A 61,419-nucleotide genomic window follows, 5' to 3' on the forward strand; every position below is an offset into this window, starting at 1 on the left:
AATGAATATATCACTTGCCCTTTTCCTCAATATGCCCTCAAGAAACCCACAGACATACTGGAGGACCCATTAAAATACACAGGACAGTGGCAACAGGAATGAGAAAGAGGAAACAGATTTCAAAAAATGTATTTGGAGGACCAAATGAAGATGTGATGATCCAGTTAGATGTGACATGTGAGGGAGAAGAAACACGTGGCTTTTGAGTCTGGGTGTCTGGGCAGATGATGCTGACATCAAGTGAACTAGGAATAATAGTGAGGGTTCCAGTGTTGAGTGGTGGGAAGGATCACTCAGCAGGAATGTAGAGGACTTCTGGGGATCCACGGGAGATGCCCTGCAGGCAGCTGGTATATTTTTCCGATGCTTGGGGAGAGGTCAGAGTTAGAAAATCCAATTTGGGACATGGTGCTGATGCCCTGAAAATGTACGTGATCGTCCAGAGTGTGTGTGAGAGAGAAAGACACATAGCAGAGTGAGCCCCATGGGGCACCAACACTTACCTGACAGGTAGAGGGGACAGAGAAAGAATAATCAAAAGTATACAAGCAACATGCAGAGTGACGTAGTGCAGGATTCAAAGAACCAGAGTCTCTAAACGGAGGGAATGACCAACCCAGTATTCCTATTAAACCCACATGTGAAATCTACATTGAATGACATCCATTCAAGGAATGAGTCTTCTCAGCATTGGAATATACACAAGCACTCATGGTCCAAGCAGTTCGAAAGACCTCAATTCACATGGCTCAATCTGCCAATTAATTAGTTTTATGACTTAGAGCTAGTCTCTTCACTTTTCTTCACCTCAGCTTTCTTATCTGAAAAATGGGGATAATGTTCATTAAGCCCCTTCCTTCGGCTTCATAGGTTTTTGGATTTTGATGAGAAAATGCATGTGAAAGACAGCCCATTGGGAACTAAAAAGCATGTATGGATATAAAGTTATTTCTTAACTTTGGTAGGCAGATTAATGATTGTTCATAAATGCTTGAAACTAACAGTATATGAGAATAACATAAATAACTCCGCATTGATGAAGCTCTTTAAACCATGAAGACTGAACAACAACAAAGTGTTCTATGTTCTGGGAACTCATAAGTCCCCTTCTAGCAGCAGCAGTACTGAGCTGGGATTCAGAGTCCTCCACTCAGCCCTTTGTCACCACCTTGTGCCTGTCTCCTTTGTCCACATGCCACAATTGATTGTTACTATTTGATGCTAGGTCCACTTCCCTTCCAAACTGTGAGCTCCTTAAAGGCAGACAATGCCCTATCTATTGCTCTTCTATTTTTATCTGTAGCCCCCAGAACAATGTTTGGAACACAAAAGGGGCTTCATATGTATTCACTGAAAGAGTAAATTAATAGTAACCTCAGATTGTCATTTCACCTTACCCCCATTATAAGAAAACAAAGTGAGATTACATTTGCTCTAAGTCCTTAACATTAATATTTTCTTCAGTCATATTAAACAATACCAAGAAATATTTGACATGTTATTTGGAATAGATAATTAGGAATATACATAGAGATGAAAGTTTCAAGTATTTGCAATCATTTGAATGGGTTCAAAACTCTTAAAGGGTGGCATTAGAATGATGTGATTTCAAGAATTTCTCACCAGAGGAACAGTTGCCTCCATGCACAACAGAAAATGGTAACAGCTTGGGCAGCAGGTGAAGCTCCAGTCTAGAAAGCTTTTTGCCCTTATGTCTCTCTATTTTGCTGGTTGTCCCTGAGCTCACCCGCATGCGTCAACCCCACCTCACCCTACTATCAAGTAAAAGATACTAGTTGGTTCTTACTCCCAGATAAAATATGCTAAGAACCTTAAGAACAGGGTGACTACTGTAGAGGTGACTCTGGCCCCTCAGGATGGTGCATTTTTAATCTGGAGCAGCTGCAGCCTATGACTGACCACTGAGCTGCTGGAGGTGTTGCTGAAGGTCACAGGAGGACAAGCACTATTCATCATTTCACTATGGTTATTATCTGTAGGGACTTGTTATAATTGTTGCAAAATATAATTGTGCTGATTGATTTCTTCCACCTTATACTCACTGCTCATCTATATTTAAAAATACATTTGAGGTGTTTTTCCCCCAATACTATTTACCACCATCAGAAATTTGAAAATAAGTGGCCCAAATCCAAAAATCAAATGTCACTTAAGAAATGAATAAGATCAGGGAGTAGCAGGCATGACTTTCAAATAGCCAACCCTGTGAGTCATTATTCTGGGTTAGTGGCCAAATTCTGATGCTCCTCACTTTTTTTTTAATCACTTGCTCATAGGTTAGACCCAAGATGTGCCTCCAGATGGCCAAATAGGAAGTGTCCCTGTTCTAGGAATCTCAGGAACAGCTGGAGTACTAGAAAGTTCACATTTCAGCCCACCTGTTTTGATATAGGTTGTGATGGGCTCCAATGCCAGCATTCACAATGGTGGGGCCACTCTCCATCAGTCCTCCTTTGGCTCCATGCTGGGTCTTGCTGGTGTCTCAGAGGTGATTTCAGCCTTCAGTGCAGAGTTATGCTCTACACTTCCATCACTGATCTGGTAAGCTATCAGCACACGATGTTTGTCATCTCTCTTCAGCTATTCTATTTAAGTGCTAACCCTACCATTCAACTCTCCATTCTTGAGGGTTCCTTAAGAATCAACAAAAACAACCCAAAAAACAACTTTAGTTATTCATTTAAAGCACCCTGTTTTCCAGAAATGATTCAATCTCACAGAAAAAAAACAAAAACAACTTTAAAAAAAGTATAACTTCATCAGTGCCATGGAAATAATCATACAGAAAAACATAATTCCACAGAGCTACATTAAACCAAATAGAAAATTGCAGAAAGGGTAGAGGACTGGCCTGGTTTCTGCATTGTTGCTGTAAGAAACTTGGCATCCTTGCCTGGAAAGGCCTCCAATTTAACACCTAAAAATACTTTTTATTTGAAAGACTCCCAATGTAAGATTTGTAGTTCACCCCAAAACACCAAAAGGGAACAGGACACTAACTCTTCAATAATGTTGCTACTAAATCTTAAATGGACCTTCAAAAAGCTATCTTCTTAAGAAGGTAATCAGTGAAACTTCCTAATTCAGAGCACATCACAGAAGTAAAAGCTTAATCTCAGTATGACAATTAGATCCTTGGATTTGCGGAGCTCCTTTAATTCATTCTATTATCCAATAGGTTTCAGGTTACGTTTTGTCAGAATACAGCTTTTCCTTATGCTGATGACTTTTTTAAGGCATATTTTTATGTCACTTTTAGATGTCACTTATAGAGCATGTTATTTAACTCATTGCCTTGATTTCTTTTCCAGGAGCTACTGGATATTGACAGTGAACCAGCTGCTATGCTGAGTTCCTCATATGCTATCTTGCCAATCCTGATGACCACAACCCCACATGGGCATCATGAGATTTCAACAATGTTCAAGTTCAAGGTCACACAACAAGTATCAGACCTGTATTCAAACCTACCTCTGTCTGCCTGTAAAATCATTCCTTCTCTGGATATTCCTCCCTAAAATTAAATGTCATCTTCTCAATGTGAATTGTCTCCCCTTCCCCCCAACCTTCTAGTCAAGATGGAAGTGAGGACCTATTCCAACACAATTCTTTGGGCTATACTTCAAGTTATCTGCTTCAAGAGCTCCCTGCAAACTCATTTCCTCCTGTGCACTGATCACACTCACAGAACAATATATGACTGGTGGAGCCCAAGTTTCAGGTGGGCAGTAATCAGTGAGGAAGATGAGCTTACTTGCAACCTTTTCCCAGAAGTAGAAGGTGAAGCGTAGTGTTGCAGAGGAGAAACAGGAGAAAAGCGTTCATTGCCAGTGCCCCCAGGGAGCAGGTAGCCCCTGCTGGGTGCTGGGAAAGCCCAGGGGGGCAGCTCCCTCTGTGTTATGGAGCCAGGAAGTTTCCCCTGCATCTACCTTTTGCTCTCTTCCTCCCCTCCACACACAGTGTGAGGGCTTACTGCAGGGTAGAGTTAATGAAAATGTGTCCTCTGACAGATCATATTTCCTAAACCAAAAAATCAATACGCATTGTTCTCACGACAGTAAATAATATTTGAAATTGAAATAGACTTGGAAAATCTGAGAATAAGGTCTCCCTACAATTATTGTTGCTTTCTGTGAACTGCTTGTTACTTGCAACCAATACACCTATAAATAAATATGTATCTAATTAATCTTCCCTAAATTTTATTTTATTAAAAAAGTAAACCCTATTTGTATATATACACAGACTACATTATTTGTTCTTCCTTACCAAGGCTGTCAATGTTGAAGTATATTAAAGAGGATTTACTTGTAAACATTATATCAATTAATGACATGCATTGCCTAATAAATATAAGGTACACTCTTACAAAGCATAGCCTAAGTCTTTCAGAAAAAATACCTACTTATTTATGATTATTAGTCAAAAAACACATTATCAACTCTATCTTTATGGCACATGGCATATTCTCATACCTTGACTCAAGATGACATTTGGGTGAAAATTCTTAAATATAATGTGATTACTCAGTCATCAATTGAAAACAATTTACAGTTCTTCTTGTCAATTATAATTATTGGTTTGCTTAAGCAGAGATATCAATCTGTTTCACTCTCTGCTTTGGAAAGTAAGAAATGCAAGTCTAAATTTCACAAGTATGTGAATCACACATATAGAACATTTTACTCACACCGCCCAAAGTGGGTTCAATAGTTTAGCCCAAAAGTTTCCATGAACTTTTTCTTGTCTATTTTCTTCCATGACAAAGATCCACGGATTACAGCGTGATATGTCAGAACTAACTGGGATCTTAAAGACCTTCTCATTGTATTTAATTGCTTTATCAGCACCTGTCTTCTTATGGTGTTGATTTTTCAAAGACAATATTCTTGCTATACACTGTTTCAAATAGTGGTTGTATCAGTTAAGATGCTTTTGGTTCCAAGTAACAGAAACCCCAACTGAAAGTGGCTTAAACAATGAGAGAACTGTGTTACCTGATGTAGCAAGAAGTCTGAAGGTGGCCAGTTCCCGAGAGCAGGGTGCTTTGCATCTTTCCATTCTGCTGTGCTCAGCAGGTTGATAAAGCTTTCGTCTGTATTTGTAAGTTGGCTATAGCAATTCCAGATGGTACATGCAGATGCCACATCCAGCAAAGAGGAAGTATTCCTCCCAGGCTTCCCTTTATGGATTTCAAGAGAAACATTTCCTAGAGGCTTCCCGTGCACATCCCACAATTGTCTTACTGTAATCAATATTTGCCTCTAGGGCTAGGGAGGGGTCTCTGAAGCTCCTACAAACTCAGTTTCTAAACAAATTCAGTACCCTACTAAGAAGGAAGAAGGAACTGGTTGATTTGGAATAAGTAGTCAATAGTTTCTGCCACAGGAATCTCCCAAAATAATCCGTCTTGCCCTATTCACCTTAGTATTAGTACGAGTTTATTATCTGTTCAATCCCCTTAACATTTTCACCTCCACAAATTGCGCATGCTTCCACATTTCTAGGAAGTCTACCAAAATTTTCAACATACTTCCCTTTTCTATCCTGAGCCAATTTTCTCCTAGGGATTTAAAGAGTAACTAAATACAGAATCATGTGTTATGTGTGTAGGCCTACCCAGGAATCATGCCTCCACCATCATTCAATTCTGGAAGAAAATCTACCCAATTTTCACTTTCAGCAAGGAAACACATCGACACACCCACACACTACCAGTCCTGTCTGGGAACGACGGAGGAGTAACCCATCCCCACCTTTCCCAACTACAACTTTCTTCAGAATATATGTACTCACGAAGCAGTGCAGATTAGCCATATTGCTCTTCACATCATTTGGATGCTCACAGATCTTCACCAAAGAAAACTAGAAAAGCAAAATGCCTCAATTGTGATTCTTAGCCAACCAGACTATTTAGTGGCTGAATCAGGTGTGCCTCATTCTAACATTCTCCCTCCTCCCCTATGTCTGATTTGCTTCAGTCCTGGGGCACTTGGGCCAACACTTATTCTCCTAGTTAAGAAGTGAGTCTGCTCTAAGATTTCCAGCTTTTTTTCATTGTTGTTCTTCTTCTGTCTTGGCCCACAAATACAGGATTTGGCTGGTGAGACCGTTATTGGTAGCCAGGTGGTCTTCAAAGGAAAAAACCAGATCGCAGGGAGTGTTGTCATAATCTATAATTTATAAACCCTGTCGCTGTGTTAATTGCCATTAGAAATTCATTATTGTCACCACCACCAGCATTCGCTGATGAGCCATAGGTCAGAGCTCTCTCCAGCTGCCAGAAGAGTAAAATGTGCCAAGACTGTGGTGGGGGTTAGCAGTGGGGAGAGCAAAGGGAATGGGGGGAGGTCAAGAGACACTCCCAGGTGTCAGGGCTTGAATATCATTGGCCCTTTCCCTGTGACTGTTTACACATGAGTGTGCCAAGATTGCATACACCTTGGGAAATTTCCACCTAAACTTGAACAGAGAGGCCCACAAAAGAATGATGGAGAGTACCATTATAGCAAGATTGTATGGACAGCCTCATCCTGAGGGGTCCAAATCACCTGCCTGCACCCAATGTTGATGATGTGGAACTCATACACAGGAGCCCCATCAAATGTACAGGAATGTTCGATGATTCTGCTTGCAGGCATTTGTCTGCCTTTTCAAAGCTTTTCTATTTTCATATCCACACAGCCACAGCTACACTAGAGGGCACTTGAACCCCACTTTTACTGCAGACCAAGTCATTGACTCAGGTATTGGTGGTGCTTTTGGAAGGGGGGCGAGGAATGGGGAAGTGGAGGAGAGTAACGGGAGGGGTATATTTAACATCTTCGATAAACCCATCGGTATTTGAGGAAGCTTCCAAGTCAGACTTTGGGGACCAAAACCTTAATTATACAATATAATTGTTGTTAATGGAACGTGTACATTTCAACCCAGCAAGATTGGTGGTGTTTAATGCCAGCATGACATATTTCCCAAATTGTGGTCTTTATTTGTATAAATAGGAAAGAAGCAAAAATTGCATCAGCTCTCTGCATAATGAAGAGGGAGGGAAGTGCAGCCTGTGCTGTGGTGGCCAGATGCTCTTTTATCTCTTTTCAAATCAACATGCAGAGCTGGTGGCCCTCAAATAGAAAGCATCTTTCCTAAGGGATGGCAGAACTGTATGTTTGGAATGATAACATTCCATAAATAAATAAAAAAGATTATTAAGAACGCTGTGTAAATCTCCCAGTCAAACACCCCTTCAAGCAACCATCATCAGTAATTCAGTTTGGTCCCTTAATCCCACTGTATACAAATACACAGCATAAATACAGTATTTAACAAGCACCAGAGAGAAAGCAGCGCTCTTGCAATAAAGACTCATTTAGGAAGAATGAACATGCCTTGCCCCCAGTCTTGCTGGCCACCCCCAGGATTTGGTTCTTGATTTGACTCTCCCACCTGGATGAGATGTCCAGCTCACATGACTGAATCCCGGGCATAACCCCCTATTTAAATAAAACCTAAAAATATTAACTTGGGTCCCACATCCTTTCTGTTCCACTTCAGGGAATTCACAGGATATCCATTAGAAACAATATCACATTTACAAGTCTCCATGGGCTTCCTTAAGCCTTGATGCTCCTACAGGTTACACAGGCCAAGAGGTGGGGATGAGTGCAGATCCAAAGCGAGTGGGTGAGGATCTCCCAGCCTCTCAGCCCTGGCATGGGGACTTGCTTTCCCCCAGGCTGTCTGGTTCTGTTTATTCTCTGCCTGCTTTCCCCGTGTCTCTCGTTGTTTCTCTCTAAATGTCCATCTTTCCCTCTCTGTCCCTCTCCCCCTCCCTCCTTTCCTCTCTGTCTTTGTAACTCTCCCTCAATTTTACTCATTTTAGTGGTTCACTGTTTGAAGCTAGGACCTTGGTCAGCATGAGCATTGCACTCACAGAGAGGGTGACACGTTTCCTGATGGTGAGTACAGGCTAAACATGATGCCCTGGCTTTTGTCGCTAGCTTCTGGAGAATTGTGACAACCTGCAACCTCCAGGCATGGGGCTACAAACAGGCCAGTGCTCAGCTCTTTCCTCAGCTGAGTTACTAGCCCAGATACAAGCACTTTGAGTATCTAGTTAAATGAATGCGATACTTTTTCCTTTCTTCCTCAGCCTGAAAGAGAGAAATAAGATGGCCCAGGTGACTCCAGGGCACTCTGCCCATTAAGCATCTTCTATGTGAGTGAGAGGCCATTTCTCCAGCTGTCCATTGCAGCATTCCACAACCCAGGCTGCTGCTGTCCATGCTGATTGGTGTTTGAGAGGGCAGAATGGACCCCTGATTCACTTCCCATCAGGAACACTTGCCACCAGAAAACTCCCTCAATCTACTCTTCCCTTCCCCTCTAAGACCTTCTACTTCAGGGTCCTCCCCCTGCCAGATTGAAAGATGACAGACTGAGGACAAGCCCTGGGGGGACGGAGAGTCTAAGGCTCCATGTTCCGATTCTGCAAGCCCCACCTCAGCTCAACTCAATACCTTAGACCCTCAGCTCACAGGTGATGGGGCCAATGTGATTCCATATGTGTCAAGTTTCTTAACCATGATCTAATACCTGATTTTTCAACTGTTAGCAAAAGTTGGCTTTTAGAAGCATCTTATTCTTACTATTTTTATGATCTTCTTTGTTATACCCAAGTTTCAAATCAAATATGGTGGAAAATGAACTATATTAATTTGCTAGGGCTGCCACAACAAAATATCAAGACCCATGATCCATCGTGATGTCTTATTTAAGGGGAACGTATGGGCGATTTTAGACTTTATGGCCATGAGGTAAGAACCAGATGCCGGATACAGCTCACTTTAGCTACCCCCAGGTGTTGTAGGCCCCAAGCGAGGAGAGTAGCACTCTTGTGCGGGATATTGATTTCACGGAGGATGCTGGTCAAGGGACTCCTATCTGAAGATCACCAACTGCGTGGTGCTTAAACAACAGAAATTTATTTTCTCACAGTTGTGGAAGCTAGAAGTTCAAGTTCAAGGTGTAGGCAAATTGGTTACTCCTGAAGCCTCTCTCCTTGGTTTGTAGATCTCTGCTTTCTTGCTGTATCCTTACAGGGACTTTCTTCTATATATGCATGTCCTGGTGTCTCCATGTCCAAGTTTCCTCTTCTTATAAGGACACTGATCAGATTGGGTTGGGGGTGAAGGTATAGGACACAATTCAGCTGCAACAGAAACTTTCATATTTCAGATAGCATCTAAATTCTTGCCAAGCTCAGCCTAAAAAGAAATGGAAGGCCTGTTTCTAATCCACCGTTGATGCATTGTATAACAATGACATTTAATGAACATTGCAGTGATAAAAGAAAAAAATAAATTGCAGTTACAAATCAATTTCTAATAAATCTCTTAAGGATTTTCAAAATTCAGCTGCTCAGAAGCAAGATTTTCTTCCCTAGTTAAAAAGAGGGAGAGAGAGAAGGAGTTTTATCTGTGATGTCTTTTGTTTTGTTTGTTTGGAGGAGGGAGTTATCATGATTGTTTTGGTCTTACAATATTTTCTGCTTGGCACTTTCTTGACTGCAAAGCCTTTTGCTATTGTTTATATTTATCACATTCTTTTAATAAGCATTGCTCCTGTCCAGTTCTCTACAGGACACTTGTGAAAACTTGGAAAATATTAATTGCTAACAGTCCGCTTGCAAGTTGAACAGGCAGATAAGGAGGAAAAGCCTTACTTGTTTGACAAGCTTTCCATGAAACCTAACCCCAGGTTTGTTTCTTCACTAATTTTTCCCTTTAATAAGTGTGATGGGGTAGTTTGGAGTGAGTCAGAGCATTGTGGTTAAATAGGAAAAAATACTGCTTCGGATCTCAATTACATTGCACAAAAGCTATCCCAGAGGTCTGTCTCCCGCTCCCCTGTGTCTGATGCTTCAGCAGCTGCTCAAGGAGAGACAATTCCCTGAGGTGCCTCTGGCCCTGGTGCTGTCGAGCCAGTGCAGGGGAGGCCAGGAGACCCCACAGCTGGGTGAGGCGTCTCCCTTTGAGGCAGCCTCCAAGACTTAAAGGAATTCTTGTTTACTACAAACTGGCTATGAACTACAGCCCCTGATGTTTTCTATGTCTGGGCCTCTGTGTGTGATTTCAAAAAGCCATGTAAAAAAAACAAGAGACCTTAGGTCAGATATGGTAAATAGAATATACATGTTTATCTGTTCTCCCACCTGAATCCTGACTGAAATGACAATAAAAGAATTAAAAAGATGTAAACCTACAAGTCAGCAAGAATGGGAGAGGTAACAGCTGTGGGTAAGAAATGTCAGATTTGTGGAGCATGGAAGGGATGGGGAAATGGTAATTACCTCAGCAGAGGAGAAGAGCCTGTAATGGAAGAACACACAAGTTCACCCACAGAACCCTTGACAGACTGGACATCTGCATACCATAAGTTCCGTGGAAGCTGGCAGGAGGCCTGGGCTTGGAGCAGAGGTACTGACTAAAAGTCTGTATTTGTACACAGTATGTATCTGCTTCTTCCCTCACTCCACCCCAGCTCACCAAACACTAGCTCTTTCCCTCTGGCCTCTCCCAACCCATTCCCTGCTCCATCCTTTCCAGGCAGGTAAACATGTCTTCTTTACAGAACTTCAACCAGAGAATCTTCATGTTCTGGTAACAACAGGGTGTGAGGCTGAAAACAAGGCACTAGGTGGAAGTCTGTCTTCCAAGTGCCCTTTCTGTCTCTGCTTCCAGAACACGAGTGCCCAGATGTATACCTTCCAGGCATGAAAATGAAGGATAATTCTCCAAAAAGACTGACTGGCCCTAGGGACAAGATCCACAGAGACTCCATCTGAAACGTTCTTCATCAATCAAGTAAGCCCACTCATCTCCTGATAATGCTTACTGAGGAGCAAGCCACCCCGTGCACATAAAGTCTCCTCTTAGCTTTTTAGTGTACCACTTCTTAATCATAAATAAACATTTAAGGATCACCAGACATTTGTAGAAGACCTCAACTATGAAAAAAGAGAACTAAACAAATAAACTTTTTTTGGAGGGCTGAGAAGACATAGAGACAATAGAGGGAGCAGAAAAATAAACAACAAAAACAAACACACAACCTTATAGATATTATTATCATCAGAAAGTTTTGAGAAAGTGTTGCATTCATGAGACAAGAATAAGATGCAATGAAAAAGTATAATCAGAGTGAAAAAAGGAACTAGCCAAGATAAAAAATGTTCAATAGAACGGTTGGAAGATAAGGCTGAGTAACTCTCCTTGAAAAGCCAAAGAAAAAGATGAGAATGAAGAAAAAGAAAATTAGGGGACCAAGCCAATGTATCCAACATCTGAAATTCCAAGAAGGGAAAGAGGAGATAATTATGGGGCGGAAATAATCTAATAAGTGGTTTAATTTTCCAGAACTGAAAGACATGAGTTTCCAGAGAAGGCCCGGCATCATGTGTTTAAAACAACAACCAAAAATCTACCTAAGCAAATATTATGAAATTTCAGAGTATCAGAAATAGGACAGATTGTAAGTTGACAGAGAAGAAAACCTGTCACAAAGGATAAGGAATAAAAATGGCATCATGCCTCTTACTAGCAACACTGAGGCCAGATGACAATATAACAATTGATATTCTGAGAAAAAAAGCATGTTCAGTTTACATCTATACCAAGACACACTCTTAATCAAGTATGAGGGTAGAACAATGAACTTTCAGATAAACACAGACTAAGGAAATATACCTCTTATGCACCCTTTCTCAAGACTAATTGGAATCAGTGTTTCCCTAAAATGTTTAATCAGCTAACAAGGTGCTATGATGTGGATATTTGACCCTCCAAATGTCATGTTGAAAATTGATCCCCACTGGTAGAGGTAGGGCCTGGTGGGAGGTATGGGTTGTGGAGGTGGATCCCTCATGAATGGCTTGGTGCCATTCTTGCAGGAATGAGTGAGTTCTCACTCTTAGTCCTCATGAAAATTCGTTGTTGAAAAGAGCCTGGCACCTCCTCCCCATTGCTCTTTCTTCCCTTCACCATGTAATGCCTGCTCCCCTCATCTTCCATCATGACTGGAAGCTTCCTGAGGTCCTCACCAGAAGCAGATGCTGGCACCATGCTTCTTGTACAGCCTGCAGAACAGTGAACCAAATAAACCTCTTTTCTTTATAAATTACTCAGCCTCAGGTATTCCTGTATAGCAATACAAATGGACAAAGAGAAATAAAACAAAATTGGAATCCAGGAAAGGAGAGAGTGGAAAACAAACCCCAGAATAACATAGGAGAGGAATCCCAAAACAACTGTTCAATGAGCCTGAAGAGAAACCAGTGCAGACTCTGGGAGTTTGGAGAACTCTAGGAGGAAAGCCTCCAACCTGGGAGTAGGGGCCAGGTGGGAGAATTCTAGATTATTTAATATCTCGAACTTGGGGAAAACTGTTTGAGAAGTATTTACACAGCTGTCAGAAGATGCAAGGAAAATTAGTGATAGGTTCACAGAACACTAAGCAAATGGAAAAAAAAAGACAGTTATTAACTTCTGGGAAAAACATTGTATAATAGACTAGATGTAAATATAGTACTTGTTTGGCTCAGTAGTAAATAATATTTACATAGCCACAATAATGTAAACCCTGAATATGGGCTATAAATATGAAAAAGTTCTATAAATATGTTGAGAGGAAAGAGAGAGGGGAAGGGAATAATTAGAGAAAAGCTTCACAAGCATAATACAGAGTAAATAGATTATATCTAAAACAGATAAATCAAGCATTAGCAACATTAGCAAATTATTTATGAATGTGCAGGTACATAAGAAAAAAACTAAGAGAGCTAGAAGTAGCTGGCAATGAATGAAGAGAAAATAGGGTGCAGAAAAGTGGAACAAGGGTGCTGCTAGGTTTGATTTTAAACCTTTAACTGATGAATTGAATCACTGAATTTGTGTTGGAGGAGATTGTTCATTTGTTTGTTTTAGAGACAGGATCTTGCTCTGCCACCCAGGCTTGAGTGCAGTGGCATCATCCTAGCTCACTTTAGTCTCAAACTCCTGGGCCCAAGCAGTCTCCTGCCTTGGCCTCCCAAATCACTGGAATTAAAAGCATGAGCCACCAAACCTGGCCAAATTGTTAAAATTATGTCCACATAGATGACTTTCATAATTATACAAATAATACTAAATAAATGAATATAAAGAAATAGATAAGAGAGAGAGAATGAGACAGACAGCAGAATGGACAGGAGGTAAGGTTTGAAGGAATAAGCAGGAAGCCTGCTGTCGACACCAGAAACCATGAAGGGAGACCCAGGCTGAGCCAGGCACAGGTGCTGTTTTGCCAGAAATGCAAGACGAGCATTGGGGAATCAGGCAGAAAGAAATAGAAGATGGGCATCGGGGAATCAAGCAGAAAGAAATTGCTTTTTAGATTATGTAGGAAAGATTCTGGCTTGGACTGAGAGAAAAATAACATTGGAACTAAGGAAAATATACTGACTCCTAGGAGAGTCTGGCAGAAATGAATCTGCAACGGTCATGAGCCAGCCTTGCATTGCCTAACTGCAGGGGACACTATCCCCATCAAACTCCACGTGACCCATGCTCCCTGGAGTTATGCAGGTGGACGCACCAGCCCTGTGGGTGGACATAGGGATCCAGGATCTAAATTTTACTTCTTAAACTATACCTCAACTCTTTCAAATTATATTTGTTCTCTGTAACTACCTGACTGTATGAAACTATCTGATAATTCTTAAGACTTTCAGCAATGAAGATACGTTGCCCATAAGAAAGATATTACTGCCTTAGTCTTAGGAAAATATGCTCTAGGAGAAATAATAAAATGACAGGACCCCAAGTGAAGTTCTTTTTTTTTTTTTTTTTTTTTTTTTTGACAGGCTCTCACTCTGTTGCCCAGGCTGGAATGCAGTGGCATGATCACAGCTCACCACAGCCTTGAACTCCTGAACTCCTGGGCTCAAGTGATCCTCCTATCTCAGCCTCCCAAGCAGGAAGGACTACAGGTATTGCACCACCATGCCCAGATAATATTTTGTTTTTTTCTGTTGCTGTTGTTGTTTTGTAGAGACAGGGTCTCTCTTAGTTGCCCAGGCTGGTCTTGAACTCCTGGCTTCAAGGGATCCTCCCACTCTGCCTCCCAAAGTGTTGGGATTACAGGCATGAGCTTCTTGACTCAGTAAGAGGAAGTTCTTACGTCCTCAAGTGGTAGCAGAAGTGATAGCAAAGCAGACAGCTGGGCTTGGAATGGAGTCTCACAGCCATTCCCTAACAAAAGTGAGAGATCTCAGGCAGATCACTTCCCTAACCTTACCTAAGTGTCAAGACATTTACTGAGATGAGGAGTTGCACTAAACATGGAGTAGGGCCCATTCCAGCTCTGAACACTTAGCTATGTCTAAATCACACTACTAGAGGAGCAGCAGCTGCCTCGTGGACAGAAGTCCTCAGCCACTGCCACTCCATCAGGTTCCCCCACAGGGTTAGGTACCATTTCACAACACTTCAGGTTCTGCCCAAAGGGCTTCTTCCTCTTTGTGCCACAAAAGCCACTCTACTGAATGTTCAACCTGTATCTCGAGTCAGGTCTAATCAGATTTCCTTTTGTGTGTATTTTCTTCTGATTTTAATGAATTCGTGGTGAAGAACTAGTCAAAATCCTTTACTGGCTCCTTCTGGAACAGGTGTTTGGTGGCAGAGGTCATCATGTGGCATCCTTTGGCGTGTCCCTTCTGGTTGTTCCATTTGAGTTGGAAGGTGGCTACAGAGACTTAGAAAAAGAGGTTGTTCCATTTGAGTTGGAAGGTGGCTACAGAGACTTAGCAAAAGACAAAGTCAGGATATAAGACAATCTTCTATATAGTTGCCAAAAGACGTGCTAGGTGGCAAAAACATAAAACACACAGGGTTCGTAAGTTGGCCTTAAACTCAAGCTGTAGTCCTTTTGGTCCACACACCACCCACTGAGTTTATGGAAGCCCACTAATTATCAAAGCAGTGCCCCAGCTGACAAGCAGTGTTGTCATTTCCACTTTCTTGGGCTAGGGTCATCAAGATTACTGCAATCTAATTCTGAGTCTTCTTTTCAGCCTTTTCTACTTCACACACTACACAAAAAGGCCACTCCCTGAGCATGCTTTATCATTTCTCATTTTCACCCTTTTTCTCAAATTCCAAATCTCTGGACTGTTTCTCCTTTACTCTATATTTGGAGTCCTTTGCACCTTTCTAAATTCAGACCCTGACCCCCACCCTAGCACACTTACCCCAAACCTCACTGGCTGAAGGGTTTCCTTGCCCACCAAGCTTCGAGACATTTATCCCCTTTAGGACTCCACAGCATAGACAAACCTTCATAGCCCTGCTTCCACCATCTTGAATATTACTTAATGATTCCTCTCTCTCTGCTAATCTCACCAGATTATAAGTGCCTTAAAGGCAGGATATACATCTTGTACTTCACAGTCCCTCCCACAGCAATTGGTCCACACCTCAATAATACTCCTTTAATATTATTACTAAATAAGAAGTGTTTCAACAGGAGACACCTCTCATAGGTCACAATGGACATGAATAACATGTCCATTTCTTCAACTCTAGGATCATTTTTACTCAACAAAACTTGTCACTCAAGTTTAATGACCTTCACTACCAGAAGCCCAGAGTTCTAGAGTTAACCGCATCCTACTTGACCCTGGCGTGGTATTGGCCAACAAAGAAGCAGCAGGACAAAGAACACACAATGGAGCTTGGTGCTCAACAACCTGGGATCTGGGGCCAGACTCCACTTTGAAACTTTGAGCAAGTTATTTCACCTGTTTCGGCTTCCATTTCTTCCTCTGTAAAATTATTCTCTCTCCCCAAAAATAACTCTTTGGTGGACCTTAACCTCTTTTATTACTCCATTACATTTTAAATTCTTCCTTCAAGAGAGAGCTCTGCACAGGACTTTGAATGACAATCGAAGAGATGGATCCAAGCCTCAGTTGGGCTGATGAGACAACTTTCTTGGTCTCCCCATTTGCAAGCTCTGTATGAATGGTTTTTGTTGTTTGGCATAATAAAAATACTTCTAATAACAAATATGAGGCGCTTGCAGGAAATTAAGAGTGTGATGGTTGAAGAGGTTGAAGATAGCTTTTCTTTCACCAAATGTTTCTGGTCAGCTTCTGCTCACTCCATGGGGAGGAAGAGGAGTACACAGGCTACTACTCCTGAGAGAAACCTATCTCTTGATCATCAGTGGGGGTTGAGATTTATGCATTTGAGTATCTTTTTTCTCATGAGGCTTTCACATTGTACAACTCTTTTTTTTTTTTTGAGACGGAATTTCACTCACGTTGCCCAGGCTGGAGTGCAATGGCACGATCTCAGCTCACCACAACCTCTGCCTCCTGGTTTCAAGCTATTATCCTGCCTTGGCCTCCCAATAGCTAGGATTACAGGAATGCACCACCATGCCCGGCTAATTTTGTATTTTTAGTTGAGACAGGGTTTCTCCATGTTGGTCAGGCTGAACAACTCTTTTCTCCCGGGCCTAAGAGTTATATATTGAATGACCTTCCCCCAGGGCCTGTGAGCTGCCCTGCACTCTTGGTACTCAGTCAGAGAGACAGGAGGCTGCTGAAGTCTGCAACCAGCCTGTCTGCTGGCTGGGGCCCTGTCACCAGGGGCCACTTTGACTGACTTCCATATCCGTGTAAGGCAAGAGGAATGACAGAATAGCTGTGCACTCAAAAATCACAGTGTTTATCCGAGTCTTAAGAACCATTTGCTACCATAATGATCACCCAGTTATTTGTTCAACTGTCCTAGGGAGAAGCTTATATTTGGGAGATTGGGGAGAAGGAAAGAGTGAGAGAGGGAGAGATTCTCTTTCACACACACACACAAAGTGAGAGAGGAGACAGTGAAAGAGGAAAGAGAAAAAAAGGGAGAAAGAGATGAGAATTTGAACAACTAGAGTGGAGATTAAACAGAATTCGTCCTCAGAAGCCTCACACACCGGTGACAAGCCATGCCGGGACTATCGTGTGGAAGGGCTTTGATGGCTTTATCCTCCAGCCTGAGAGCAGAGCTAGAGCTGCAGGGCCGGGTGTGCAGCAGCTGCACTCTGCCTCTACCTGCTGCAACCGAGATTTGTCCTTAAAGTGCCCGCGAGGCGACGTTTTCATGAGCTGTCTCAGCAATTGATAAGTTGTTGGTTGGGAAGTGGAGACACTCACAGGTTCAGACCTGAAGCCTGGTCCTTAAAATGAATTGGAAGCATCTGGCTGTTTTGCTGTCTGTAGGTAATGATGCAGCCGCGTCACACACCCAGATGTGATTCTACATTTCTGCAGCTGTTCTGGTGGGAGTTTCAACACCCAAAACATCTGCTGCTGGGACTCTGTGGTACAATTCTCACTCCATCTCTCCGGATTCTTATTCTTTTCCCAGAAAATGTACTTTCTTTCCGCTCAGTATTTTTTCTGTTTTTCAGAGGAGTTATTCCCAGCAAAGGGATACCCACCAAATTCTATTTCACGTGGAAGAGAAATTCATATCATCTTCAAAATTCACAGGCAAACTGAGGGGGTATGATGCTAATTCATTTTATGAGGTTTGATGATATAGAACATTAGAACCAGGCAAAGAATTCATAGTTTATTGCACATTTAGAAGAAATGGCTTTAATAAAGTCACTTCCGTATGTTAAACAAAATAGGCATCATGTTTAACATTAACTTCTGTATGTTAAACATAAACAGAACATCTTTAAATTAAAAAATATTTATCTCCGGGATATCTGTCAGCATCATCAAACTGCATACATAAAGCTCTCTCAGTACTGCATATTTAGTCAATAAAATACGCTCGTAAAGCATGAATTCCTCAAACATTTTAGGTGATAATATAAAGTCACATAATAGCTTTAAAGATCAACAAGAAATATCAAGAGTCATAAAATATTTATCCGCTTTGACCCTGTAATTTCTAGGAATTTATTCTAAAGAAATTATCTTATATCTAGAAAAGGCTTATTTATAAAGATACTTATCATGGGATTAATTACAGTGAAAAATGGATTTGCTCTATTGTCCCAAAATACAGAAATAGTTAATACAGTGTCTCTACTTCCATAGGACACATGGAAAGTCAATAAGAGGGACTGAATTGTTCCAGCTGTTTGGGCAGCAATTAAAAAGATATTTAGGAAGCTAATCATAACATGGGGAAATACTTCTGACATAGATTAAGTGAAAAAGCAACATGTAAAGTTGTTGGTACATTATGCTTAGAATCATATGAAAACTCAGTATTTGAAAATGACCCAAAGTAATTGCTCCAAAACAATCATTGTGTTTGAGCAGTAGAATTATGAGCAATTTTCTCCTTTATTTTCGTAATTATTTATGAAATGGTTATATTGCTTGAATCAATACAAAGACAAAGCAAAGTGAGTTCTTAGAGTATGGCCAAGACACAGAATCTGCCAAGGCAAGGGAGTCTGGAAAAAAAGCAAGACCACTTAAATCTGAGGCATGTCTTCAAACACGATCTAGAGCAAGCTGACTTCAGACAGAAGCCCATTTCCCCACTACAACCGCAGCTGCCTATTTTCTCCAGCATCTTAAGGAACCCAAAGTGAAATTAACCCAAGATTCTGACTTTCACCTGACAGAGCTGGAAATACAGTGACCAACTATGAGAAAACCAACCCAGCTTCAGATGAAGGCTCAAGAATAACTACATATGGGGAAACCTATTTTCCTTCATTTCAGTGATCAAAAAAACTTGGAACGCAGTTCCTCTCTTTGGTTCCACCAAGTAACTTTCCCAAGCTCACAAAACTTGGGAAGGGTGAATATAGTACTTGTGTCTCACCGCACCCAAATGCCTTTGCCAACTTCTATTAAACTTGGAGGGGAAAACAGACAAGTGAATATTGCTTCGGGCTGACTTTTTTTTAAACACTCCTCTCAAATTTTAAAATAATACAATTGATTTTTTTTAATATCCAAAAATAGACGGCTATTTCGTAGAATTTTGGAGGACAGTTTTCCTTTAGAAGTGAAAAGGGATGATTGAGTGATAGGAAACTGATTAATCTCAGGATTTCACAAGGAAATGCCGACCCAGCATCGGGCCCTCACACACACCATTATAATTCTTTGATTTCCTGTCACTGCAGACAGTTTAAAAAGTGAAAGTAAATAGGAGACATGGAAAATCAATGTGAGGTGCTGAATTGTTCCAGCTGCTGCAGCTCTGTTAATTACATCATATTTTTATGGAGACACTCGGCTCAGACGTGCCAAGTGACCGCATCTGGAAGCATCGCCTGCCATCCTGTTGGGGGAAACTCTTCTCCCCAGGCATCTCAGTTAACTGCAAAAGGACAAGCTACCCAGGAAAGCAGCTTGTACAGCCCAACTCTCTGAGGCAAAATCCGGATGATCAGCTTGTCTTCCGTTACCATAGCGATGAGGTGCTGGGCACTGGAGAGGGGCCACACCTGTGCAGGAAGCGGGTTAGTCGGCACACCTAAGGAAAATGAAAGTCTATTCTACTCGGATGGCCAGGCCTGGGTGGGCTAAGTGGGAGAGAGCCGAGAAGAGACCGCAGGGAGCAGGCAGAGAGGAACAGTGAGAGCAAAAGGACGGGGCTTAAAGTGCCAGGCCCGGGGGAGCCACAGTGGGCTTCCAAGACAAAGTCCTTTGAGCACCTACCTCCTTGCCAGGACAGTAAAATGAAGCTCTCGGCACTAGCACAGACTTCGCAGACTGTTTCAGTAAAGGCTGTTCTTCATTTCCTTGTAATTTACATGCTTCCGAAGTGCTTCCTAGTTTCTCTTCCTCCTCTCCATCTCATTTCCTTGCCTTTTTCTTTCCTCGCATTCTTCCAGAAGTTTCCAAGGCCCCACTTTCTTTCCAGCTTTATGGGTGCTAGGGCCAGCTTCTTCATCCAGGCATCTCTATCTCAGCACAATTCATTCTCCTTTTCTCTCTTTGTTTTTTTCTCCGCAGCACCTCCTTCCTTCATCTATTTCTGGCTATTTTTTTTCTCATTGTAGCTTCTTGCACAAGTAGCTAGATGAAAGAAAAATCCAGTGTTACCAAAGATGCTCTGAGACATTCCTTAATGTCCAGTCCCTGCTGCCCACCTTATCCTTAGTGATGGGGTCTTAGGCGCAGTCTTGGCCCAAGCCTCTGATTTTCCAAATCCTGCATTCCTCAGAAAGCATCTAAGGGCTCTATACATATTTTATTTTATTTCATTATTTAAATATGTATTTCGAATGTATGACACCTATCTCCTATTCTCTAACCCCCCACCTGAAAAAAAACTTACACATTTTTAGTGTAAATTAAATGTACATTATATTTAAATGTCAATGCATGAAATGTGTAGGCACATAAATTTAACACATGTGGAAGTGCATTCCATTTTTAATATAAATTCAATATAAATTGTATGTTTTTAAAACTTACAACCTTTAGCACATTGTGACTTGTGCCTATCAAGTAAATCATTTTGTACATATCTGGGAATAAAGGTTCTTATAGTTTCTAAGAACTGTCTCCTTGACTAGGAATGTAGTACGGCTGCACTGATATTTGGATAAATTCTGGCCTGTGCCTGGCGGTTCAAGTAAAATTGCCTAAAAGCACACCTTACAGCACATGAGTGAAGGGCTTGATCCAATGCCAGCAAGGGTTCCTGCCTCTGCTTGGGGCTTTCTTTTCCTGTAGGGTAATCGCATTCGTGCAATAGTAAGCTAGGTTGTACCATGTCAGAGATTATTTAAACTCTTGTTTCAATGTCCTGGTTGCTTTCTGCAGTGACCTTTCAATGACAGGAATTTGAACATTTACTAAATATCGTGAGTGATCCAACCTTAAAATATAAATTTCCTGTCACTCCTAATCCAAGAGTCCAGGCCATTTTGTCTAAAAGAATCTCCTAAAATTGCAAAGCCAGCTACCAACAAACTTGTAATCTACAGCATTTATCTCAGCAAATTTGCTGATTCCAGATGATCTAAGGCTGAACTGTTATCTGTAGCCACCAATTTCTAATTTTTGTGTTCATTCCAACAGCTTCATCTATATAATTTATCATTATAAAGATAATTGTTATATATTTGAAATAAAATGTATATTAATACATTATTTAATTGGCTTTATCAACTGGAATTTCCACTTAGATTTCATTTGAAAAGAAATGCTTTGCCACCAAAAAAAAAAAAAAAGTTGATAACTACTGGCTTCACCACTGTCCCCCGGCCCCCTCCTCCTCTCCATCTCCCCCACTTCTGCTTTTGGCCCCAGGGGACCCATTGCCTATATCCTGCCTCCCCACCAACTGTCCTTGCTCTTCCAGGCTGTCCTCTGCTCCTTTGCCTCCTCCTTTCCAACTTGATCCATGAATCTTTCCATAGAAGTCTGGCCATCATCTCTAAGCTGTCTGCTCTAGTGTGATAAACAGACTCACACTAAGGGAGTCATTTCTAAAAATGATTTGAGGGGTTACCACTGCATGGTGGGAGGTGGGGGTGGCAGACTGACATCTTACTCTGAACTCCTTAAGTCTTGTGAGTTGATGTAAAAAGGTGAATCACCCACAGTGAAATTTTAGGCACTTTGACATTCAGAATAATCTATCAGAGGCAACCCATGGTCCATCTCATACTCTTTCAAAGTGTTTCCCAAACTATCAACTGAGCACACTAGTATCAGAACCACCTGTGAAGTGCTTACTAAAAAGGCAGATTCCTGGTATCTAGGCTGAACTCTTTGGAGGCTAAGACCTAAAGCTGCCTTTTTAGCCAGCTCCTCAAATAACTCTGCATGTTGAAGTTCAAGGGTCCCTGCTGCCACCGTCTGCACGTGGACGTCAAAGGCAGGGGCTGAGTGGGGACGCTGCCTCTGCCTCCATGGGAAGATACAGACTAAATGGCAAGCCAGGGAAGAGAAGTACACAGCAAGTTGAGGACCACATGGAGACAGGACATAATACCTAGTGAGCATCCTGAAAAGGAAAAGAAAAATAATGCAAGTTCCCTTGTCTCCAGCTCCAAATTAATTGATCAGCAGTGGCAGAGCAGAAACAGATGGGGGACGTCTGAACCACAAGGCAGCCCAGCTCCCAGCACATCTTGGAGGAAACAGCAGCAGGAAGGGGAGGGCCGTGCCCGGCAGTGCTTGGAGGCAAAGCCACAGGCCATGGGGGCCCGGTGGAGGCACCAAGCCCTTCTCCCTCCGATCTGCCTAAGTGGAAGGTGTTTGTTGCTGAATGCACTGCCTTTTCAGCACTTCTCCAGGGCAGGTCCGGAATTCCTGGAAGGCCCAGGCAGAAAGCACTTGAGCAGAACAAGCAGAGTCCCACTTCCTCAGGCTGTCGTTTGTACCTCTGTTCTTCCTTAATAAAAATCCACCATGCACTCCAAAAGAGTAACTAGGACACTTCGTTTTTATTCCACATGCATCTCATTTGTCTTCAGTAGGTTATTCCATAATCTCATCATTATTGCTATGGCCCTCAGAGGACAGCTGACTTGCATTAATCAGGCGAGCCCCTCATCGCTCACCAGATTCTTTACACTTTTACCATGCCCTGGGGCATCCTAACTTACTTGAAAAATTAATAAACCTCCCCCCTCTTATCTTACCTTATTAATGTCTGTCTTTGTAACCCATTATTCTCGCATATCATCAGAGATCACTGGAGGGTGCGGTGAACACCAGCTTGCTCCCCTAATTCTATTCCTGAAACTGGAACACCCCTCTCCCTGAATGGCCAGAAAGAAAATGGCCTTCGTGGGCCAGCAGGGTGTTTGTTTACCAGCTCAGATGGCACTGTGGACCACAGGCAGGAGAATTCTTAGGCTTCCACTAAAGGCTATTAAGGCCCATTAAGTTGTTCTCCTCCACATCCCTCTCCCCCTCTCTTGTGCACCCTAGTAAATCTGACTCATTAGCTTTAGATGTTTTGAAATAGTGGTACATTAATCACTTGTGTTTGCACACTGTTTATGTGGGTTGTTGGTCATGGTCCGTAGTTATACTGGCTGTCTCCCTTGCTTACTTAAAGGTACAATCCAGCTGAAAATAAAGATTTTTGCAGGTTTGCTCATTACACACAGTGTCGGCAGCTGGTGAGTGTCTTTTGCAATTCATCAGAGGCCTCCCAGACCACCTGCTCGCGGCATCCTGCAAACAGCTGGCTCTGGGTAAGTACCATAAGCTATTAACTTATACAACAAATAAATAAATAAAGGGATGGATGGGTAGACAAATAAATAAATAAGTTGAATTTTCAGGCCTGAATCATTGCTTCTGGAAGGAAAAAGTCCATTTTTAAAAAGGGAAAAAAATATATCTAGCCCAAACCTTTGGGGTTCCATTTATAGGAAAAAAAAATAGGGGGGAGTTGAAGCTCCCAAAACTTTGAGTGGAAATATTTTGTCATTTGGGTCACAAGGCAGTCAAGAAAAGAACTCTATGACAGGCTGGCAATTTGGCTTGGTACGGAACATGAGAAGGGGTGGGGGATTGAGTTTAATTGCCTGCTGGATTTTTTTTTTTTCTTTTTTTCCAGAAAAAGCCACAGGGAGGCTTTGTGGAGCTTGAGCTAAGGCCACCAGATGTCCCAGGATTAAGAAGCCAATCCCAGTTTCCAAGGTCGTCACCACTTTAGTTTTTTGTAACGTTTGCCTCAATTTTTAACCCTGAAATGACCCCCTTTGTGGCCATGCCCTACTCCCGTCCCTGAAGAAAAGCTAGAGATGGTGGGAGCAGGAGCCGAAAGCTGGGCACTGGCAAGAAGGAAGGACAAGGTTAGAGAGGAGACATGTTGCAGGTCAGCCACATTGTGGCTAACCTTGACAATACAGAAACCAAAAACCAGGTGAGCGTCTGGGAACGGGTGTCATTTTGAGAGGTTTCCAAAGTTTATCACAGACAGCCAGAAACTTCTCTGAGGTCTACTGAGAAAGTTCTTCTAATTTGAAGCTGATCCTGGATCACCCAACACAACTACGATCCCCGTGAAGGAAAAGGTTATTCACGATACTTGCTAAAGAATGGCGAGGCAAACTCTATTCAAAGGGGCTACTCCAGTGGGTTTTTGTAGTAGAGAAGAGAAATTGGGCTCAACTCAGAATACAAGGAAAAGAGGGAATTTACAGGCAAGGAGGTCAAGGGGCAGGCTGGGAAGCAGTCCATGGGAAATTACTAAGAGAAAACCTCAGGGTTGGATGTTCTGGCTCACACTTGTAATCCCAGCACTTTGGGAGGCCAGGGCAGGCATATCACTTAGGGTCAGGAGTTCGAGACAAGCCTGGCCAGCATGGCAAAACCTCGTCTCTACTAAAAGTACAAAAATTAGCCAGGTATGGCTACATGGCATGCCACTACAAGCACATGCCTCCAGACCTCGAAGGAGGAGTCAGGAGGCTGAGGCAGGAGAATCGCTTAAACCCGGGAGGTGGAGGTTGCGGTGGCAGAGGTCACGCCACCACTGCACTCCAGCTGGGGCAACAGAGCAAGACTCTGTCTCAAAAAACAAATAATAAAAGGGGGAAACCTCAAGGCTAAGGGGGACCCTGCCTAAACTGACCTAACAGGATTCTTGCTGACAGCAGGCCAGGGTGGCCAGACATCACCTGAGGAGCCGGTGGGTGGAGGATGAAGAACCCCATCAGATGTCAAGGGTGATCAGATATCATAGACAGGACAGTCTGTCTAAACTGACTTAACAGGGTTCCTGCTAAAACTGGACAATGCATGGAATTCAGTGAATACGAAAGTCCAAAGGTCAGGGCCTAGTTGGATTCAGGGCCTAGTTGATTAGAGTTTAGTCCACAAGAGAATCTTTGTCATCCCCCAGAATGATTTAGTGTGGTCTCCATGAATTGATCAAAATTTGGCTGTGTCTTTTTACCTTGTCCTTGTAAAACTGGAAGGGAATTCTCGCATAGGATGGGTACCTAACTGACTCACTGTTTATGAGCTTTGTCAATCAAATGCCTGAATGAAGCTCTTAGAAATTGTTATTTTTATCTTATGGCTGGTTAAAATCTGAAAAATTCTGCAGCTTTATTTTTGCCCCCTTTTTTAGTGTGTTTTTAAAGAGTGTTTATGGATTGAATTAATGTAGAAAAATGTTTTGCATTTTAACACATCGAAAAGTTGGAAATTAAAAAATCAATATTCCTAAATTTTTCTTACTTTGATTCTTCAAGAACCTTGCTATTAAGAACCTAGCTACTCTGTGAGGCTGAGGAGCAGTAGCATCAGCAGCGACTGAGGGACTTGTCAGAAATACAGACTCCTAGAATCAGAATCTACATTTTAACATTTCTGATCCCCAGGTGACTTGTTTGCACATTAAAGGTTGACAAGCTTCTCACCCTCTTCTGTGCCCTTGATTCTTTTAGATAAACTGTATCTGGTGTAGATTACTACCACCCACATCAATACTAAGGTGATCATAAGAATTTGAATAAGCAATCGCAGATCGAGAAATTTCCTCACCAGTTCTTTGGAGAAGCAGCACAATGTGGTAGGAAAGAATGATGGAGTCAAAAATCTAGGTTGACTTTGACTCTGCAACTTAGTAGAATCCTGACTTTGGGCTGTCACTCCAGTGAGGCTTAATTCCTTCACTTGACAACAGAGAGAACAGCAACTCCGATACCTCCCTTCAAGGCAATTCCAGAAATAAGGGAGTTCCTTTATGTGGAATCATATACTAAGCTCTAAACGTGTTACACATGTACAATTAAGTTGTAGTAGTAATAGGAGTAAGTGATAAGGGTCTTGGAGCTGGATCACTCACCAATTGCATGAGAATGGAGACCCACCCTGGTGGAAGGTGGAGAAGAGGTAGGCCCTGGCATGCTGCAGTGCTGCCACTGTTCACATTTTCCCTGATGGAAGTGGATGCAACCACTGGTGAGATATCTCTGGCCCTTGAGAAGAATGTGGGATATGTAAAATAAAAGGAATTCCTCCAGACCATTGATTGATTGAAGAGAGATTATAATCAGGACGATCATTCAACAATTCAAGCAAACTTGTGAAAGCCAGAGGGCCTTCCGGGAACCATTTAAGGAAATGCTGATCTCAGGTAGCCAGTGGATGTACAGAGAGAATGATCAGGCTCACAGGTAGCAGAGCTTCAGAGAAAGCTGAATTCTCGTCCTAGAAGGTTTCCTATGCTGAGATCAAGCTCTAATAGGGAAACCATAGGACCCTGAGACTTGGAATGGGGATATCTGAGTAACGCCATTGAGAATTTCAGCTCCCAGATTCTCCTGAGGCCTTTGGGTCTGCAAAAGAGGCCCACCCCACTTTGGTAGAAATAGTGCCCTGCAATTTGCGTTGAAGCAAGCGTCTATATTAGTGTGTCGAGTCCCCAAGACCACTCCAAGTTTGATTATTCGCTAGAAGGACTCACAAGTCTCAGAATACAGTCATATTCACAGCTGGTGATTTATCGCAGCAAAGGATACAAAGCAAAATCAGCAAAGGGAAAAGGCACATGGAGTGAAATCCCAGGGAAACCAGGCATAAGCTTCCAAGAGTTCTCTCCCAGAGGAGTCACACAGGATGCACCGAATTCTCTCAGCAATGAGTTGTGACAACACGTGGAAAATGTTGCCAATCAGAGAAGCTCACTAGAGACTCAGCACCCAAAGTTTTAACTGGGGGCTGATCATGTAGGCAGTCTCTACCTGGCAAGTACCAATATTCCAGACTCCCACAAATAAACCACATTGTTTTAGTATAAACCATGTTGTTTGCACAGACAATTTAGGCACAGTGAGCCACTCTTACCATTCCAGGAATGGTAGGAACCCTCCCAAAACCCAAGTTACAATCCTAGTCAAAGCCTGACCTTATCAGCAGGCCTTTCAAAGAGGAACAGCCAGGCCTGCTATGTTAACTCTTTTCTACAATATCTGTTATAATTTTTAAATTTTATTATATTATTATTATTATTATTTTCTGGAGACAGGATCTTGCTCTGTTGACCAGGCTGGAATGCAGTGGCGCAGTCATAGCTTACTGTAACCCAAACTCCTGGGCTCAAGGTATCCTCCCACCTCAGCCTCCTGAGTAGCTGTGGGAGGTATGTGCCACCACACCTGGCTAATTTTTATTTGTTTTGTTGTTGTTGTTGTTGAGATGGGGTCTATATTACCCAGGCTGGTCTCTAACTCCTACCTTCAAGTGATCCTCTCACCTTGGCCTCCCAAAGAGCTGGGATTACAAGCACGAGCCACCCTACCCAGCCTTATAAATTTTATGTAACAAGTCACCCCCAGGACTTAGTGGCTTAAAACAACAAACATCTATTTGCTCACAATTCTGTGAGTTAGCATTTGTGGCTGGGATGAACTGAAATGGTTTGTCTGTGCCTTGTATGCTGTTGTGGGATTCTCTCCTGAGCTTGCAGTCAGTCAGTCATCTGACTAGGATTGAACTGTCCCCACAAATCTCCTCACACATCTGGCAGTGGGTTGGTGGGCTGTAATGCAGGACCACTAAGTTCTCCTACATGTGGCCTCTCTACATGGCAAAGTTCACAGCATGGCTGTTGGGCTCCATGAAGAAGACAATAAAAGTTGCATAGCTTTTTGAGGTGTCAGTTTGTAAGTATCACAATATCACTTCCCAGTCTCCTCTGTCAGTCAAAGCAAGTTCCATGATCAGCCCAGGTTCAACAAGGCAGAGGGATAAACTCTACCTCTTGATGGGGGGCATGGCAAAGAGGTACAAGCGGACTTTGGTGCCACATTTTCCAAATTATCACAGTGCTTCTGCCAGTCATCAATTTATTGCCCCTCAGTTCCAATCCATCCTCCTCTGCTCTGCTTTGTGATCCTAGAGCTAGCGCTTGTAATCATTCCTTTCTTTTCTGGTGGTATAATATCTTTATCAACAAAGGGCACTGGGGTGACACTGCAAGGTCACAGCCAGAGGAAGGAGATTCTCTTACTGGTTCCATGGGGCCATTTTTCTTTGTCCTGGCTGCCAGCATATCAGCATGCAGGAGGCCTGGTAATGCTCACCTTACCAGCTCTTGTGGACCAATTCCAGCCTCCCTGCACCCTCCAGCAATTTTCTCCACCACCCAGTGGGCTGTTTCCTGCAGACCAGCTCCATCTGTGCCTTCTACTAAGTTTCTTCTTCACCAACACACTGTGCGTTCCCATGGCAACCACACCCTCTCCAAGGGAGTTTGGACCTCAGCCTCAACAGCAGAAGATGGAGAAGATATCTTTTCTAAGTTCCTGGTCTCTCCCTCAGCTCTGGCAATGGTAGCTGCTTTCCACGTGTGCTATTTTTATCTTCCTTAGACCCCTCTTTTATGCCTCTTTGTAGTTAAATATATTTTACTACTTAATACTTCCTAGGTTAAATTTTCTCTGTTCAAATTACTGTGTGATTTCTGTCTCCTGATTGGACCCTGATTGATGCCATGCCTTAAAAAATAATGTTTGCCTCCCCCTACTTCTGCAGTTCCTCTTAAGCAACAGAAAAATAACAAGGTTAAATTTCAGCACACCCTAACCAGAGATGTACTGCGCTTGCTAAGAGGCCAGGGACTATATATCAAAGAAGCTGTAAGCTCTGGCTAATATGTGCCAGCAGAAGTTGGGAAAGTGTGCGTGAGAATAGATGCTGACAGGTGGGACTGTAGGACACAAAGTTAGACAAAGGAGAATTAATCAGTGTGGGAACATTCTCCCATGATACTCAAGTCTAGGCAAATACTCCAGAGAGAGTACTAATACACTGCAAGGATGGCTCTCAAAAGCTTGAAAAATATCATGGCCCATCCATCTGTTTGGCCCAATGAATTAGAAATACCAAAACCGATATGACAAATGGTCTGAAAGGGGCATTTAAAGCTCAGAGAAGTGGGTATGCTAAAGAGGATATACCAGTTAAGTCTAGAGAGCCCCCAACCAGCCAGAAATGTGCCAGAGGAGGGCCCCAAGGACAATCTTTTACAAAAGGGGTAAGAAATACATTCAAGACAATCAAAGGTGTTGCACAAATTATCCAACTAAAAGAAATTTAGAACAGATGATCAAGAGCCTGCAAACATCTGCCTGAATAAGAAGTCATGATTGTTTAACAAGCTTCTGAACTTGAGCCAGTTCTCAGTTCAAGAATGACTGAAGAAGAAGCCAGGTCCCCATGACAAAAAACCGTGCAATACCACAGAAGTGTATTTAGTAGTAATTCTCCAAGTTCTTTCCCAAAGAGATCAACAGCCATTTCCTTAGATAACTGTCCAGTGGAAAAATGGGAACACCCAAAACTTACAAGGATTTAAGTGTAAGTTGACTTCGATTCCCAGGGACCCAAAGCACCATTATACCCCTCCATTTGAATAGAGAAATATGGGGACCAGTCATGACCCATGTCCAGTTCACTAAGGCTACACTGGGTCCATTAATCCAGCCAGTGATCATTTCCCTGTACTGTGCTCAAAACTTACAAGAATTATTGGAGCCAGGGTCTGAATTGACTGTGATATCCAGGGACACAAAGCTCCATTGTGATTCCCATCATAATAGGGTGAGGTGAAGGCTAATAATGACCCAGCTCCAACCTCCCGATGGGTCCAGTGGGTTCATGGATCCATCCAGTGATCATTTCCCTGTGCCCAAATGTGTAATTGAAATGGATATACATGATAAATGACAGAACTCTTACATCAAGTTCTTGATCTGTGGTGCAAAAGCTATTAAAGTGTGGAAAGCCAAAAGAAGCCACTGAAATGTCCCCACTGTCCCCTATCCAAGGCAATAAATAAAGACAATACTATATCCTAGGGGAAATGGCAAAATTTAGCACCCTCTTCAAAATTCTGAAGAATGCAAAACTGGTGATGGCCATGATAGCCTCATTTTATTCACCACTCTAGCCCCTACAAAAACTCTATTGATTATTCACTAGGAGGACTCACAAGACTCAGAATACAGTCACACTCACAGCTGTGATTTATTGCAGCAAAACAAAGCAAAATCAGCAAAGGGAAAAGCACATGGAGCAGAATCATGATACATGATAAATGACAGTGGACTACCACCAATGACGTGCTGGTAAACATTTAACAATGGGCTCTCCAGGGGTCAAGGGATGATTGCTATACAGCATTTGCCAATTTCCAGAGTATAATGCTCCCACTATAGGTTTAACAACCAGCTCACAAGGTTCCTGAAAATTGAACACTTGGCTCTTACAGGTTAGTATGGGCCTGCTTTAGCACCAAAACTGTCACAGCCTTAACCAAAGAGAAGTCTCAATTGCAGCTGCTATGCCAATGTGATATCTTTACTAGAACAAATGGTTTGAATGTGTCTCCTCCAAAATTCAGATATTATATTAAGAGGTGGAGACTTTAAGTGGTAATTAGGCCATGAGGGCTCTTCTTTCATGAATAGGATCAGGGCACTCATAAAAGAGGCACAGTGTTTGGCCAGTTTGCCTGTCTGCATTGTGAAGACACAGCATTCCTTCCCTCCAGAGGATGCAGCAATAAGGCACCATCTTGGAAGTAGAGAACAGCCTTTATCAGACAACTGAACCTGACAGCACCTTGACTTTGGACTTCTGAACCTCCAGTACTGTAAGAAAATAAATTTCTATTCTTTATAAATTACCTAATCTATGGTATTTTGTCTAGCACAAAACAGACTAAGAAAATTTCATCATCATAGCCATAACTATGTAGTTGGCTAGCCTTTTGTTTCCATTTCCATCTGAAAGAAGAATCAGAAAGCACTTCACGTTCATATGGGATGGTTAACAATACACTATTATGGTCTTCCCACAGGGCTTCATTAACACGGAGTTAACTCTCTGTTAACTGCCCTCACAGCCTCTGTCATAAGATGGTCCAAAGGGACTTGGACATTTCACTAAACACCATATTGGTTCACAATATCAATGACATTATGCTAATTGGACTTGATTTGTAAAAAATGACAAGTGCTTTGTAGTATCTCGGTAAGAGATATGAGCTCCAAAGAAGAAAAGCCCTATGAAGATTTAGGAATCTCTTATATTAATGAAGAGTTTGTAGGGACCAAGCTGACTAGACATGTTAGATCATCCCTTCCAAAACAAAAGACAAATCATTAGATTTAAAAAGTAGCATTATGCAGGTACAATCCCAGCACTGTGACATGGACCAAAGATCCATCACAGCATCTGTGACAGGAAAAACAAAAAAGAACACCCTGCAAAGTTGTCGACACAATATCCCACTGGAAACTGGCACTGCCTTGTCCAAGGCTGCTCTCCCCTCGACAAGGGGACACCCCAAACCAATGTTGCTGATGTACGGGCATAAAGGCGTAACCTTTGCTTCAATTTGGGACAATTCTCAAGACCCTCCACCCCCACCCCAGAAATTCCCCTGCAGAGATCTGTGGAGAATCAGCTCGGCCCTCAGTTGGAAATGCTTCGCAGATCAGCCTCCTCCTCTACCCAATGCTGTCTTCCTCACTTCTGAATAGATGCCTCTCAGGAGTATCCCCCAGTAAACAATCTGCATGCAATTCTCCATCTCAGGGTCTGTTTCCAAGGAACCCAATCTAAAACAGCATACAATGGAACTCAATTTCACTCTCTCTTTATTTGTTTCTTTCTCTTTGTTTCTTGTTATCAGCATCACTGTTACCTGGTAAGATTTCTTCTGAAGGGAAAAAATTGCGAAGCAAAATCAGTCAATGTCTCAGTGAACTTGAAGGGACTCCTCATTTTCATTGGCTTGTAACAAACCATTGTCTGCTAAAAACTTGAACTGAAGTTTAGACCTTTCTACCAAGTCCAGTATGTCAAATACATGTTCTTTTCACATGCTACTGGGAGTGACTTGAAGCATAATTTTAAAAACTGTTCTAAGGTCGTTTTCATCAGAAAATGAGCATAATCAATTAATCATAATTATTTGATCAACTAAATCAATCAATTAATTAAAAAATGAACTAAATAAATCAACCTAATCAATTAATGATGTCAGCCCTGAGTAGAATGTAAGAAATACTAGTTGCCTATGTGACATATATTTGCAGAACCATTGTAGAAATTATATAAGATGAAGTACTAGGAATGGGTATGAGCAGAGGAAATTACTGGTATAAACCCCACAACTGCTACAGAATTGGGTATTCTGAGGAGAAGAATAGGCTGTTTTACTGGGAGCAGAACTTCTGGGTTAGAAGCAAGGCAAAAGAGTTCTCCCCATAAAAGAGATGACACTGCAAGTATTTAACCCAAATAACTATCAGATTGGTGGGCACATGCCACCTTGACCCCAAGGGCACTGAACAGGTTGTTCTAGAATTCAGAGACAGCTGGGACACGAAACATAGAATTCTTCTGAGACTGTGGTAACTTAAAGAGTTCCCAAGAGCAGGGAGGCTCACAGGATTGGCTATAGAAATCACAAAGAAAGGAAAATCAGTCCTACTTGTGATCAAAAGGAATCAACTAAAAAACCAAAAGTGCTTGGGACTCCGAAAATCCAAAAAGATGACTACTACAAAATAAATGGATAAAAGTTCATAGCATTTAACATGTAATATAAAAAAGTAGATCTTACACTAAATGTGTGTATATGTGCATGTTGGGGGAGGGGCAGGGTGGGTAATATGGTTTGGGAAATAACCTTGCAAAAGACTCTACATACCTGCAGAATCTCTATGGGAGGAAAAACCTTTGCCAGTCTTGACCTCAGATCCATTCCTCACTCTTCCTCTGCTCTGGTCTTAATATAAAGGGCTGACAACTCCAGGCTACATTTTTCCCGCCCCGTATCTGTCAGGATTTGGTCAATGGGAGGCACTTCTAGGAGATTTCTTCCTTCTAGGAAGAAACTCAGGATTTCTTCTAGGAGAAGGAAGAAATTCAGGTATTTTGCCCCCTCTTCTGTGCCTTAGGTAGCATCTCAATAGAGACTATTTTCTCCATGGCTCCAGCTGCCACATAAAAAGTGCTTCAAGCATTCAGCTGATGCCAGCCACTGGCACCAATAACATTGTCTCCTCCCTGCCCCTGCAGCCTAAGGTGTAGGGATTTCCCATTGCTGCTCCTCTGCGGGTTTCCACACTGTCCCCTGTTGGCCTTCTCAGCTCATTTCCCACTCATATAACCAATTAATAGCATTAAATTCCCTCTGTTGAAAATACTCAAATTGATAAAAAATAATAATAATGCCATTAAAAAGTGGGCAAAGGACATGAACAGACACTTCTCAAAAGATCACAAACATGCAGCCAATATGCATATGAGAGAAAGCTCAACATCCCTGATCATTAGAGAAATGCAAGTCAAAACCACAATGAGATACCATCTCATGCCAGTCAGAATAGTGATTATTAAAAAGTCAAGAAACAACAGATGCTGGTAAGGTTGCAGAGAAAAAGGAACGCTTTTACACTGCTGGTGGGAGTGTAAGTTAGTTCAACCATTGTGGAAAACTGTGGTGATTCCTCAAAAACCTAAAAACAGAACTATCATTTAACCGATATACTAAAAAGAATATAAATAGTTCTATCATAAAGACACAGGCACACACGTGTTCATTGCAGCACTATTCACAATAGCAAAGACATAGAATCAACCTAAAAAGCATACAGAAAATGTGGTACATATACACCATAGAATACTATGCAGTCATAAAAATAACAAGATCATGTCGTTTGCAGCAACATGGATGGGGCTGGAAGCCATTATCCTCAGCAAACTAACACAGGAACAGAAAACCAAATACCATATGTGCTCACTTATAAGTAGGAGCTAAATGATGAGAACATATGAACACATAGAGGGGAACACACACGCTGGGGCTTATCAGAGAGTGGAGGATGGGAGGAGGGAGAGGATCAGAAAAAATAACTAATGAATACCAAGCTTAATACCTGGGTGCTGAAATAATCTGTACAACAAACCCCCATGACACAAGTTTACCTATATAACAAACCTGCATATATACCCCTGAACTTAAAATGAAAGTTAAAAGAAATACTCAAATTGTTTTTCTTGCTTGCTTAGACACTATTACAAAAAACAAAAAATTTACTGCTGAGGAACAAAAAGATTTCGTTATTGAAAAGACCAGTTTCCTGCTGCAGCTTCTCATAACACCCTCCCTTCATTTGTACCCTCCTCAGGGATCCCAGCAGCTAAGCCAGAACATTAACACTGATCATCCAGGCCTCCAGATCAAGATGGACATGGAGGATCCAAACAATTGCTAAATTGATAAAGAGTAGAGAAAAATGCTACAGAAACTAGTATTCAGAACAAATAGCCATCCGGGATAGAAATGTCCCTACTCAAAGATGAACAACATGATACCTAAACAATAATTCTGTAAAAAAAAAAAAAGAAGGAATATTTAGCTGGGCATGGTAACACATGTCTTCAGTCCCAGCTACTCGGGAAGCTGAGACAGGAGGATCACTTGAGCCAAGAAGTTTGAGGCTGCAGTGGGCTATGATCATGCTACTGTACTCTAGACTGCATGACAGAATGGGGCCCCATCTCCCCCAGCCCCCCAAAAAAGAAATGGAAAATAGTAATGAATTAAGAACTGTTTAGATAATTCTTAAGTCTAGAAAACCAAAGAAGCTTTTAGTTGACAGCTACTTTGCATTCCCAAGGTAATCAAAGAAATAAAATGAAAGATGGTAGAATTAAATATACAGGGATGAATAGGAAACTAGAAGAGTTAAGTGAAAAATATTTGATAGAAATGATAGCATAGACTTTAAGGCAGTCTTAGAAGGAGAATTAAATCTATAGAATTATGATGATGGCATAGAGCATAGGTTTGCAGAAATCACCCAGAACAATAAGGAAAAGAATTAAAATAATTAATTACCTCTTGAAATAAATAAGTACCTCTTGAAGCCTCTTGCTATGTGGGTTCTGGGCTAACTGACACCAGGTGGCCATAAAATGCCATAAACTGGGCACCATAACTCGTACCCTATAGTTAAACAATGTATAACTATAAGTTAAAAAGAAATACTCAAATTGTTTTTCTTTCTTGCTTAGACACTATTAAAAAAAAATTACCTCTGAGGAATAAAAAGATTTAGTTATTGAAAAGACCAGTTTCCTGCTGCAGCTTCTCATACCACTCTCCCTTCATTTGTATCCTCCTCCCTTCATTTGTACCCTCCAGGTATCTAAACAGTTCTTAATTAATTACTATTTTCCATTCCTTTTTGGGGGGGATGGGGTCTCATTCTGTCATGCAGGCTGGAGTGCAGTAGCATGATTATAGCCCACTGCAGCCTCAAACTTTTCCTATTTGTTCTGGGTGATTTCTGCAAACCTATGCTCTATGCCATCATCATAATTCTATAGATTTAATTCTGCTTCTAAGACTGCCTTAAATTCTATGCTACAATTTAGCACTAACCATTGTTATTTCTGAAAAACAGTGAGAATTTCTGTCAAAAAACTGCATCGGCCCACTCCTTGCTCTCTTTTGCCTTTAAAAACTTGCTTATAACTGGCCAGGCGCCTCACACCTGTAATCCAGCACTTTGGGAGGCCAAGGTGGGTGGACCACTGAGGTCAGGAATTCGAGACCAACCTGGACAACACGGTGAAACCCTGTCTCTACTAAAAATACAAAAATTAGCCCCTCATGGTGGCGCATGCCTATAATCCCAGCTACTCAGGAGGCTAAGGCGGGAGGATCGCTTGAACCTGAAAGGCAGAGGTTCCAGTGAACTGATATCCCACTGCACTCCAGCCTGGGCAACAGAGCAAGACCTTGTCTCAAAAAAAAACTTGCTTATAACAAAAACTGAAGGGAGCATTCTCCAAGGCAACTTGGAGGTATATCCCAGGCTGTAGTCCTTAACCTTGGCCCAAATAAACTCTCTATGTTAATTTTGCCTGTTTATTTCTTTAGGTTGACAGAAGGAAGGTTTCTACCTAGACCTTAGAGGGCTCACTCTATATTGGCAAAAATTATCACCACCATCATTATCATCATCTCACAGCAAACGAGATTGTTACAACTCAGACATTTTGCGTGAGTCTACTTGTTAGACAGGGTTAGGCTGTTTCTGCTAGGTGTTTTAAGGTCAAAAAACTATTGTTCCTGTAGTAAGTTTGATACTTGCTTACTTTGTGAGTTAAAGCTGTAGCAGCTGACTACTGGTCTCCTCCAAACCCCTACACATATATTACTATGAACTTGTCTTTATCATGAAGCATCTAATTTTGGGGTCTAGACAAGTGACCACGGTGAGGCCTGAGAAAAACACCTGGGCCTCATCCTCCTTGGACTGGCTGTGCCTCTTGTCCATACTGGAAGAGATTAGATCCTCCAGGAATTGTCCTGAGCTCTGCGTCTGACACATAATTAAAATTGCCTACCTCCTAGATTTTTACTAAAAATAAGGGTTACTAACAGTAAACATTACAAAATTATATACAAACATTGTATATAATTAAAACTACTGAATACAGGAGAAATAATTCTGTATACAAAGTGTATAGAAAAAGTAGAATATGTTTTTGGTTTTTAAAAAGTTACAAGAAGGCATAAAAAATGTGTGTTGTGGGAAGTCAGGGACCCCAAACCAAGGGACCAGCTGGAGCCACGGCAGAGGAACATAAATTGTGAAGATTTCATGGACATTTATCAGTCCCCAAATAATACTTTTATAATTTCTTACGCCTGTCTTACTTTAATCTCTTAATCCTGTTATCTTCGTAAGCTGAGGATGTATGTCACCTCAGGACCACTGCAATAATTGTGTTAACTGTACAAATTGATTGTAAAACATGTGTGTTTGAACAATATGAAATCAGTGCCCCTTGAAAAAGAACAGAGCAACTGCAATTTTTAGGGAACAAGAGAAGACAACCATAAGGTCTGACTGCCTGCGGGGTCGGGCAAAAAGAGCCATATTTTTCTTCTTGCAGAGAACCTATAAATGGACATGCAAGTAGGGAAGATACCGCTAAATTCTTTTCCTAGCAAGGAATATTAATATTAATACCCTGGGAAAGGAATGCATTCCTGGGGGGAGGTCTATAAACAGCCGCTCTGGGAATGTCTGTCTCATGCAGTTGAGATAAGGACTGAGATATGCCCTGGTCTCCTGCAGTACCCTCAGGCTTATTAGAATGGGAAAAACTCCGCCCTGGTAAATTTGTGGTCAAACCAGTTCTCTGCTCTCGAACCCTGTTTTCTGTTGTTTAAGATGTTTATCAAGACAATATGTGCACCACTGAACATAGACCCTTATCAGTAGTTCTGCTTTTGCCCTTTGCCTTGTGATCTTCATTGGACCCTTATCAGTAGTTCTCCTTTTTGCCCTTTGAAGCATGTGATCTACTCCCTGTTCTTACACCCCCTCCCCTTTTGAAACCCTTAATAAACAACTTGCTGATTTGAGGCTCAGGTGGGCATCATGGTCCAACTGATACGTGATGTCACCCCCGGCGGCCCAGCTGCAAAATTCCTCTCTTTGCACTCTTTCTCTTTATTTCTCAGCCGGCCAACACTTATGGAAAATAGAAAATGAAATATAGGCGGCAGTTTCCCCCAATAAATGTGATTTTTTGTTAAAAGGAAAGTAATTTTGTCTAATTTAGAGGATTTTATAAGTTGCAAATTGAAGGGAAAAATGACAAATAAAACTAAAGGTATATAAAAAGTTAAGAAAAGAATGAGGCCAGGCGCAGTGGCTCACACCTGTAATCCCATACTTAGGGAGGCCAAGGTGGACAGATCACCTGCATGTTCTGCATATGTATCTCAGAACTTAAAGTAAAATAAAAAAAAATAAGAAAAAAAAGAAATTGAAGTTGACTTTATAGAACTGATAAAAATCCCCTTGGAAAAACTGGGCTGGAACCTGTCTACATGGTTTCTTTACAAGATTCCTGGCCTGCGGTAAGTAAAGAATGATAGGATCAGAAACCTCAAGTAATTCTGGGACCTCAAAGAGGAATTCACCCAATTCATACAAGTATTACAGGAACAGTTTGATGACAAATCCTTGGCTTCATTAGCCTCAGGAGGCTTTCGAAAGTCTTATCTGAAATTCCTCATAAAAAGTTCCAGAAAACCCAATTTAAAAAGACCATATGTGGCCAGTCACTATTTTTGCCACACTTCATGCAAACAATCAGGCCAAGTAAAGTAAGACTAGGACTTACTTTTCAAATAAATTGTACTATGATTTGTCATTGGTAGAAACAGAGGACTGGAGGAAAATTATGTTTCAGAAGAAAACTTTAATATATCTGTTATTAGATCTGTTATTAGATTCTAGATTCTAGCCTTGTCCACTGTTTTTGAGTTTTTATTATTTGCATACAATTTGGACTGAATACTGAACTTTTTACTGGCTCCAAACTAATGTTTACAATTTTTTTTACTTAAAATCACTAAAATTAAAACTGCTTTTTCCTAAAGCCTTATAAGCTAAAACTAGATAACTTGATAAAAAAAAAAACTTTGAAAAATCATTACAGCAACTTCATATATGAGCAGCCTTTGTGCCTGCTGGTGTACAGACTACTCAGAAAGTTCACTGGAACACCTGATGCAAACTGCAAACCAGAAAAAAAATCTGTCAGATTGCCACTGTCTGCTCTCACTTCATCAGAAGATGCTTCAAGCCCAATATCTAAAAGTCTTCTCAAGTGGTTTCCCTCTGGACTCAGAAACTAAGTTTATAGTTTGTTCTAACCATTAGCCTTTGTTTTTCTTTTGTTTCCATAGGAATGCTTCTTATTAAATAACTGACTGCTCAAATCATAGAGAGGCCTGACTGTGGTGGAAGCCCATCTGCAACACTGCTGCCTGCAATGAGACACAACTATTAACTGTGTAATTGGACTACCTTATCCTCAGGACTGAGAGGCTGGTTCAATGGATTATGAAACAATCCACCAACCCCATATCTGGACTGTGAAACTTTTTGGGGAAGTTTCAGACTGGGGAATGTAGGGGCTCAGAAAACAATATCCTAAAATGAAGGCCTCAGAAGCAGCCTCAGAAGCAAAAGCTTTTTACTGACCTTCTCCTACCTTCCTGTCTCTCAGACCCATTCTCCCACAAGGCTATCCATAGAAACTAGAATCCCTCTTCTCCAAGGCAGGTCACAGAAACCAGAACCCCTTCCCGAAAACCAACCATAAAACCTAAAAATATTAATCTAACTTTCCCTTTGTCTTTCTGTATAAAAACTGACCATAAAAAATTATCTGACATACCTTGTTTGACTGTAGCTCATAAGACTTCCATTTCAAAGGGCCCTGCCTCATACCCAGAAAAAAAAAAAGCAGCTCAGAGAGGCCAGGAATAATCTAGACAGACAGATCTTGCTGGGTTCCCCCACTCAGTCCATTAGCCTTAGATCATACTTTTTTTTTTCCAATTATATTCCCACAAAGTTGTCCATACTTTCACCTAAGCATAAAAATGGAAAATTTCCCCGTATCTGGTGGTTTTCATTGTGGAGGCTCCCATGTATACATGTTAAATAGATTTGTATGCCTTTTCTCCAATTAATCTGCCTTGTGCAAGTTGATTTTTCAGCAAAACTTCAGAGGGCCAAGGAGAAAGTTTCTTGGCCCCTACATATGTATACGTCACACGTCTTTGTGTGTGTGTGTGTGTGTGTGTGTGTGTGTGTGTAAATCTGTAAGTTCATGCTGGTACCTCCAATTTCAATCCAACACTACAGGGTTTATTTTATCCAAGATTACCAGATAAAATGCAGGATGCCCAGTTAAATTAGAATTTCAGATAACAAATAACTAAAAGTATAAATCTGTTCCAAATAGTGTCCTGTATTTTTATTTGCTAAATTTGGCAACCCCGATTCTAGCTGTCTCCATTTCCATATTCCCAACAGTAAGAAATCTGACTCCCATTATCCTCAATGCATTTCTCAGTCCTCCAGGACATAGCAAATCGCTTAAAACAGCCCCATCCCCTCCTTGTCCACAGGCCTTGATCCCTGCTTGGCTTGCCTATTTCATTCTGGGCTGCTAATGGTTTTCAATGATGCATAGATGAGGAGAAGGAAGAAAGAAAATAGTTTTAAAGAATGAGTGCGGTAAAGGAAGGGAAACATGATAACTAAAGTAGCAAGCAACCCCAAATCTCAACAACTTCCCCCAACAAATATTTACTCTTGCTTGCAGGTCTTCAGGTGGGCTGCACTTCTGCTGGGCTCAGCTAAGCTCTGATGGGCTACTTGTGTCTTCTCATTCCATGTCCCAAGGTGAAGGGGCAGCTACCTTCAGGGGGTTCTTGTGCCAGGGGACAGAAGCTCCAGGGACAAGCCAAACTCATGGTGTTTCTTAAACCTCTGATCAAAACTGGCCACTGTTCCTTCCATCTACACTGCATTGGTCAAAACAACCCCATGGCAAAGCCCAAAGTCAATAGGGTAGGAAAGGAAAGTACACTCTGCCTGCTATAAAATACAACTAAGTGGGGAAGTGGATAAATAATTGAGAACAATAATGCAATCTATCACCATTGCAAATTAAATAAAAACAAACATAACCAACATAACAATCATACATAAAGAATAAAGCATCAATGCAAAAACAAAACAAAACCCCTCATACTTAATCAAAAACTGAAACTCAACTGAATTCTGTATAAAAGAAAAACACGTAAAATAAAATGACTCAGGATGCTTGAAAGAGAAAGAATAATTGCAAAAAGAGCAAAGAAGCTGTGATTATTGTCTGAAAATTTGACCCCATATCCCTGTGCAGTTAATCAAGCAATTACTTAATCTAAAAGTCAAAGGGGTCTCCTCCTCAACAAACCAAGTTCCAAACTTCAAATCCCTCTTTTAAAAAAGTTCCAACCCACACTTAGCAGTAATAGAAATTACAGATGAGAGAGAGAAGACAGAGGTATATACTATATAGAGATTGTATCAATATCTTCTTGTGACATTTACAAAAATTGAACCATATTATACTACAGAGAAAACCTCAATAAATTCCAACGAATAAGTGTTATTCAGACCATATTCACTGACCACAACAGAAAAAAAAAACAGATACAAATAGATTAATGTTATAGAAAGAAACAAGGAATGAGACCCACTCCTGAGAGATTAAGCCATTCAAATTTCACTGGTAAAGGGAAAAAAGCAAAACTACACTTGTAGAATATTTGAGAGAATTACAAAAATGGGAACACTACATATATATAATAAAGCTGGCATTTCTAATTAAAGAGGAAAAGATGTTGGAACAATTAGCTGGCCTTCTGGGAGAAAATAAGTAATTTTTTTTCCTTTATTGCATAATTCTTTAAGCTAGATGAATTCCAGATGGATTAAAAATTAAAACATAAAGAAGGGAATTCATACTTAGCCATAGATTTTTTAATATATTTTAGAGGTGGCCAAGACCTTTTATTATGTTGAACCAAAGGCAGAAACTAAATAGGTAATATTGGCGTATTACACACCACTGAAATGTAAAGTTCTGAAGAGAAAACAAAATGGCTAAAAGAAATTAAATTCTGAGACAGATACTCCTAAAATTTTAAAACAAAATGTTTAATAGCTAAACATTTAATATGCTAAAATGATCATATAAGTCCATATGAAAATATTGAAACCCAACCAGAAAAAAATGCAAATTACATAAACACTTTAGAAGTGAAAAAAATTAAAATATGCAGTAAGTATATAAAGAGATGTTTGGCCTGGGTAGTAGTAATATGTGTTTAAGTCTACATGGCCATGTGTATCGATATACAGGAAAATGTCTGGAAAGATAGACACTAAAATGTTAACAAGATTATCAAAAGATTATCTCTGAGGTGGGGTGAGATTATAGGGTGACTTTTCTTCTCTCCTTTTTGAAATGGCCTTTTTAAAATTAGCATACATTCATTGTTATGACTAGATTACTCAGCACACTTAAAATATACAAATAAAAACTGATGAATCCCCTTTTGGTTTTTACAAAGATTCTTAGCATCCATTTTTAGTTATGCTGTAGAAAAATGCTACTGACAAGGGGTAATACCCACTTTATATTAGAGGATAGAAAAAACAGGCTACAAAATGATTATTTAATTTGTATTTTATAAAGGGGATATAGTAAATGACAGTGATTTTTCTTTAGCAATAAAATTGTGCATCATTACATGTTCTTTTATGTTTTCCAGTTATCTACAATAAATGGTTTTTTAAAAACTCAATAGTTTTTAAATAATGAATGTTATAGCTGCTACAGGTAATAATCCCAGATAATGAGGCCCCCATAATCGTTGCAAAGTTTAGGGATCCCAGTTTTGTTTTTCAGGTACAAAGCAGGGGCCCCATAATAAATGCAGAGCCCTGAGCGATCCTCTCCACATATTCTATAAACCAGGGACAGAAAGAAAAATACTGCACGATCTAATTTATATGTTGAATCTGAAAATACTGAACTCACTGAAATAGAGAGTAGAATGAGGGTTGGCGGGATGGGGAATGGAGAGATATGGATCAAAAGTTAGAAAGTTTTAGTTAGATGGGAAGACTAAGTTTTAGTGATCTACTGCATAGCATAGTGACCATAATTAATAATAATGTACTGTATATTTCAAAATTGCTCAAAGAGTAGATTTCAAATGTTCTCACTACAAACAAAATAAGTATGTGAGGTGATGGATATGTTAATTAGCTTGATATAATCATTCCACAGTGTAACATCTATCAAAACATCACATTGTACCTTGTAAATATACACAACAACTATTTGTCAAATAAAGTAAACATTTAAAAAATAAATTTTAAAATAAGAGTAGAGCTGTTTATGCAGCATCTAAGCCTTGAGTAGCAATTCCTGCTCAAAAAATTTTCATGGGGCACTTTCTAATACCAGGCATGACGGGAGATGAAGAGGAACAAGATAGGGCCCCTCTCTTCATGGAGCCCACAGCCTCACAGAAAGGTGCAGTGAATACACAATGTGAAGTGTGCAATGACAGGCCCAGAAGGGAAGAGGGTGTGAGGGAGAGTGACCAGCTATCTCATTTTACCTGGGCCTGAAGGGACATGGGACTTACTTTCAGTGCTAAAACCAGGAAGTCCTGCCCAAACCAGGACAAAATGATCACCCCAGAGTGAGGACTGGGACAGCTTCCAAGCTCAGGTTCATCCTAAGTGGGATTCTCAAAGATAACTGGGCATATTTGTAAGAGACAGAAGTCCTGCCCCATGGTTTCATCCTTGCCCAGGTCTTTGTTGGGAAGGCAAAAGATTGTGTTGGAGAACAGACTCGGGTTTACAGCAGGTCATTTTCTGCTTTTGGGGTTACCAAAGCCCTTTCGGAAATGGGATGAAAATGGATTTTATCCTTGATAGAGGCCTTGAATCCTGCTTCCTATAAAGAAGCTGGTCCAGGTGTGGTGGCTCACTCCTATAATCCCAACACTTTGGGAGGCCAAGGCAGGCTGATCATGAGGTCAAGAGATCGAGACCGTCCTGGCCAACATGGAGAAACCCCATCTCTACTAAAAATACAAAAATTAGCTGGGTATGGTGGCATGTGCCTGTAGTCCTAGCTACTCGGGAAGCTGAGGCAGAAGAATCACTTGAACCCAGGAGGCAGAGGTTGCAGTGAGCCAGGATCATGCCACTGCACTCCAGCCTGGTGACAGAGCAAGACTCTGTCTCAAAAAAAAAAAAAAAAAAAGTGCCGAGCCAGGCATTGTCTGTGATGGATGGGCCTGCTGGTCCTCTCGGAGGATATCAGGTGTAAGTCCCCCATGCTGCACAACTGCATGGACAGCAGCTGTCCCTGTTATGAGTTAGGTAGGATGCCCTTCAGGTCCTGCAGGGTATTGAGGCCTTCTTTCCTGCAATCTGGGGGAGTTTCCTGGAAAAGCCCCACAAGACACTACAATTCAACTCTGAGTAACCCATTCATCCTTGCCCGTGGAGGGGTCCTCTATTTGCAGAGAAATAAAGACAAAGCAAGTTCCTCCACTCTGTGCCTGTGGAGAAGAGAACAGATTGACGTAAGAACCAGGAGTGATTCAAGGCCAAGCAAAAGCCAGGGAGGCAATTAAGCACCAGCTGGTGGTGACCAGTTCAGTAGGTGATCTGAGCAGAGTTCGAGTGGACAGTGAGTCACAGGACGGGGGCCTCATGGGGGACTCCAGGAGAGTTACAACGTAGCCAGCTCTACAGAAAGCAGGGAGAGAGAGACAGCTGGCCACAAGGTATGAGGGCTCTGCTGCGTTCCCAGGGCTCCATGACACCGTATTCACCCAGCGCTGCTACTGATGCACGATACGGACAGGGACGTGCATCCCGGACATCTTGAAGAGGCCACTCGGCCTCTGACCATTACACTCTGACCACAGGGTTACTGAAAGAGTAAAGTGCGCTCCTATCTTTTCTGTTTCTAAAGGACAAACAAATTCAGTGATGTTCAAGCCTTTTTTGCCAAGTCCTTCCTCATCCCAGCATGCCTACCACACTAACACTTACCAAAATTGCGGTAAGTTCACTATTTCTCGAAAGAGAGCTCTGGCGTTTCTATGCCTTCCTCTGAGACTCATCTTCCTGTGATCAGAGAGGACAATGACGTCCCCTCACTTCTGAGTGGACAGTGCAATTCCCTGGGAATACCAGAAAGCAACAGGTCAGAGTTCCTAGCATAGGAAAAGGATCCCCTGGGATATATTTCAAAAGCTACAATAGCATCCCGCCCCCCACCCAGCCAAATCAAGCCAAGATTTGCTTACACATTGTTGAAGAGAACAGAGGTGAAGAGCAGTGTGTACTGAGGCACACTTAGGGACTTCTCTAAAATATACTGCAGCCATCTGCCAGGCCAGGTGGTTCCAGCATGGCCCAGATCAGCCTCCTAAATACCTGCTATCAGCAAACCACTGAATGTGCTCCATCCCTCCTGAGATATACTCTGCTCTAGGGCTTTTCGAAATGGGTCCTTTGTAATACTAATGCCCTGAGATTCCCTCCACCAAAAAGGGCTTCTTGGCTACATGAGCCTGGGCAAAGGGCCTGCTGGGCCCCCTGCTCTGATCCCAAGGGAGACTCCCCAGCTGCGGCCCAGCTGCGCTCCTTGTCTTTCAGGGGAAGGAGGTGGCAATGACACACTGTGACCGCTCTCCGGTATTTTCATGTGAGGGACCTGTGTACATTTCCTGAAAATATACTCTCAGTCAGGGTCCAGCAAGAAAGAGGACCCAACTCGGAAGGTTCCAGAGGCTTTAGCCACTGACGGGACTATTTGCAGAGCTGTGGGAGGAGTGAAGGGAACGCCCAAAGAGAGGTTGAGGCACCTGGAAATTAGCAGCCGTGGGAAGCCTTGGCCACCCTAGGTCAAGGGCAGGGGGAGGAGAGAGCTTCCCCCTCCCCCTCCCCCTCCTCCCGACTGAGGTCTGGAGCCACGGGGAGGGGCTGCTCATGGGAGGTGGGGTCGGTCGCAGGACCGGGCTCCGGAGCAGGACCAAAAAGGGAGGGAGGTGGGTATGGAAGAGAAGGGTGCAAGGTGCACGTGGCACCCCCTACAGCAGCGAATCTCCTGGGTCCAGAGCTGGGAGGGAAGACGTGGGCGTGGGACGTGCCGGAGCTGGGATGTAGCCAGCATGGACTAACCAGAGCAGAGCTTATGCATCAGCAACAAAGAAGCAAAGCATGAAAAGTGTGCCGTTTCCCCGTGAGACGTTTAAAAGTTGTTTTCTTTTGAATGTCTTAAGAATAAAGGGAGAGGGGACCTACTCCTAAGCGTCCTAAATGAGGTAAGAATGTTGAGTTTTGCCGTCACCCTTGTGGTCTGCAATTTCTTTCCTGAGGAAAGCAGTGAGAAGCATTGAGACCACATTTCCCTTTTTAGAACGGTTGCCCTTTTGTGCTGGCAGGGATATGGCTGCAGGCAGAAGGCACCTCTCTGTCATCCTTCCCTAAAGACAGTGAACTGAGCCAGTTCTGGGCCCTGAACACTTCTGAGAGCCAAAGGCTTTATTCACCTTCAGCCAGAGGCAATAATACCCTGGTGGTATTTAGCACTGCATCATATCGGAAACAAAAAAATCCAGTCTCTTTCAGTTCGTTTCTATTTCTGGATGTCTTGAAATTTACATTTCATTGCAATAAGAAAAAAGAAATCAAAAGAGAGCCTGCCTCAGAGAGGAGAGTTACGCCTAATTTTGATGGATCATGAAATATCCCTTCTTGGAGATCTAAAAGATACATCATTAAAATCTCTAAGTAGTCCCCCAGAAAGAAACCTGTTTAGCTCTGCTTAATCCAAGATTTCCCACACTTACGTGAAACTAGAACGCATTTTTTTTAATCCAAGTACCCTTTGGAAAGTACTGTGATCTTCTGTAAGCCATATTTCTACAGTCTATGTTTAGCAGGAGACTTAACAGTGCAGTAATTTTTTCAGACAACTGAAGAGTAGAGCTAATAAGATGATGCTCAATGCAGAAAGGAAAAGTTATCAGCAGGCAAACTTACCAGAAAGGATAAGATTGGCCTCACAGCCTGCTAAAAAAAGAAAGAGTTTGGTAACCTGCATTCTGTCCACCTGCATTTCGGGTGACAGAGACACACCCACTCATGCCAAGAAGTAGCTTGCCTGATCCTAACAAGAAAGACCTCTAAAAGAAATTTGAGACAGATGTGGGAAAAGCAGAGAAAAACGGCACTTTAGGAAGCCGTGGTGCCAACAGCTTTTCAGAGGTGGCTGCCATAAAATTGAGAGGTGACAGCGTGCTGGCAGTCCTCACAGCCCTCAATTGCTCTCCACGCCTCCTCTGCCTGGGCTCCCACTTTGGTGGCACTTGAGGAGCCGTTCAGCCCACCGCTGCACTGTGGGAGCCCCTTTCTGAGCTGGCCAAGGAGGGAGCCGGCTCCCTCGGCTTGCAGGGAGGTGTGGAGGGAGAGGTGCCAGCGGGAACTGGGGCTGCGTGCGGCGCTTGCAGGCCAGCTGGAGTTCCGGGTGGGCGTGGGCTTGGCGGGCCCGCACTCGGAGCAGCCGATCGGCCCTGCCGGCCCCGGGCAATGAGGGGCTTAGCACCCAGGTCAGCGGCTGCGGAAGGTGTACTGGGTTCCCCAGCAGTGCCAGCCCACCAGCGCTGCCCTCGATTTCTCACCGGGCCTTGGCTGCCTTCCCACGGGGCAGGGCTCGGGACCTGCAGCCCGCCATGCCTGAGCCTCCCACCCACTCCATGGGCTCCTGTGCGGCCCGAGCCTCCCGGACGAGCGCCACTCCTGCTCCAGGGCGCTCAGTCCCATCAACCACCCAACGGCTGAGGAGTGCGAGCGCGCGGCGCCGGCCTGGCGGGCAGCTCCACCGGCAGCTCCACCTGCAGCCCCGGTGCGGAATCCACTGGGTGAAGCCAGCTGGGCTCCTGAGTCTGGTGGAGATGTGGAGAACTTTTATGTCTAGCTCAGGGATTGTAAACACACTAATCAGCACCCTGTGTCTAGCTGGAGGTTTGTGGATGTACCAATCGACATTCTGTGTCTGGCTGCTCTGGTGGGGCCTTGGAGAACCTTTGTGTGGATACTCTGTATCTAACTGATCTGATGGGGTCGTGGAGGACTTTTATGTCTAGCTCAGGGATGTTAAACGCACCAATCGGTGCCCTGTCAAAACAGACCACTGGGCTCTACCAATCAGCAGGACGTGGGTGGGGCCAGATAAGAGAATAAAAGCAGGCTGCCCCGAGCCAGCAGTGGCAACCTGCTCGGGTCCTCTTCAACACTGTGGAAGCTTTGCTCTTTCGCTCTTTACAATAAATGTTGCTACTGCTCACTCTGGGTCCACACTGCTTTTATGAGCTGTAACACTCACCGCGAAGGTCTGCAGCTTCACTCCTGAAGCCAGCGAGACCACGAGCCCACCGGGAGGAACGAACAACTCCAGACGTGCTGCCTTAAGAGCTGTAACACTCACTGTGAAGGTCTGCAACTTCACTCCTGAGCCAGCGAGACCACGAACCCACCAGAAGGAAGAAACTCCAAACACATCCGAACATCAGAAGGAACAAACTCCGGACACGCCGCCTTTAGAACTGTAACACTCACCGTGAGGGTCTGCAGCTTCATTCTTGAAGTCAGTGAGACCAAGAACCCACCAATTCTGGACACAAAATGGTGTGTGGTGTACAGCAAGGCTGTTTACCGACAGGAGCAAAACACGAGTGGGTGGCAGCAGGGGGCAAGGACGCCTGAGGAGGGCCATGACCAAGGGAGAGCCTGAACATCCAGGATCAGGGTTTTAAATCTGATTTCAGGAACAACGGAGAGCCATAGAGGCTTTGGAGAATCCTGAAAATGAAGATACTGTGCACTGCAGTGCACAGAATAGCTGGAAGAGGACCAGATAGATTTCAGAGCACCAGTGAGGAGATTATACAAGTCCTCATGAAAGAAGACTGACAGCAAAACTACGACTGTGACCTTGGAGCTAGAGAGGCAGGGATGGATCTCAGAAGTAACAAAGCTAGAAACTTTATGTGTTACTGGTAAATTGTTACAAGGGACTAAGGAAACAAGGGAATTGAAAATGAACTAGATTTATGAGCCTGGTATGGAATGAGCCTTTAGACTACAACCTACCCCAGCTTGAATTTCTTGGCAATTCTTCCTCTCCATCTTAGTGCTTCATTATACTCTGGGTCAGCTGGCTTCTATGCTTTAACACCTTCTGTGCTCATCAGCGCCAATGCCAGAAACAAAAGCGGCTGGGTAAAGAAAGTATAGCCAGAAATAATAGAAACTCAATGAGAAAGGAAGTCTGGAATGAATTCTTTGGAGCTACAAGAAAATCAAAAGGAGGCCTCAAGATAACCTTACAAAAACCAAACTAAAAGTCAGTTGTATCCCATGATCTGGGGTCCAGACTCCTTCCAGGACCTCAGAACTGAGCTTCACAGCATCCCTGTCTCCACTTTGGAGACTGAAAAGCTCAGCTGTCATTCTAAATGACCCTGAAATACATTTGCGCACAAGTGGATGATGTTTAAATAATCCTCTGACCATGCCCGAAGAACATCTCTTTCCATGACAGCATCTCACAAGCACATTCTGATGGCGCCTAAACTCAATATCATCATAGAATCTAAGAAGCATTAACTCAAGTTCAGCTTCATACTCAAAAACATGGAGGCTGACCTCAGCTGGATAAGGCAGGAGAAGTACCTGTCCTGGTGCCTCAATCATTATTGTACCAACACATCTTCATTATTAGCCCAAAGTCCTTTCATCCACCAAATTGTTGGCATTCACCTGGCCATCCTCCTGGTGGCCCAAACTCAATAGCTGGTGGTCATCTTTGACCTCTCCCTCTTCTTCGTTCAAGTTTTGTTAGTTCCATATCCACAATGTTACTGACAAGTGTTTTCTCCTTTCTGTTTTCACGGAGCACATCTTGAAAATTTAGGCTCCCATCATTTCCATCATGTTCTATTGCTGCGGCACCCCAAAATTGTTTATATGACCTGCTTCTTGTCCCCCAAGTCGACTATGCAGCCAGAGTAGCTACCTAAAGCAAGGGTAAGGCCAAGCATGTCTGGCTCAACCATAATTGCTTGATTCCAAAATGTTCAAAGCCCCCTTTGCACAAGATATATTTGCATGGTATTAAATGTTACCATTTCGTGTGCCAACATAGTGCTCTCAACATATTATTGAAAGACATATCTCCCCTTTGACCTCCCCTTCACCACAAATATACTTCTATCATTTCCTATTTGGCTTGATGACATTATTTGTATACCATATGGCTTTTTCAAAAATTTAAGAACTCACAAGTAGAGAATTATTATTATCTCTACCTGTCAAAAATCTTGCCAACATCAAAGCTAGAGCCCTTCTCAAATGCCATAGATTCCCAGGCACTTTTGCTAAATCCCTTTTGTTAGAAGTAATTTCTCTCTCTTTTGACCTCTATGGAAGGTTTCAACACAATCTGCATTGTATTAGAGTTAATTACATTCCTATCTCATCTCCCCTATTTGAACATAAGCACCCTGAGGGCCAAAACAGTGCCTTACTCATCCTTACAGCCTCATGTCTCTTAGCTTAGTGCCCTGCTCGACAAATCTTTACTGTTTCATGCTCAAATAAACAAACAGTCTTAGTTAGAACCTACATCCCTTAGCAAACTGGAAATAAATGGAGAATATGGAACATCAATGGGAGGCATCACTCCAGCTGCTGCTCCAACACTGTTAATTACACAATACTTTTATTGAGCAATTCAGTGGTAATTCCTGCCGCTATTCCTCCTTAATAAGATCCATTGTGCACCATAAAATAGTAACTGGGACACAGTTTGTATTCCACATGCATCACATTTCTTTTTAGCAGGTTCTTCCATATCCATAATCTCATCATTATTACTATTACCCTCAGAAGACAGTTGACTTGCATTAATCATTCCTGCTGCCATTCCCTTGCCAGATTTTCTGTAGTTTTATTGTGCTTTTGGACATTTTAATTAACTTGAAAAATTAATTTTAAAATCTTACCTTATTAATGCTCTGCTCCCTTGGAAATCCCTCTTTCTTGTTTATTATCACTGACCATTTGAATATGAGGTCATTAGTGATTAAAGCTGCAGACAACTTCCACGCCCATCCTGCTGCAGATTCTGTGCTATTTTTAAACAGGATGTGAATAATAACTCCAACTTTTAAGCAGGTGGGGAGGGAGTTCTGTTGCTTAGGGAGTTAAAAGACATAATTTCAATTATGCCATAACATTTACTCCACAACTACTGCTCTCTACAGAAGCTCAACAACGTTCGTTTATTAATACCGTCTACAGAGTTAAGTTTTGTTTTACCCAGTTGACAAACTGAAATGAGTAAGGCACCAGATTTGGTGACTCAAGAACACTGACACAAAGCCAAATAAGCAAGACGTGTCTGGTAAAACTAACTGGTTGATTCTCAATGCTCTATCTGGACCCTAGGAAAAATCATGAGATGGTCATTGAACAACATGAGTTCTTCATTTTCTAAACAAGCAAGGCAGCATCTGACAGGCTACCTCCAATCGTTTGATAGTGGCTGCTTGAGCATCATAATGAGAGTGTGAGGTTGTATTGGAACCTGTCAGAAAGTGTGTCCTTATCAGTGAGAGCTGCCTGCTATTTGGATGGGATTAGTGAATGACAGCAGCATATCTGCCTTCCCCATTATAAAGGCTTGATACCCTTTTAATATAGTTTACAGTAGTGATTCTGCAATAACTTCTAATTATGAGGATTTACTCTTAATTTTAGAAAAAGGGCAGACTCATATATCCCTTATTTATAGTGTCTGTTGATACAGAAAATATCTGACAAAAAGCTAGTATGGGTTCAGTAATTATTTTACAGGAATCCTTGTTTTATAGATATTAACTACTTCTCCGTTTAGAACACATGGTTCACATGTGTGCAAGATATATTATTTACTTGGTTTACAGACATTTCTTGATATGCCTATGTATTTGCACCCTCCTTGTCTAAACTCTGTCAGCCCCCTCCCAACCCTACCCCTGTGGCCAGGGCTCAGGTGCCCACAAAGGACGAAACCACTAATTTTAGTCATACAACTGAAGAAATGAATATTCAAACCAAAACACTCGCACAAATGTCTAACTTTGAACATTTTCAAAATGGGGCTTATTTTTGCTACAATTCTATTTGAAGAATAATAGAAAAATAGAGAACTACTCTGTCTACCTGCCTGCAGTCTAAGCTAAACATAGCAAGCTATCTAATGTACCTGTTGATTGGAAGGAGCAGACACCCAGTAAAGCTAGTTTATTACAAGGATATTTTAGGAATACAGAATAATAAGATGAGATCAATTTGCAAACAGTATAGCCTGTAATTCAAATTCCTGTTATGTCATTTACTGGCTGGCATTCTCAAGTAACTCACCTACCATCTCAGAGCCTTCATTTATAAAATGGAAATAATATAAGTGTCTCGATCATAAGGGTATTGAAACAATTAGATGCACGTCAAGAAATTTGCCCAGTGCTTGGAACATAGTAAGTACTTAATAGATGTTAGCCAGTAATAGCAACAACAATAGCAATAGAGGTAGTGGTAGAAGCATAGTTGGGCCCCATGGGAACTATGTGAGCTCAAATCTCCAAATCTCCAAGTCTGTCTTTCAGAGGCTGCGGAGTCTCTTGTCAACCCGCTCAATTCTCTTTGCTGCAGCTTGTCTTGCTCTTAGCTTCCTAGTTTCTGCTATTCTGTAATTTTGCCTGACTATAGCTAAAATGAAGCCCTGCAACTAGAATAGAGGATCCATGAGAGCAGGTGTTTGAGCTGATTTTTTCCCCTATTGCCCCATACAATGATGGGCATTTATTAGGCCTTCAATCAATCAATATTTGTGAGAAGTGTGGGTTGTCATGGTACCCACTCTGAATGCAACTGTATGTGGTCTTATTAGTACCAGTAACCCAGCACCATCTTAATGACCCAGTCTCTGTTTTCAATTACATATCCCAAGAAAAAGGATATGATTGGCCCTAATATGGGTCCAGTGTCCATTGTAATCAACTCAGCAGGGGTCAAGGAGGCAAAGTTACATGTAACTGCCCACTCTAGAGTAAATTCTTCAAGAAGGGAACGGAAATAAGTAGAACATTAGACCATCTTTTTTTTACATAGCATAAAAATTCAAAGGAGAGACAATTCAGGACTGGCAAGGGGGATTAAGGATGGCTTCATGGACTAAGTGGTATTTCAGGTGGGTTTTAGAGGATGGGTGAGGGTTTGATGGGGAATTGGTTTATATTTTTAACGCTTTTTAAATTTTGCTTAGTATTTTACAGTGAGAAAAGACACACTTTATCATTCTAATACAATTTTTGCTGAATATCTATTAGTACTATGTGCAAAGCTCTGTAGTGAACACTGCAAGATATGCAAAGACATACAAGCAGATTCTGCTTTCAGGATATTTCTGTTGGTTGAGGAGGGAAGACCTAGACACAGGAAAACAATAGCTGAGTTCAGGGTCTGAAGAAAACTCGTTAGGCTAGAGCAAAAGTAGAGCTTGGCTTCCTGGAGGAGGTGAGACTTGTGCTGAGCATTGAGCTTAGCATGAGTAGGCAGAGTGAATGAAGGAGGAAAATGTGGCAGGCACTCTTCATGGCATACAGAAACTCCATTCCCAACCTTCTTCTTCCTAACTCCATTAAAGTGATTGAAAAGCTACACACTCATTTCCAAGCGTCCCTTGGAGCTCAGGGGGACATAGGATTTCTGGTCAATAAGACCTAAGTGGAAGGCAATGTGGATTTTGCTCTCCTAATAAAGAGACAGGCATCACTGGAGCCCTTACTTCTGACCTGAACAAGAATGTGATGCCTAAGACTGCAGTAATGTTCCTGCCACAGTGAGAGTCTTTGTATGAGAAAAGTGAGCTCCCTTAAACAATCTCAGGCACAGAAAGTTGAGGAAACCTCCCTACCAGCCTTTACAGCTTTCTTTGGATAATTCGTCAGAATTTTTCCTTATGATCCTATATGTTTAATTGTTTCATTTCCAAATTTAGATCCAGACTTTGCTTTGCTTTTCTAAATAAATTAATATGATCCTCGAACTGTCACCTGGTATTTCATTTATGATTTACTGAAAATAGATTCAGTCCTCTCAAAGTGTCTCCCTCGCCAAGTCAATGCATGTTCTCTATCAAGGCGTAGTCCTCAAGCGCTCTTTGGGGATGAGCACTCTGCTCATGACTCATTAACTTTTTTTCTAAGTATGAAAGATTTTTAAGGAAGAAATGAATAGGTGGAAATGCCTTATTAACTTCAAGGAGGAGACACAAGAATGTCTAAATCTGGCTCAATATATGGAAAATCAGCCATGGTTTCAGTATTTGATGACAACCCATCACCTTGATAGGCTGACTTCATCTTTGTCTCCAGATTCAATGAACTGAGCAAAGTGAGAATTTTAATAGAAACAAAAAATGATCTCCATGGCTAGCAGCCTTCTGCTTTTTAAGGGTACTAATAGTCTCTGTCTTCAGATGCTAAGTATGTAAGAGCTGGTATTATTTCATAAGATAAGAATAAGGGGAGGTGGCTTAGAAAATAAATGAAATTTGGCTGGGTGCAGTGGCTCACACCTGTAATCCCAGCACTTTGGGAGGCCAAGGTGAGTGGATCACTTAAGGTCACTTAAGGAGTTCAAGACCAGCCTGGCCAAAATGGCGAAACCCTGTCTCTACTAAAAATACAAAAATTAGCTGGGCATGGTGGCACATACCTGTAATTCCAGATACTCAGGAGGCTGAGGCAGAGGAATCACTTGAACCTGGGAGGTGGCGGTTGCAGTGAGTCGAGATTGCACCACTGTACTCCGGCCTGGGCCACAGAACAAGACTCTGATAAAAAAAAGAAAAAAAAGAAATTCACTTGGAAATTTTTACACAGATAGAGTCACTGCTACTTTTCAGTTAATTCAACTACAAGAGACTGAATATTTATGCCTCCTCCCCCCATCAAATTCATATGTTGAACCTTAATCCTCAAGGTGAGAGTATTTGGAGGTGAGGCCTTTGGGAAGTGATTAGGTCATGAGGGTGGAACCTTCATGCATGGGATTAGTGCCCTTATAAAAGAGACCCCAAAGAGCTCCCTCACCCTGCCACCACATGAAGACACAATGAGACATGAGCCATATATGAGCCAGGAAACATCCCTCACTATACACCAAGTCTGCTGGTGCCTTGATCTTGGACTTCCCAGCCTCCAGAACTGTGAGAAATACTTTTCTGTTGCTTGTAAGCCACCATGACTGTGGTATTCTGTGATAGTTATCCAAATTGACTAAGACATCAACATATATTTTTAACTACATAATCAGGGTTAGGACCCAGAGTTTAATGACCTCTCTAACTCAGAACAAGCAGGAAAGTTGTTCTGGAGATACACCCTTCCCTAAGTACTTCACAGGTGCTGGAGGAAGTGACATGCTGCTGAGGCTGTGGCTGAGACCCAGCCAGGTGGGCCAGGCTCAGTGTTGAAGGGTTTGTGGCCTGTTTCAGGCAGTGAATTGGTCCTATCCATGTGTGTACACTAGCGGAACGTAAGAGTTCTGGAGTCAGACACCAGCTCCTCCATGTCCTAACTGTGTGACCCTGAATCACATTACATAACCTCTGTGCAGGTAATGGGGCTTTCTCATCTGTAATATACAGTTGTGAGGATAAATTGCTATCATGCATCTAAAATAATTAGTTCAGTGCCTAGCACATAATAAGAACCCAACAAATATTAGCTTTTTATATTGCTATTATTATTTTTACCACCAGTAGTTTCAAAAGGAATCCCTAATGCCCAGAAGGCACTTGGTAGGTACTAAACAAACAAACAAAGGAAGAACAATGGGACAATTGACAAAAGGTAATACGTGATTCACTGTGGATTCAATGGATTCTGGGGTAAATCATTTTCTTTCAGCCTCATCTCGCTTTGAAAATATGTGTTCATTTTCAAATCAATCTCAGTCTTACAATCTGTAGATTTTTAAAATATGTTTCTGGAACAAAATTCCTTTAGATGGACAAAATATTACAAATGTTAGTGTTTGACAAATAACTGGTTACTTAGAAATGGGAAGCAGTGCTTATTAATCCTCATTGCAGGGAGATCTGTTTAAGATTCTCATTTGATTTGTTGAAAGGCTGAGAACTCAGGTTGTTACATTCACCCAGAGAGGATAGCTCTTACGGAGCACATTAGAAATTGGATATGCAGCTTCCCTTTTAAATGGCTGTTGAGACCTTCTCGAATAAAAGAAGAAAGAGAGAAGCTGCCCAGCTTGTCCATCTCACAGCAGGTCAGGTGTGGGAGGAGCTCTTTGAAAGAGAAGCTATTTAGAACCATTTAGGAACTCAGAGTGAGTAAACAGATGTGGGGAAAAGGTAATTAACACCAGCATCCTAGGTAGAAGCAAAGGCCAAGCTGGTGGAAAGGATCAGACAGTGACAAAAATGACCCAGGAAAACTAACAGACAGGAGCACCATAGATATTCTGGTCTTGGCTCAAAGCAAACATTAAGCCAGCAGCCAGAAATTAACTATTCTTGTGTATTTTTTAAAACATGTCACCCAAGTATTATGCAGATTATACACAGAAAAATGAAGCAAAGAAATGTATGTGCTGTTATCTAAAGTAAAGTACCTTAAGGTTCGATGGGGCACACTTGTGCTTTTAGCCTGGTGTCATTCTTGAGACTTGGATCTCCTTGTTCAGTTCATCACTTCTGTCTCCCAATCGAGCCCACCCTAGAAGCCAGCCTTTTAGCCTTTGGCTCAAGCCAATTCAGAATGTATTTTTCTGTTACCACTGAACTACAGCCTTGAACTTCATCTATGTCAAGACCATCTTCTAGGACAAAATGCATGGCATATTCGAGAAATGGCAATGACTGGGCCTGGTAGCTCCCAACACTTTCGAAGGTTGAGATGGGAGGATCACCTGAGCCCAGGAGTTCAAGACCAGCCTGGACAACACAGTGAAATCCCTTCTCTACAAAAAAATTTAAAAAGTAGCCAGGCATGGTGGTGTGCACCTGTAGTCCCAGCAACTCAGGAGGCTAAGTGGGAGAATCTCTCTTTCTTTTTTTTTGGCTTTAAGTTTCAGGATACATGCACAGAATGTGCAGGTTTGTTATGTAGGTATACATGTGCCATGCTGATTTGCTGTACCTATCAACCCTTCATCTAGGTTTTAAGCCCCACATGCATTAGGTATTTGTCCTAATGCTCTCCCTTCCCTTACCCTCAACCCACCAACAGGCCCTGGTGTGTGATGTTTCCCTTCCTGTGTCCATGTGTTCTCATTGCTTGACTGAGGTGAGAGGTGAGAGAATCTCTTAAGACCAGGAATTCAAGGATGCAGTGAGCTATGACCGTGCCACTGCACTCCAACCTGAGCAACAGAGTAAGACTCAGTTTTTTAAGAGAAAAAAAAATGGCAAGTATACCAGGATGAGCTGAGTGCACACTGCCCAGACAGGGAGAGTAGGTAGTGAGGCTGGAAGGGAAGGTTTGGTCCAAGTGGTGGAGCTCATGAAGCCATGCTAAGGAGTTTAACCACAGGTCATAGGCACGAGTGAGGCCTGGTCTCTGCAGCACTGGAGGGTCTCTGTGCTAGATGCTCCTTTCTAGAATTCACTTAGTGACTCTGTAGTTTGCATGTAAGGCTTTGTTTAAAGTTTGTTTTTTTACGTTTTTTAATGTGGTATCCAATTTCAAAAATAATCGAATGACATTTTTACCTTGTATTATTAAATATTTTATAATAATGCTGCCCTTATCCACATGCTTGCCTCCTAAGAAAGACACATTTTTAGTTTGTACCCTAATTGCTCACCTAGTTGACTGTTCTTTTATTGCCTCCCTCATTTTGACAAGAAAATATTCTTTTCTGTAAAATTCCACACTGCTCCCCTCTCCACCATACAGATTCTCCTCTGTTTTATTGCTAGTGCTATTCCTTGATCTCTACTGCCTGTCTTCATGATTGTCTTTCTCTCTAGGCCGATAATCTCTCTCGTTCTCATGAGGGAAGTGTCACAGCTATCCAGGTTCCTGGACTTCCAAGACCTTCCATCCTAGGGATCATCACTACTGAGAAGCTTTTGAGTGTCACAGTTCAGTATTTTGAGAAAAAGAATCTGATTGGCTCAGCGTGAGTCAGGGGTCTACCTCCTGTCCAATCAGATTAGAGGAGCTGGGCCATCTGGCAGACACAAGTCAGGAAGCCCCCTCTTCAAGCCAGGACTGTGGGGCACTTCCAAAGACAGGACCACAGGCTGGTCACAAACCGCAAGCTTGCCTACTTCATGTTCCTTCTTCAAACATGAATGCTTTTCTTATGGGGGCAGTTTCGTGGAAGCTAAAGAACTAATAAAGAAAAAGAAACCCATTAACACAATTTGATTCTAACTGCTTTGTCACTGATTGTGGTTTAATTCTGGATGGGTTGTTATTCTTAGTTAACCGGGAAGAAAAGATATAACAGTTTAGGGTAAATGAGGAGATAGAACATAATTCACATTTTTTTTATTAAAGTCTCTAGGCCTGAGTTAAAATGATAATACCAGGAAAAAGAGTATGTTTTGAAAAGCAACTCAGTTTATCATATATGTAATCAAGATATTAGGATTTCCATACTTCCTAAGATCTAGACGCCATGGCCTCACTCCCATTTCATGCTTGTAAAAAGTCCAAAGTCTACTCAGGATTCCTGTGGGTTCTTAACCACCTTTGTCTCCAGGCTTCTGCTTTCACTGATTAGTGCAGGTTATGGATCAATGCACCACCTGTATCTGCTGCCCATATCCCTTCCTTTCACACTGCATTCAATTCAGATGTTGACTCTGCTTCTTTCTGTCCTCCCAACAAATCAGAAACAACTCGTGTAAGCAATAGTAGACTGCAATGAAGAGAAAGAGGGTGGCACCCCCAAACCACGACCCTCCTACAGCAGGCCCTGCAGGTGCTCAGCCCAGAGAGACAGGGCTCTGCCTTGAGTTTAGCAGCAGCCTCCAGAGAAGGGGAAGCTGGAAATGGAGAAGTGAAGGCTGGGAAATGGCCAGGCCTGTGGATGCCATTCAGCAGAAGCCAAGAAGGGAGGAAATCAGATGGAGAGGCCTCCAGGGTTATTGACATCAGACATCTGGAAATCAGGAGAGCAACATAGCAATAGGAAACCCAGGCTAGGGTTAGACCTAGCCAAAACTCTTTAAACCATCCCCCTCCTGGCTGACTGTTCTCTATAAAGCATTCTATACAATGCCCATAGCATACTGAAGCCCAAAGGCCAAGAGGCTACACACTGTAGTAGCTAAACACCTAGCAAGAGTCAGTGTGTTTGTCCCTAAACCTGTTTATATCATGTACATGTATAGCACGTGACTTACAGGTGGGAAAATAAGTAGCACTAGTGTTTCTGTAAAGACTAAATTGAACTCTATGGAAAGACATGTTAATACAAATAACCAAAAACTTGGTGTCAAATGAGCATAAGGAAAGTTGGTTGTAAAAGACGAAAAAATAAAAATCAAAAACATTCTGAACCCAAACTTCTTTTTTTTTCAAATTTCAATCTATATAGACTTTAATTTGTGCATTTGTGATAATTTATGACTGCAAAAAACACTTGTATTTTTAGAATGACATAGTGAAAGGCACATTTCATTTGAATGCATAGTGTACCATTCTAAAATATCCAAATTTCTTTACAAAGCGCTTGAGCAGTCACATACACACACAGTAATAGCAAAATATATTTCCATTCTATAAAGCTTAAAATTTTAAATCTGACCAAAATATATATATATATTTTAAACTACAAAAAATTAGTGCTTTCTTCAGCTTAATTGTGTAAATAGGCCCTGCCTTCTAATTTTTTTAGTGATTTGACTTCAATTAAAAAAAATTCTGTACACTGTGTAGTTACAAAATGCTGTCAGTTTTTAATGCTAAAAGCCTATTTTAGACATTACTTTCTTTGCTATTTGAGAACCGAAAAAGTGAGCAGACTGTACCTCAAAAGTATATAGTGTTTTATTTTAATGTTGTATTAACACTGTTTAAATTAAAGCCAGACAATTAAGCTAAGTTCCTCTATTGTCCTTTGCCAAGGAAATTAACTGGCATTTTAAAATAACTTTAAACCACATATTGTTCCCCCTTTCTATAAGATTTTCTCCCAAAGGATCTTGGGTAATAAACAATTTGGAAGGTAATATAAATGATCTCTGGGCAATTTTAATTGTTCTAAGATGCTAAAACATCCCAGCAAATATTTATAAATGTTTTTAGCTCAACTCTCCATAAATCAGTGTGCTTTTTCGTGTTTCTCATAAGATTTACACCTGAACAATTTTTAAGAGATGAGCTCACTGTGATTAAATAGTTAATTCAGTATGGTTACTTAACAGCTTGCTATTCCTGAGGTATAATGACCCTAACATGCTAAGCACAGGATCAAAGATGCTATTACTAAACTAAGAAAAAACAATAAACTCATAGATTAGGAGAAAAAAATATAAAATCAAACCAAACCAAAACAAACAAAAAACTACAGGAAAGTGGAAAGTCATGGTTTGCAAAAAGACAACCCTAGAAGAGTATAAAAAGCCACAGAAGGATCCTTTGAAGAGTTGTATAAAATATTTCATCAAATTATTTTTGAGACTTTTGAGGTACAGCTTTAGTGTTATAATTCATTTTTTTATAAAATATAGACTGTTTCATCAAAAATATTTATACATTCTGTTACAATATATTGCTTTTGCCCTCAATAACTGCCAATATAAAATCTGGATCCGGTGGCCTAAAATATACAAATGCACTTAATGTAAATGCTGGAGTTTGAGGTGTCTGCTTGGCCACTGTACAAAAGTGATGAAGTGGTAAAATTAAATAATAAGCCTACAACATAGAATACATTAAAACTTGCACAAATATATGTTCACAGCATGTATACAATGATAATCCCTACGGTTTAATCAAGTTATAGTTCCCTTCTACAGCAGACACAAAACCAAGGTGAACTAGGTTGGCAGATGTAGAGTGAATATCAAAAAAGGGGTAATCGGTTCACTGATTCTGGAAGATATGACTAAACATACTGAGCATCTAGACTTTGGGAATGCATACAGGTAACAATATCTTGGTTCAGCTGATTAAAAGTCGTCATTCTTAAAATCTTAAGTAAATGCTGATCTTGTTTGTTTCAGCACTATTTAATAAACAAAAAAAATTGTTTGGCAAGCAGCTCTGTTGGAAAGCTATAAGCCTCTGTTACATGGTTGATAAAAAAGGCAATATAAAGTTTTCTCCTAATAAATATAGAACATTTATAAAATAAGACATCAATTCATTCTGTTTTTTAAAAAAAATCAAGCCCCAAGTTGTATAAAAACTGCCATGTTTTTTGATATTACAGTAATGTCTTTTAAAAAAAAAAAAAGGAGCATTTGCCTTATTCAAACAGAATCATACTTTATGTGAACAGTAATAGCATTCCAAGCCCTTTTTTTCTTTTTGTAAAACATAGTTAAGTGATTAATTTTCCTTCCACTTAAGGCGGGCATATGGCAAAGCTAGGGACTATTAAAAAAGTGGTTTTTTTCTTTTTTAAAATAGACTATTGATCCAAAAGTATTTGTGATGGATTTTCATGGCCGATGTTCAGTCAACTTAAACTCCGTGAAACTCTTTCCAGTGCTCATATTTACGCTGAAGTACAATGAGAAGCCACTTTTGAAGAAGTATTAGAATGGAACTTTTAAACAAATGTTCACTTGTTTCAATTAAAAAAAAAAAA

The 61,419-nt window shown here is 41.7% G+C and overlaps 1 long non-coding RNA gene across 1 annotated transcript; it reads right to left on the reverse strand.

Annotated features, from left to right (window-relative positions):
* Nucleotides 1-17,663: 17,663 nt before the first annotated feature.
* LOC116468106 (uncharacterized) lies at nt 17,664-50,664 on the reverse strand. The gene is made up of 3 exons (XR_004247998.1): nt 50,583-50,664; nt 19,751-20,110; nt 17,664-19,536 (listed from the first exon to the last, which is right to left on the reverse strand). It is a non-coding gene; the product is annotated as an uncharacterized LOC116468106 (long non-coding RNA).
* Between the last annotated feature and the right edge of the window lie 10,755 nt (nt 50,665-61,419).

The sequence above is a fragment of the Hylobates moloch genome, unplaced genomic scaffold (genome assembly GCF_009828535.3).
Source record: "Hylobates moloch isolate HMO894 unplaced genomic scaffold, HMol_V3 SCAFFOLD_5, whole genome shotgun sequence".
NCBI classification, from domain to species: Eukaryota; Metazoa; Chordata; class Mammalia; order Primates; family Hylobatidae; genus Hylobates; species Hylobates moloch.